The following is a 72,089-nucleotide window of genomic DNA, read 5'->3' as shown; positions in this document are numbered from 1 at the left end:
TGGTGGCTGTGTTTGCATTTCCCAGAGTGGATTTCTCCCACTTCACGGTGTGTTTATTGAGCACAGAGGCCTTGAGCGTGGTCTCCATGTGCCCCACTGCAGTGCATGCAGCTCTTGGGAGAGGTGATGGCCTGACAGGTGCCCTGGGTGCCCTGCCCTTGAAGGTGCCCTACCCTTGAAGGTGCTGCAGAGGAAATTCTCATCTGTTTGGTGAAATTGGGAGAGGCCTCCTGGAGTTCAGCGGTGAGATTGGATCCTGGAGGATAATCGGGATGTCTCAGGCCGAGCAGAAGCTGATCAGATATTTCAGGCAGGGGAAAGAGGCTGAGAGGCCAAAGCACAGTGTTGATGGGGGAGTAGAGTTGGGCCCGGCTGCCAAGCACGGAGAGAGCGGTGGAGGGAGCCTGGCGTAAGTGCCAGTTCGAGGACCGGGGACTTTGACATTGAGACAGGAGATAGTCAGCAAGGAGGAAACTCCAGAGGTGCCCCAGGAGATAAAGAACATGGATAAAGGGCGGAGACCCTGTCCTAAGTCTGGTAGTTTCTGCATCTGCAGAAGCATTGAATCCTAGTGAATCAGGACTGCTCCTGCGCAGAAGATGTTACCTGACCCCTGCTTCATTATAATGATTAGCATTGTGGGACCCTCTTCCCAGTAGCCAGTCAAGGAAATCATGGGAGACTCACCCTAAGGAATAAAAGTCCTCTAGCCCCTGAGTTCAGCCCTTTTGCTCTGCTGCTGCTGCTGCTGTTGCTGCTGCTGCTGTTTGGCTCTTCTTTCTTCTCTGCTCCACTCTGCTCAGAGTTGGCCTGCTCCCATGTTTTGTGTGGCTTAATAAATCTGCTTTTTCTCACTTTCTGCTATAAACTCTGTGTGTTCGGTTCAATTTTTTGTCCACGATCACCAAGAACCTGGTTACCTGTGCCCACCTGTGACAACATCACTGGGTCATAGTCAGGAGCTGGGATCCGGCTAATGGGTAGCTTCGGGAAAGTGCTCGCTGGGTCTTTATTTCATTTGCAAATGAAGACAGCGATAATCACCTTCCAGGCTGGTTATGAAGATTAAGTGTATTCATATATTCAAAAGCACCAGACATTTGCTTGGTTCACACAGAGAAGACTCAACAAATGGTGGCCATCGTTGGCGGTTGAGCAAAGGAGTGGGTCTAAGCCTGCTCACTCATTGGATGGCAGAGACTCAGGGAGACCAGGAAAGGAAGCAAGTACTAGGGGCGGGCAGCTGAGTGACCTCGGGCAGTTTCCTTGGCCGTTCTGATCTCCGGTTTCATCATCTGTGGTGGCCGTGAGGATAAAGTAGGATAATGTAGGTAAAAATCCCCACTCTGGTGCCTGGCGTACAAGTCCACAGTGGCAGCTATTATGATGTCCATCACTTGTATCACTTTGTATGCTTGGGACAAGGTGGTGGCAGGGGGAATGTAAAGGGGGAGGCAAAAACAAACAAATAAAGGAGGAAGGATGTTTTTAAAAAAGTGCATTGCATTGGAAATCAAAATTTTCAAGTTGAAAGGCAACTTGGACATAGTTTACTCTGAGTCTTATCAGATGTATCAATTAATTTTTATAGTGCCTTTTTTACATTTTATAACCTCTAGACACTTTATAAACATAAAAAGTCAATTATTAATATGGATTTATTTTTGTAAAATGCAGACAAAATAAAGACATGTCTGTTTTACTTTAACCGACAAACTTAAACTAGTTTTCATTTACTAAGGATTAACCTTAGATCACGTGAACTTAAAAAGTATTTGAGTTAGTTTCTATATTTCTGAGAAGTTAAGAATACCCAATTCTTACATGCACTTGTCTTTAAATTTTGAGCCCACAGAGTCTCCTTGGTTGCCACAGAGAGGAAATAAACTGTCTCAGACACAATTTGCCTGTCAGGAGAGGGGGTGGCGATTCCCTCCAGTGGAGAACTGCCCTGAGCCCTTCTCTTGAAGTGGCTTTTATTGAGAACGAAATGCATGCAGGGGTACACAGCATGCATGCAGAGCCTATCAATACATATCAAAAAGCCTATAGATAATAAATTGAAGAAATGCAGAGGTTTTTCTTAAATCAAGGTCTGTCAGACAAGTTGGCGCCAGGTGCTCATTAAGGCACAGTTTTTGGGGCTCAGGAATTATCTCCTTGTGGTGAAGTAAAACGCCGGGTTGTTTCCTTATCAGGGCAGTGCAAAGCGGAACAAGTTTCAGTTACTATGTTGCATGTTTCAGGCTAGATTTCCCAGGGGACTCTGGGTGTTAGTATGGACCATGGCCTCCTAGCATTCCTGGCTTCCCAGTCCAGGCTTACAGGGCGGGTCGGGGGCAGGGGTGGGCTAGCTCCCAGCGGGGGGCTACAATTCCCATACCACACAAAGTGGTCCCAACACAATTTCGTGGTATCATGCAGAGGTAGAAAATTATTCAACATTTACAACATACATGTATAAAACACACATTCAGACACTGAGACCTTTTAGCCATGAGAAAAACTTACCAGTTTATAAAAGAATAGTTGTACCCAAATTTTGCCCTGGAGGCATTTACAATTTATATCTGTCCTCGACAAGTTCCAAATGATCTTCTTTTAAATATAAGGACAACTATATTTATCCATATTTATCTAAGCCGTCTTCTTGAAGCTTTGAGAAACAAATTAAATATGTTTTCCATTCATTCTGCCTAATTTTATAGCCGGCTTTTTCTGTGAGTGCAAAGATTAATTTAGAAGTATTAAAGTGTTGCCGGTGAAAGTGGGGCTTTTCACGACCCACACACAGGAGATTGTGGTGTGGCAAGATTTGCTCGGGTGGAAATAGAAGGCTGCTTTCGCCCAGTGCCTTGTTTCCATCGGTCCCGCCCGTGGAAAATCAGGGCCAGGAATAGGGCCAACGTCCTGAGATTTTGCTGCATTGGTCGCACACCAGGCATCTCAGTTCCCGTCCAGGTAGCTTAGCTGCTGCTCCTAGATGGGATCCGAGGTCCTGTGGTTACTTTGGAAAGAGAATGCGCAAATGAATGGGATAAGCGTGTGTCACAGAGAAACGGCAGCGGAAGCGGGAGGGGCGGGGGTGGGGGGGATGGGGGGGCCGGGGTCGGGGTTGGGGGCGCGGAGGCAAGAGAGAAGGGCTTTGTCCCCTGGATATTTATTTCAGGCTTGGGAGGGACCAGCCACTTTTTCAAAATAAGCAATAAACTTCCCAAGCTTTCTTTGGCTTCTGATGGGTCCACCTCCTAACCAACTCATTCCCCTCCCAGGCTAGACTGACAGGCCCCGATGTTCACCAAGTAGGCTCCTAATGCTCAGGCCTCATAGAAGCACCTCTCCCTGCTCCCCGACAATCCTGCGGGGAGGGGGGCTGCTCCCTACGTGGGGGAAGGGAGGGGTGTTATCTCCTTAGAGGGACAATGCTGCCACCCCTGGAGTGTGTCAAGTTGCCGCTTCCCGGCTGAATATGCTCAGCAAAGTCTGATTCCCTTTGCTTCCTTCCTTTATTGATACCTAGCGGCCAGTGCCAACAAAGGACCCTCATCTCAGCCATCTTGGCGCTGAGGGGGGCTGACTGTCACGCCTGGCAGACCTGGGAGACACGATCTCCCGCGTTCATTGTGAGGTCTGCAGCGTCTGAACAAATTCCTAGGGCAGTGATTTTTCAACCCTTTTCACCTCATGGCGCACATAAACTAATTACTAAAATTCTGTGGTGTGCCAAAAATATACTTTTTGCTGATCTGACCAAAAAGAATAGGTATAATTTTGATTCATTCACACCAGACGGGTATTGTGTTGGCTGTTACCATTTTTTTATTTGACAATCTAAGGGAAAAGTCAGTGCCCCTGACTAAATAGTCACATATTGCGTGTTTTTAAAAAATTCTTATGGTACATCAGTTGAAAATTACTGCCCTAGAGGAAACTCTTCCTCAGGCAACTCCACAAAGATTCTGTCACCTTAGAATACCCGAGCAAGGGCCAGCAACTGCCTGCCATGTGCTGTCAGAGCCAGGATGCCTTCCAAGGCACGGGTCCCTCTCTGTCCCTCTCAGGGTGAACCCATTCCAGAGCCCCCTCGCCCTCTCCCTGGGGGTCCCACCGGCTTCTCTGGGATCAGCTGCTTCACCCGCTGGACAACTCCTGGTGCCCATCTTTGCCATTCCAGATCTGGGGATCTGAGCAACTATCATCACCCCACTGGCCTTTCGGGTTGGGGAAGCACAATAAGTGTCCTTTCCCTTTTGGAGGTAAAGAGAGTTCAGTCTCTTGTTTACCCAGCAAAGATTTTGTCAGATTCTCAGTAAGCCATCCGATTAAAAAGCCAAAATTAAAAGTAGCTACCCATTTTCCCCTTCCCCTGGGTTATTCCAACCTTTATTCACCTCTAAGATTTTCTAAGGCCAGCTCACATAATGTCATGGCCTGCTATTTAAAGCAAGGAAGCTGGGAATTCTGAAAGAAACTCACCCAAGTTCACCAAATGCAAAGTAGGGAGCTAGCAGGGTACAATGGGCCCTTGCTAGTACTTAGTACCAGGTCTGAGTCCACAGGGTGGTCCTGGGTGGGCTTCTTCAGAATTTTGCCATATATGCCAAGTAAATTTCAATGTAAGAAATGTTCAAATCTTTACAGGGTTATTTTTTTCTCAGGATTTTATTTATTTACTTTTAGAGAGAGAGGAAGGCAGGGAGAAAGAGAGGGAGAGAAACATCAATGTGTGAGAGATAAACAGATCGGTTGCTACTGGGAACCTGGCCTGCAACCCAGGCTTGTACCCTGACTGGGAATCCAACTGGCGACCTTTTGGTTTGTAGGTAGGCTGACGCTCAATCCACCTAGCCACACCAGCCAGGGCAGTACAGAATTTTTATAAGCATTTATTTGAACCAAACTGATGACATACTCTGGGGAGCAATATCTCAAATTCTCCAAATAAATGTTTTTAAGTCAACTGATCTGATGAACTAACTTTTGCTTAATAGGAGGCCCCTACTCTAACATAAGCCCTTGCTACCCACAGAGATGCAAATGTCTCCTGATAAAGCCTTACCAAGTGGGTACAACATTACAGTTACAGTTGGGCAACAGCAGATATTTTAGGGCACTGAGGTCTCCCTGTACCTCTCAGATCAGACTTGCTGGAGCCCTAGCCTGTGCATAAGACTCCAGCAGAAATGCATCTGGGACTTTTCGCAGAGAGCCCTGCAGCAGGAAGAGGGGAAGCCGGATGCATGGGACAGCTTTCCTGAAGAGAAAGGAAACTGGAAGGTGGGAGAGAAGGGAGCAGACACGGCAGAGCATGTTTTGCAAGTTCTAACAGAGCCCTGACTTTCCTTCGGGATTAAAGGGTATAGGAGAGAACATCCAAATTGGGGGGGGGGGAATGAGGAGTGGGGAAGCAGCAGCAGAATCTTGTTTCTAAGTATTAGAAGTATAGGTGCGCCTTGTGGGTGGACAGGAAACGACTTTACCACAGGTTTTCAAAATCTAACAACAGCCAGATACCATCAAGAAGAGGTTACCATCAGAATTTAGCTAACTATTAATAAAGAAAAGAGGAGCAAAGTGAATTAGAAATTGAACTTAATGAACTGGGGAGCATAAGCCTGTTTGCTTCACCAGGAAGTTACAGCTTCACCCCCCCCCACCCCGGGGGACCGCAGGGCTGCTCCACACAGAGGATTCACACCCCTCCCTTCCCCTCTCCAGTACAAGATTTTTGGGGGGCAAAGGGGGAGGTGCTACACCATAGAGGCCCGTCAGTCTAACTAGGGGATGTTGCCCCCTCCAAAGCCTGTGAAAGTTTGGAAAGTTGATTGGTTATTTTGAAAAGCACTTGGTCCACACCAAACCCAAGTTGACATAATTTCATGGGAACAAAGAAGCTCTCTCTTTCTCTTTCTTGTGACCCACACTTGCCCAGTGCACTCGTGTGTCCACTCCCCGTAGCCCTGCGGCCATAGCCGCTGCGTGGCTGATGGCCACATGGACCCCACACCCAGGCTTCTGGGAGGAGCCTGAACACCTCAGCACAGCAGCGGATTGCAACCAAAGAACACAAGCTAAACTAGCTGCATGCTGGACTGAACTGTGCTTTAGAACAGCTCAGGATTTTGGATCTCTGGACATTGACATTATTTCTGGCCCTGATTTTCCATGGCAGGACGGACAGAGATGGACATTGAGAACCAGGGAGCAGTTTCTATTTCCTGACTAAGCCATTTTCCCACACCCCAGTCCACCCTGCAGGGACCCTTGGAATGCTTTCTTCGGGATCCCATGAAAGAACCTGGTTTCCACTGAAAACAGACAGATATCACCTCCGGTACCCTGAGGGGGCCAGTCTAGGGGTGTAGCCATTGTCACATCTGCCCTAGACCTGAAAAGAGAAACAAGGGCCCACTGTTTCTAAAACCTGGAGCGAGACCCTGAGGAGGTCACTTCCTGTCTCTAGGCCTCAGTCTCCCAAGCTGAGAAATGACAGGTTGGAAGAAACAACTGTCAAGTCTTCTCTAGTTCTACCCACAGAATAAAGAATTAGCAGAGACAAACACAGTATTTTAGAAATTAGATCTAACCACATAAGAGTTCTCTACTTTGTAAGCAAGAGAATAGCAGAAATAGTTGTGGGGTGAATAAACACTTTAAGCATTTGATAGCAGAGAAGGGAAACACAAGACACAGAGAGAAAGAACCTACCTAAAAGCAAGCAACCAATGACACCAGGAAGGATCGGGAGTCAGGTGGGAAGATCCCAGTCCGAGCCCTGTATCCTGGTGAACAGACTCCACTGCCCAGCGAGGGCTGCTTTGATCACTCTGTCACAGGTGGGCACAGGTAACCAGGTTCTTGGTGATCGTGGACAAAAAATTGAACCGAACACACAGAGTTTATAGCAGAAAGCGAGGAAAAGCAGATTTATTAAGCCACACAGAACATGGGAACAGGCCAGCTCGGAGCAGAGTGGAACAGAGAAGAAAGGAGAAGAGCCAAACAGCAGCAGCAGCAGCAAGCAGCAGGGGCAGCTGGAGCAGGGCAAAAAAAAGGGAGGAACTCGGGCGTTGGGGGACTTTGATTCCTTAGGGTGGGCCTTCCTTTCCTTGATTGGCTACTGGGAAGAGGGTCCCACAATGCTAATTCATTATAATGAAGCAGGGGTCAGGTAGGTCTTCTGCGCAGGGGCAGTCCTGATTCACTAGGATTCAATGCTTCTGCAGATGCAGAAACTACCAGACTTAGGACAGGGTCTCTGTCCTTTATCCATGTTCTTTATCTCCTGGGGCACCTCTGGAGTTTCCTCCTTGCTGACTATCTCCCGACTCTCTTGTTGGCTCTGCAATAGGGTCTCTCCCAGCAAACGGAACCTGGGCTACCTCCATCTCCTTGAAGTAGATGGGGCTGAAATGAAAACAGGAAGGGCCTGAGAAAGGTAGAGAATAGAAATTTCCAGGAGAAATAAAGGTTCATGTGGTCAGAACTCCTCTAGAGTCTTCTCCTATCCTGTGAAAATAAGATTTGGCTGAGGTGCTCAGGGCAACCCCCCTTGCATTGGAAGCCTTCCCCCAAGGCTGCAGAAAGACTTTGGAGAAATGCTCTGAGATTGCTTCAAAGGGAAGGAAAATGGATCCTGAAGGAAGGAACACAGGAAAATCTGGAAAAGAGTTCCATGCTAAAATCCTGAAAGAATCTGAAGGGGTTAAGAAAAATCTGCCAGAAACAATAATTACAGTACATACATTCCTTTTCTAGAAGGAAACAAGGTGAGACCAGGCTGGAACCACAGGGAGAGGGCCTGTTTCTTGGAGCAGTGCAGAGCCAATCACCTGTGGAGGGAGAGGAAAGGCTCTTATCTGGAGGTGTCAGCAGGCAGTAGTGGTTGGCTGCTGGGTCACCTTGTTTGTTGGGGACCACTTTGTGTGGTATCGGGAATTGTAGCCCCACAAGAGCCAGGCCTTGAAAAAGGGCCTGTAAGTGTCGGCAGAAAAACAGGAAGTGCTGGCTGGCAGACAGGACCCAATACCGGCACCAAGGGTACCCTGGGAAATCTGGCCTAAAGAATGCATTATATTTACTGAAGCTTGCTCTGTTTTGCACTGCCCTGATAAGGAAAAATCAAGTGTCAAGTCTCAAAGCAGAAGAAAAAACTCCTGAGCCCCTGAACATTAGCTTAATAATCACCTGGCGTCAGTATGTCTAACAGCTCCTAACCCAAGGCTGATCTATGTGTTCCTCTTACTGTTATCTATAGCTCTGACGTGGATTGATAAGCTTTGCAAGTATGCTGTGTACCCCTGCACATATCATTCTCAATAAAAGCCACTTCAGAGAAGGGCTCGGGGCATTCCCCACTAGGGGGAATTGCCAGGCTCTTTTCTTGACAGGCAATCTGGAACAACTCGTTATTTCATCCGCGGCGAACCAGGAGCCTTCATGGGACGTGGTCCCCCATGTTTGGCTAAACAGGAAGAAGGCTTTACAGAGACATTCTGGTTCAAAGAGAACAAAGAAAGAGGCCGTGGAGTGTAGCCAGGCCTCACTCATTTCTCATCTTGTGGACACCAACATTCTCTGGAAGTGATGGGGCATGGATACGCCTTAGGGCACGTCTAGGAATATTGTCAATAGTGAGACCCACACAACTCTGAAGTAAAAGTGAAAGAGCATAAGATTCGGTTATACTAGATTCTCATCTTCTCATCCTTTTTTATTTCAACTTCTCCCAAAGGAAAGAGTGTCTCTTTGTATTTCATGCTAGCGTTAAAAAGGGAATGAGAAAGGGTAAACATAGGAAAGTGACACTGACTATTCTCTGTTGGGATTTTGCATAAGGACAAAATTTGATTAAAAATATTTTTTTCTATCTATGGTCTAAACCAGTTAGTTAGCTGTGAAGTCAATTTAGTGAATAATGTCTCGCAGTTTCATTTTAAAAGTAGAAAACAAAGTACAAATTCTATTTCTTGTAATAAGGGGAAGTACTAGTTTTTGTACATGGAGTTTCTATGTAAATTTCTTTCTTACTGGATCTTCTACTATAAAACTAGTTAGGAACTTTGATCCAAATAAACAGAGTATATGTCTAACCCACCCATCTCAATTTTTTTCTTTTGTTTTCTCCAAGCTGTACAAATAGTTCTGTTGAGAGAGGAATGTTAATTCCAGCAATGACTCATACTCAGATTTTCTATGAAGTAGCTCTACAAGGGGCACTTCTAGACCGGTTACTGAGATCCCACTAGATCCACAGTTCTTCTAATTCCTAGGTGTGTACTTGTAGAGCTTTTAAAGAATACTGACGCCCAAGCCCCATTCCTAACATTTCAATAAGAATTTTAAGGTACCAGGTCAGGAATCATGTTAGTTTAATGTTCCCTTGGTGTTTTTTTTTTTTTTGTGATAACATAAGGCACTCACTAGACCTGTTCTACTTAACACCATTCTTTTTTCTTCTCATCCCTGTCACCAGGGGCTTCTTTCCCACAGGCCCTAAAGCTTTTGGTCTTCCTTCTGACTGTCTTAGATTAAGAAGGTGTTCCTGCTCACTGGGCTAGTCTTGGGCAAAGTTAGTCTTGTGTTGTCCTGATTCTCGCAAGCTGTTCTAAAGCTATCGCACTACAATGCTAGCCTGTATTTCTAGCCTCAGATTCAATTCGTTTCTTTTTCTTTTTTCTCTTTTTGGTCCTAACACGAGGACATACTTAATGATTTTAGAAAGAGTGGAAGGGAGGGAGCGAGGGAGAGATGTGTCAATTTATAGGTTCCCCGAACTGGGATCAAACAAACCCACAACCTAGGCATGTGCCCCGACCAGGAATCGAACCCACAGCCTTTTGGTGTATGGGACGATGCTCCAACCAACTGGGCCACCCAGCCAGGGCTATTTTTCTAGATTCTTTACTAAGCATATAGAAGTGGTCATGGCAGTGAAGAAGAAAAGGTCTGAATGCCTAAGTCATCGTTCCCTTCGCATTCTGGAAACTTGGCCCCTGCATCTCCTTAAACATTTTTTTCCTTTATTTTTATTGTTGACAATATTACAGGTGCCCCCCCGCCTCCACCCACCTCCACCCAGCATCCCCCTCTTCCCTCTGGCTATCACCGTACCATTGTCTGTGTCCGTGGGTCACGCATGCATGTTCTTCGGTTACTCCCTTCACATTGTGTCATCCAGTCCCCCCTTCCACCCTCCCCTCTGAGAGCTGTCAGTCTGCGCCATGTGTCCGTGCCTCTGTTTCTGTTTTGTTCATCAGGTTATTTTATTCATTAGATTTCATATATAAGTGAAAACATATAGCACTTGTCTTTCACTGACTGGATTATTTCACTTAGCATGATAATCTCCAGGTCCATCCATCAAAATGTAAGAGCTCCTTCTTTTTGGGGGCTGTGGAGCATTCCATTGTGTAAATGTACCACAGTTTTTAATCCACACCTCTGTTGTTGGATACTTCGGCTGCTTCTAGATCTTGGCTATTGTAAATAATGCTGCTATGAACATATGGGTGCATATATTCTTTTGAATTGATATTTCAGTAGTCTTAAGCTATATTTCCAGAAATAGGATAGCTGGGTCAAAAGGTGGTTTCATTTTTAATTCTTTGAAGAAACTCCACACTGTTGTGATAATGGAAAATATATTGTGAAATTGCTAAGAGCATTAGACAAGGGAGGACTAAGTGTAACCATGTATTTATTGATCTGAATATCGACTTAATGAGCAAGTTCAAGAACCTGGAAGTCCCATTAGCAGTTTGCTGGATTAGTTGGCTGATACTGGAACTTATTGGTGGCACACACTCAGTGAAGTTTTCAAGCTAAAACTTCCCTGGAATTGTGAGAGATAAAAATCCATTAGGTAAAGTAGGAAATTCCCAGAGCACTTCTGATACGCAAAACACACACCCACCCACTTCACTCACACCCTGAAAGGGCCCCAGCTCTTTCTTAAGGCATTGAGAAATACATCAGAAGGAACGAAGCGGCCTCCTCGTAAAGCTCTTCGGTGGCTGTTCTCTGCAGGCTGAGAAACACTGTGCAAGATGCTGCCGAAAAGAGGGGCTTCCCTCATTAAACGGGTTGTTGGAGTTACGGGGCCTGGCGACAATGACAAACGGCCAGAGGCGAGGCGGATGCAGTGGTCGTGATGTCCCTGGGGGATGTCCTCATGACCTGGGTGCGGGGACGACTGGCACGTGGCGCGCTTAGACCCCGAGCGCTTCCGTTGGTGGCTCCCTGACCACGGTGTCTCTCAGAATGAAAGGGCAAGTCTTGAGCCACATACTGCGTTTGGAAAACATCAAGGCCTGGCTGCCAGATGCCTGACGGATGTTGCTGGATGGTAAGCCATGGCCTCTTACCTGGTCTCCAGACCTAAGCCAGTTCACACGCCTGCAATTTCCTAATGAAATTCAGTCCTCCTACAGAAAGCCCTAAATCATCGCCAGAATATATATATCGTTCTTCTCAACCTTCAGCCAGAAGGATTTGTTTTCATTCACTAGAGTGACCCTGCATGGAGGGAAAAACCTCACACACTCAGCAACTGAAACTGTTGTGTGTTGTTCCCGCAGAAGCGGACGGCCAGAACGGCCTCCTGACTGAACAAGGCCACGTCTACCACCTACGTAGCCAAGGTAAACCCTGTCTTGACAGACAGAATGTAGTGTTTCAGGAGGGGCGGATCAAGGGTCAGTATATAGAACTTTAGGGTATGCGTGTGAGTGACTTGGAGCAGCTCCTGCCATGTAAGGACCTGAATGAAACTGGTCACAATTCACGGCACAGCAGAGGGAGCGTGAGTTGTGGAAGAATCTTGATGAAATACAAGTGTTGGATAAGCAGCTGAGTTTGACCAGTTGAGTCACCTCTTGACCTGAAAAGGCGGCTGACTGAGAAATCTATTGCTCAGGTAAAGCCAACAATGAGGTTAGGTTCCGATATATAGTCTTCTCCTCCTGGGCAAGGATTTCCTGGAACAAAAAGTACAGCCTTATTGATGTAGGAGCTTTAATTTTGAGTCTATAATTAAGCCATGTGAGTGCAGATCGTCTTAGTTCTCTCTAGATAATGTCCCTAAATTGTTATTAATTTCGTGTGACCTAATACCACTGTGGTCCACCAGTCAAAGCAGAGGTTTATGGTGACGAGTTGATAAGCGGTATCTTGGCCCAAGTTCACATCACAGTGGTTGAAGTAGGTCTGTAACCTGACCGTGTGCTTCTTTCCCAGGTCTTCAATGTGTATTTGGAATAAACATCCTCAGAAACTGGTATTTTCTCTCTGGACTGTGGAGAAAGTTCCAGTATGGTAGAGAGAGCTGGTGGAAGTTCAGGAACTTCTGTTCCTTTCCTGAACAGCAAACCAAATTCCATACTGCATTACAAACGGAATTCCAGGTATTAGTCCCACCATAAAGCTGAAATGTGCATACCTTTTCTTTGCCCTTTAAAGAAGACAAAGGAATCCTTAAAAGTTCCTATAGATTATTGTAAAGTTGAACAAATGATAACTCTAACCACAGAGGCTGTTAACCCTTGTTGTCACCTTTACCAGTATAAATCTCATAGCCCTTAACACCTGGTATGCAGCTTACTGACCTAGAACATTCTTTTTCTCTATAACAATTTCCAAGGACAAATCAAAGTAGGTTGACTATCTTTCAGTCCCAACAATCTTCTTCACAGTCTTGTCTCCCATTACATCAATTCCCCTGCTCTTCAATACAGTCTGCAGAGATCTTGATTCTCCTAACATTTCATAGGTCATGCTCTATGGACCACTAGAGTGCGTTTTCAGTGGACCAGCTAACAGGGGACAATGGTAGTAGGAACAGAGCTTATGCATAGGCTTATCAACATGGATTTATCCTCACTATACTGACCTGCTAACTCCTACCACTGAGCAATAGCCTTCCATGAGCAGATACTAATTAAAAATTAAAAAAAAATTCAGTTACCATTGGTACATAATATTATATTACATTCAGGTGTACAACAGAGTGAACAGACATTATGTAACTTACAAAGTGATCACCCTGACAAGTCTAGTACCCACCTGGCACCATCGTAGTTATTAAAATATTGGTGACTCTACTCCCTATGCTGTACTTTAAGCAGAAATTAATTTTGAGCTCCAACATGGTGTCTTTTCTTTGGGCAATCAATATCACCTATAAATAGTAGATTGTATTTGGTCCTTTTTGTCATGGACAAGGTAGCACTTTGATTTCACTGGAACAGACATCTGTTCTACAGATGCACCGCCTTTCGTTGCCCGTCGTGCTTCTGGCAGCACCCCCATCTGGGCACTGACAGAACTCCTACGCCGCCCTCACAGCATTCTGCACGGCCTGGCTTCAAGCCAGGAACCTGTTTTGAAGCTAAGGAAGGGCAACGAAGGACGTGTGTCCACGGAACTGACGGATCTTAAACAGATTTCATCAGCCAGGTGCAGTTGGCCTCAGGTATCACACTAACTCATTTATGGTGTCAGTTCAGCAAGAAACCCCTGAAAAGGTGGGGTCCTAGCTCACAGACTGTAATATGCACTTTTGAGTCAGTGATCAATCAATATGTGGTGCCATTTCTTCCATAACTACAATACAATGTTCCATCCAAATGGACATGAACTAAGGACGGAGAATGCTGGTGGGAATGAGGGTACCCGGTGGAGGGGGATAAAGGGGAGAAAAAATGGGACAACTATTATAGCATAATCAATAAAATACACTTAAAAAAAGAGTGGAAGGCAGAGACTCCAAATCATGTGCCGCAATGTTCATGGCAGCATCATTCAAAATTGCCAAATGGTGGGGACAACCCCAGTGTCTACCCACAGATAGTGGAGAAACACAGTGCGGCCTCTCCCTCCAGGGAGCTATGCTTCAGTCATTAAAAGGAGTGACCCAGGCTACACGGTGCCTGGACCTTGAAAACCTGAAGCTGAATGACAAAGGCCACATGCAAAAGGCCATATGTTAGATGACCCCAGCTCCATGAGGTATGCAGAAGGGACAGAGCCATAGAGACAGAAAGTAGGTGGGAGGTTACCAGTAGCCACAGGGGTGTAGGTGGGGGTGGGGCCATGGGGAGTTGTGGCTTCATGGGTACAGAGTTTCTGTTTGGGGTGATGAAAAAGTCTAGAAATACAGACTAATGATGGTTGTACAACAATGTGAATGTACTTAATGCCACTGAATTTTATACTTAAAATGGTTAAAATGGCAAATTATGATAAATATATTTTACCACAATAAAAAATAGTTTTAAAGGGCTAAGCTTTATCGTAAGTCTTAGGCTCAGCATATCAAAATGGTCTCAATTTTATCTTTACCTTCAATATTAATTTGTATTAGTTTTAGGTATACAGCACAGTGGTTGGACAATCATATACTTTACAAAGTGATTTCCCTGATATTTCCAGGGAAATATGCGTCTGGGACCAGACATGGTTGTTACGACATTATTGACTATATTTCCTATGCTGTACTTTACATCCCTGTGACTATTTTGTAACTACCAGTCAGTACTTCTTAATCCCTTCAAAAATGGTCTCAATTTGAATCAAGTACTGAGATTAGTAGATTTTGTGGCAGAGGGAACTGAGAACTAGAGCTCAGTGCCGTGCTCAGGAAAACACCGGGGGAGGCTTTGGAGGCAAAGCCCAGAAACGCTGCTGTTTTCCAGCCAGGTTCCTCTGGCTTTTCCAGGGGATATCAAGCCCAGGTGCAGATGCCTGCCATTCAAAAGCCAGTAATCAACAGACAGGGGACCCTGGTTGGGTAGCTCAGTTGGTTAGAGTGTCATCCCGATATGCCAGGGTTGCAGGTTCAATCCCCAGTCAGAGCACATTAAAAAACAACCAAGGAGTCCTCACCGGTGTGGTGTGGTTATTTGGGCATCATACCGCAAGGTGAGAGGTTGCTGGTTTGATTCCTGGTTTTGGCACATTTCCGGGTTATGGGTTTGGTACCAAGTCAGCGCGTACAGTAGGTGACCAATCAATGTTTCCCTGTCACATCAATGTTTCTCTCCCTCTCTTTCTCACTCCCTTTCTTTCTCTATAAAATAAATAAGCAAGCAACCAACGGGGGAAAAAAAAGACTTTGAAACATCACCCGGTCATTTTGGAATTGTGCCAGGGAACGGACAGGCAGATAAGAGCAGCTCATCTGGAGTGGGGTGGGGTGACTGACATGATGACCGAGGGGGAATTGTTCCTGAAATGAGGGACTCTCTGAGTGCTTCTGCGTCTAGAGTAAAAGATAATGGAAAGGTATGGCAACCAACCAAAGAAAATTAGGGCCTTTTTGGAATAAAGATTTAGATTATACCGACAGCTAATTTATGCCAAACAAACAGGTTTTAGCAGAGGACAAAGGAAACGGGGAATGGGAAGTGGAAGACGGAAGCTGTAAAGATCAAGTGTGCTGTTGTGATCAATTGGTGTGTGCACGTGTGTGTGTTCATGCACGTAAGCTAGTTTGTTCTTCACTGTCACCTTCCTTGTATTCCTTACACCCTGAGTGCAGGTGGAGCTCGCCCTCAGAGATGAGGTATAGCTAACGTTGCCCACACACGGACACCGTGACCCATGAAGGTGGCCTTGAGTACGAAGAATGGTTGCGCGTGGTTGTGCGGCTGCTGCCTGGATGGAAGTTCAAATGCAGATAAAATGATGTGGATGCTGAGCAGCCAAAGGGGTGGACGGTGCCAGTTTCTAAGCTCTTCCCTCGGCTCCAAGCCCACACGCCTTCACTCCAGTTGAGATGCGGGGCCTGCTTTGACACCCAGGTTTACGTGAGCATCTGTCAGCAAGGCACCAGAAGTAGACAGTAAGCTGAGGAGAGGAGAGAGAAAAGAAACTCCTTGATTTCCTGTTTCTCCGTCCAAGTCACCTCAGAAATGTTCTTCCCTCTGTCTGTTGGCTCCACTTTGCAGATTTTGTTCCTACCTACCTGTCACCAGTCTCTTCCGTCCTTCAGAGGAACAAGCCGTGGCTGGCCAGCACCTGTTCCTCAGCAGCCTGGACATGGACGGTGACCTCTGAACTCCTGGGACACCGAGCCAACCACACAGCTCCCGGTTGTCAGAAGTCCAAGACCCAGCTCCGCAAGCCCCTCTGCTTCCCCTGGGCTCTGGAGGACCCGGCGTGAGCCAGGGCTGGGCAACCTTCGCAGGGGCCTGGGCGACCCTCACAGACGCCCTTCTGAGGCACCAGCTGGTCCGTGTCTCCTTCTCCGATGCTTGGGCACCAAGACTCCAGGTTTTACTAACCGAACCTCTTCCTTCGCATTCCCAGGCCTAGAAATGGTGGCTTCTTTCTGCAGGTCTCTTTCTCTGCAATCCTCGGTGTTCTTGCGCTATTTCAGTTCTCAAACATATAGTTAGTAACTCTTTCATTACAGTTTCTCTGGTAAAATATCTGATGTGGTGTTTTCCGGACTGGATCCTGACTGATATATACATATGTTTTAAAATAACAGCTCAAATTCTGTCCGTATATCTGTTGTAATCTGCATCCTCCAAGCGGAATGCCATGTAGAACTTGAAGTGCTGAAGTGAGTCACAGCAGTTACAGCAAGTTTGGCATGGGAACACACACAGTGCTTGAAAAATGTTTTTCATATTTTACCGCATTCGATGCTTTCTCTTCCATTCACTTAATAAAGCTTTCACTGAACAACCTCTACTTATAAGGCACAGGGCCAGGTACCGATAATATGCCAATAAGAAGGCATTACCTCTGCAGAGGTAACTTGTTTTTATTTTTTTTTAAATTTATTTACTTTTTAAATACATTTGTCTCTGCCTCCCCCCCACCTCTTTCCCTTGCCCCCTCCCTCCTTCCTTCCCTCAGCTCCTCCACTTTGGTTTTGTCCATGAGTCCTTGCTATATGTTCCTTGACTTTCCCCTTCCCTTCCCTTTCCCTGCCCCCCCCTTCCCTCTTGTCTCTGTTGATTTCTTTTCCTTTCAGTGTTGCTGGTCATATTTTCCTTGCATCTTTGCATTGTTGGTTAGGTTCCGCTTATAGGTGAGATCATATGGTATTTGTCTTTCGCCCCTGGCTTATTTCGCTTAGCATGGTGCTCTCCAGTTCCATCCATGCTGTCGTGAAGTTTAGTAGTTCTTTTTTTCTTTCTGCTGCATAGTATTCCATTGTGTATATGTACCATAATTTTTGATCCAATCATCTACTGATGGGCAATTAGGTTGCTTCCAACACTTGGCTATTGTAAATTGTGCTGCTATGAACATTGGGGTGCATAGGTTCTTTTGTATTGGCGTTTTGGTGTTCTCAGGGTATAGTCCCAGCAGGGGAATCACTGGATCAAAAGGCAGTTCCATTTTCAGCTTTCTGAGGAAATTCCACACTGCTTTCCATAGTGGCTGCACCAGTCTGCATTCCCACCAACAGTGGTCTAGGGTTCCCTTTTCTCCACAGCCTCGCCAGCACCTGTTGTTTGTGGATCTGTTTATGATGGCCATTGCAGAGGTAACTTGTAAATGGTCGGGACATATTTTTATTTCTTAGAAGAAGCTTTATAAAGTGTCCATTATAGAAGATTATAGGAGAGAGCTAGGACCTAGCTAGGGAGAATTATAAAGACAATTTCTGCTTTCTAGAAAGTTTTTATTTAAGATATCCATGATTTTGATGCTGAATCATTAATTAAATAGTATAGAGGTATGTAAAGGGACCAGGATAGAGCCCCACACTTAGGAAGCACTCAGTAAAATAGTCATTAAAAAAAGAGTTAAAAGTAGAGTGAATTCATTTCAAGGACTCTATAAATGGTGATCAGTGACAATAACAATGTGTAGCTTCTCCATGCGCCTTTGGAGTTCCATGTAGTGATCCCTAGGAGTGTCCCTGTGAGGCAGGCCTGGTGTCATTATTCCCATTAATTCATAAGGAAACAGACAAACAGTGAGTGAGTTACCAACGTTATGTAACCAAGAGGTAGTAGCACCAGGTGCAGGAAGCCCTGGCCCTTCACTGTTGGCTGCCACTCCTGCAGCGGGCCAGCCCCTTCCTCAGGGCCCCCATCACGTCCCGGTTCCTTAAGCTATAAATGAGGGGGTTGAGCATAGGGGTAAGGACCGTGTAGAAGATCGAGACCACTTTGTCATGACTTGGGACCCGGTAGCGCCTAGGCCTCAGGTAGATGAACATGGCTGCCCCGTAGAAGAGGGAGACAGCTGCCAAGTGGGAGGAACAGGTGGCCAGACCCCTTTTACCAGCCCGAGCAGAGCGCATATGGAGCACAGTTCCCAGGATGCGAACGTAGGAGGCCACGATGATGGAGAAGGGAAGGAGCAGCATGAAGACACAGCAAAAAAATATCACATTCTCAAAAAGGGTTGTGTCTACACATGTGAGCTTCAATAGGGATAGCATTTCACAGAAGAAATGGTCCACAACCCTTGAGCCACAGTAGGGGAAGGTCATCACTACCACCATCTGGATCAAACCATCTAGTATCCCGAAGGCCCAGGAGCTACCAGCGATCTGGAGACACACCCTCTGACTCATGCGGACAGAATAGTGCAGCGGGTGGCAAATGGCTACATAGCGGTCATAAGCCATGAGCCCCAGCAGAAGCCCCTCCGATCCCACGAGAGAGACGAAAAGGCCGATTTGTACGCCGCAGCCCACAAAAGAGATGGCCTTCCTGCCAGACAGGAAGCTGGCCGCCATCTTCGGCACATTGGTACAGACCAGCATGAGGTCCATGAGGGAGAGCTGACTGAGGAAGAAGTACATGGGGGTGTGAAGTCGAGGATCTATGCCGATGAGGGCGAGGAGGAGGACGTTTCCACAGAGGGCCGCTGAGAACACCACCATGACCACAGAGAAGAGAGCACGGTCAGCTGGGCCGTGGGAAAAGATGCCCAAGAGGATAAAGTCGTCTGAGGAGGACTCATTCAACCACATCCCCGTGGCTCTGTAGTTGTTCCTGGGCTCCTGAGAACATGAACAAAAATGTTGGATTGACTGGCAGTTCTATTTTAAAAAAGATTTTATGTATTTATTTTTAGAGAAGGGGAAGGGAGGCAGAAAGAGAGGGAGAGAAACATTGATGTGAGAGAGGAACATGGATTGGTTGCCTCTTGAACACGCTGTGATCACGGGCTGAATCCAAACCCTCGCATGTGCCCTGATGGAAATCGAGATGGCAACCTTTCACTTTGTGAGACAATGCTCCAGCCAACTGAGCCACACCGCCCATGGCCTGACTGGCATTTCTCATTGACCTCCACACGCACACCTTCAGCCAGCTGTTTGGTTTGTCACTCATGAGTCCTCAACAACATAAACTTTGGGTCATGACCAGGGTCCCACTTCATATACCTCTGATTCAGCAGTGGAACCCTGGTAGTTCGTAGACCGATCTATGTATCTTTATTGGTGAATAATCTTACCAAGAAGAGTAGAAACTGAGCTATTTTATGTGATAAGACCTTTCTGCAAGCACAGTCTTCGCTTTATTATATGATAGTGAGTCTTTTATGATATCCCATAGATTTGGTAAACTACCTACAACAGGACTGGAGAGTTCAGTCAAGAGACCACCTATGTGTATTATAGAAAGAGAAGGGAAGGAAATGAAGCGTGAGCTGCTCTTTAGTGCACATATTTCCCTATGTTCTGAGAGTTCTATCCAGCTAGCCACTCTGTTATATTTATAATGTAGATGAAGAAATGCTTTCTAGTGCCTCACATGAGAAGGAACAGTCACAACTGGGTGCCAATGCTGTCACTTATGTTAAGGTTGACAAAAAAGATGCAGGCTTAAGAGGGAGAAGCAATGATTTGGTATTCAATCCTCAAGAGTAGTGTGGTCTTCAATTATATGGCTGCTTTTAAAATACCCCCAGGACACAGCAGGCCCTCTGCTGCTTCCCCTCCTCTGAGGCAGGCTGCTCTAGCAAGCAAGGCTCACTGGCTGGGTCCTGATGCACTGACAGAGCCAGCCCATTAGGGATGACTCCTGCCTGTAACTTGACCCTTAGGGTTACATGTGCTTCATTTAGCAGGAAAAGGCATTGACTGAATTTGATATATTTACATGACTACAGGTATTTGTTGCTGTAGAGTCTTTGACCATAATGTTATATGTAATAGGAACTGTCTTGTAAGCTTGAAAAAGAAGTTTTTATTTTCAGAACAAAACAAAAAAACCAGGACAGAAACTCAGTAGATGTTGGCTGATAAACATATACAAGTAATACCTGCTTACTAAGTTATCTTTAATAGAAACAAGAGTTGTTTTTTTTTAAATCCTCACCCCAGGACATGCCTATTAATTTTAGAGAGAGAGGAAGGGAGGAAGCAGGGAAGGGAGGGAGGGAGAGAGGGAGAGGGAAACATTGATGCAAGAGAGAAAAATCAATTCGTTGTCTCTTGCACACGCTCCCACAGCCTAAGTATGTGCCCTAACCGGGAATCAAACCTGTGACCTTTAGGTCCATGAGAAAATGCTCTACACTGACCAGGGCCAAAGAGCTTTCTTTATAAAAATTTTTCTAATATCTTCCTTCTGACTTTCTAATGAAACATTTATTATTTGTCTTATAAATTTTTCAATTAACTTATTTGGAGCATGTCAATGAAAAGTGTTTCTTGATTTTGGTCAAGGATTTTTTCTAAATATGTTATATAAAAGGGGACCAGAGACTGATTTTGAGGCAGGAGATAGTCAGCAAGGAGGAAACTCCAGAGGTGCCCCAGGAGATAAAGAACATGGATAAAGGGCGGAGACCCTGTCCTAAGTCTGGTAGTTTCTGCATCTGCAGAAGCATTGAATCCTAGTGAATCAGGACTGCCCCTGCGCAGAAGATGCTACCTGACCCTTGCTTCATTATAATGAATTAGCATTGTGGGACCCTCTTCCCAGTAGCCAATCAAGGAAAGGAAGGCCCACTCTAAGGAATCAAAGTCCCCCAACGCCTTTTTTTTTTGCCCTGCTCCAGCTGCCCCTGCTGCTTGCTGCTGCTGCTGCTGTTTGGCTCTTCTCCTTTCTTCTCTGTTCCACTCTGCTCCGAGCTGGCCTGTTCCCATGTTCTGTGTGGCTTAATAAATCTGCTTTTCCTCGCTTTCTGCTATAAACTCTGTGTGTTCGGTTCAATTTTTTGTCCACGATCACCAAGAACCTGGTTATCTGTGCCCACCTGTGACAATTTTACATATAAGAAAAACAGCATTTTGCAAGCTGCCTAGAAAACAATGAATCAAAGATGTGGAGTTTGTCAGCTGAGAAGAGGCAGGGCTCTCTGCCAGGCCTAGTGCCAGGCAAAATTCAATCAGTTAAAATAATATGACGTTTGCATCTGTTTTTAATTTGGCCTTACAGTCAACCATAAAGAAGGCACAGTGAGATTATTAAAGTAGACCATCTTTTACAGATGAGGAGATCGAGGCTCTGAGAAGTTGGCTGCATCATCCAAAGTTACATGGTTAGCAAATGTGGGAACACGACTCGAGAAGCCGCTTTTGGAATCTAAGTTCTGACTGCTTAAGCTATGGGTGAAGAAGCAGGGAGCCCCGTCACAGGCTGCTGGGACCTGTAATTACACCCATGGCGAGTGCTCTCAGGTCATGGAATGTGAGGAAGGAGGCCACAGGGAAAGGGACCACTTGGAGTAGGGTCAGTTGGGGGCCCCTTCATGACAGAAGCAGGTTTGAACTGAGCCTGAGAGACAATGGCATTATGACAAAAGGAGTCTGGAGGAAGATATACTGGGAGAATAGAACAGCATGAGCAAAACCAAAAGGGGCAAACGGAAGTCCTATCTGCCGAGCTGCAGAGGTCAGTTCAGGTGGTGCCGAGGCTGTTGTGGGGCAAAAATATCCTTAGAAGGGCAAGCAACCTTATTTTGAAGAAATCTGCGGTGTTTCCATTTCCCTTTTCTCTGATTCTTGGCTCACCCAGCAGCCTTCTGACCTGTAATACGGACTCTTAAAAACCAGAGGTCCTTTTGCTCAACACAGAGCAGGTTTCCTGTCAGATACAGAGCGCTCATTACTGTTAATTAAACAAGGAGGCCATTAGGCTGACTGGCTGCAACACCTTAGTAGCCTACAAAGCAAACCCAAACCTAAGCCTGTAAATGTCTCAAAACCAAGATGTCAAAGCACAAACAGCAACTAGGATTTCCAAGTAAGTCAAAGGTTTATATAGAGCCAGTTAAATAATTTTCTTGCTTATCTTCTGCCTTTTCTCTGTAAAAGTCTTTTTCCTGGTCTGTGGAGCTCTCCTAATCACTTTCAGTTTGATGTAGCCTGATTAGAATTTATTTTTGCTCATATAAACTCTTAAAAATTTTAATATGTCTCAGTGCATCTTTTAAAATCACAGATGAATACTTTATCACTTACGGTTATTAAATTCCTATCTTGTGAGTTGTTTAGTATAAACAGAGCCCCCCAAAACTAGATGGAAGTTACAATTTCCGACCCTGTGACACTCGGGGAAAGGCCTCGCAGTGATGGTCAGGAGGCTGAGGCGGACACACCAGAGACTCCATCCGCCCTCCTGTCTCCAAATAACTCCAGAATCTCTATCACATCCTAACACCCCTTGCCAGGCCGAGCACCGGCCCCAAATTTCCAACTCCCTGAGGAATATATATAATCATATGTCCTCCTGACACCCCAAACAGGAAAGAGCAATTCTTATACGCATATACCAGGAAAGCAATATTTCCTATTTCCATGTTATTTTTTTTTAAAATAATACTTTACTGTTCCAACCATTCACGTTCAAAATGACCTGCTGGGATACTCCCTGTGATCTGTATCAAACAGTCTCCTGGTTCTGCCTCTTCGCCTGTTACGGAGATTCCTGCTTCTTACAACAGCCTCGGAGTTGCCACTATGTACAGAGCATCACCACTGCGCCAGCAGCCATGCGATGGCCCTGCCCGGGCGCCTCCCTGGGCACCGCATGTGTACGCACCTCACGGAGTGTCCCTCTGTGGGTCACTGAACTGCTCGAAACTGAGCAGAGCTCCACCTCTAACCGATCGATGCCCCAGAATGGTCCGCTCTCCCTTCATCTAAATAAGCCCTACGCTCCACCTGAACTGACCTCTGCAGCTCGGCAGATAGGACTTCCGTTTGCCCCTTTTGGTTTTGCTCATGCTGTTCTATTCTCCCAGTATATCTTCCTCCAGACTCCTTTTGTCATAATGCCATTGTCTCTCAGGCTCAGTTCAAACCTGCTTCTGTCATGAAGGGGCCCCCAACTGACCCTACTCCAAGTGGTCCCTTTCCCTGTGGCCTCCTTCCTCACATTCCATGACCTGAGAGCACTCGCCATGGGTGTAATTACAGGTCCCAGCAGCCTGTGACGGGGCTCCCTGCTTCTTCACCCAGCAGCAGGAGGGTTAGCCCCATCTGAAGTTCAAGGTAGATGTAACTCTTGTGCTCAAACTATGCCATTGGTTCCTCCCGCACTCAGGGCAAGGCCAAGTCCTTACAAGGCCCCCAAGCCATGCAAGGCCACAAGTGGCCCAGCACTGTGGCTGCCCTCCCCACACCCAGGGCTGCGACAGGGCGTCTACCTCTCTTCTCCCTCCGGTGCTCAGTTACAGGAGCAGGCCAGACACAATCCTACCTCAGGACCTTTACCCTTCCCTCGCAATGGCTCAGTCCTCCCCCAGGTACCTGCAGGGCTCCCTCCGACTTCAGATCTCCTGGTGTCATGGAAGGCTTCTCTCAAATGCCCCAGGTTCCTACACAGACATGTGTAGACTAAATAAAATAATGAATCATTAATTAACATGCAGTTGCAACCTCAATTTCTGAGCTCCAATGGCCTGGACTTGTTCATTGCAGAACTTGTTCATGATTCAAATAGGAGTTCACTGTTGGACTCCTTCTTATGTTGGACAATGAGTGATAGTGTTAAGAAAATATCTTCAGGTATTTACAACAGACAAGAATGTTCTCAACAAATGAATGATAGTCACATCTAGAAAACCTTTGTTTGGGGTGTATTCATGTCTCCCTTATCTCCCTGCAAAGTGGAAATGAGGAGACCTCACAGGACATGCTTTCTGTGGAAAGACACAGGGAATTTCCTAAACTAGGATGGGCCTGCCCAGGTCCGCAACAGGGAGCAGGCCCCAGCCCTGGAAGTTGTGTCCCTGCAGCTAATCACAGGCAGCTGTGGTGTGAGGGCAGCGGTGGGAGGGGCCGTCTGCGGGAGCAAATCGCTGGTTTTCCAGCCTTCAAACCGTCTTGGCCAAATCGAGACTCAACCAACCAACTGAGCAAATAAAGTCTCCCAGACCTCACAGCGGAAATTCCTCCTCCTGCGCGGGAGACAGTCAGTCTTACCTGCTGTGGGCAGAGGCATCTGGCTGCACACACCTGCAAGGAGGTGTACCTTACACCTTCTTCTCTGCCCCCACCTTGTACTATAATGCTATATGGCTGCTTAGTGACATTTCTCTCCCTATCCTGGAGGGCTCCCTTGAACTATGCTCTTATACCCACTGTGCACTCAAGATTTTCACTTGGGTGGCTATGGGGCTTGTTCCACCTAAAGTGGCCAATTTCAGCCTTGGTTTCCCCTGGAGAAATACCTCTTTTAGCTTTTTTTCCTGGCTTAATTAAGGGCAGATCTGTTCAGTTGCCCAGCACACAACACATGGTTCATCTCAAATCTTCTTTTCTCTCACGTCCCAGAGACACCCGTGCTAGCTCTTCCTCCAAAATATGTCCACCTCAGACGACTTCTCACTCCCGCCCGCTCCCACGTGGCCACAGTGTCATTACGGCACTCCTATATGGTGGCAATGGCCTCTAACTGAGCTTGCCTTCCGATTCCTCCCCTCGACCCCAGTTTATTTGCTACATAGTGCTAGCGTGAACCCATGTCCTCAAAAACAGAAGCTGAGCCTGGCTGGGTGGCTCAGTTGGTTGAGCATTATTTCATACACCAAAATGTTGCGAGTTTGATTCCAGGTCAGGAACATACTTAGGTTGTGGGTTCGATCCCTGGTTGGAGCACATACAGGAGGCAACCAACTGATATTTCTCTGTCTCTCCCTTCTTTCCTCTCTCTCTAAAATCAATAAACATATCCTCAAATGAGGATTAAAAAAATTAAACTAAAAATGCTTCAATAATAAAGCCAGACTGTCTTGACCAGCCTTCCATCACCTCCCAGACCTCCTTTCACTCTGTGTTCCCTGCATTCCCTTGGCTCAGGTACTACCTGCTTCCTACTCCTTTTCCCACCCAGCAGGCGGACGCTAGGGCGGTGGGGGTTGGGGGAGCTTCACACCTACTCTAACCTGCCCACAGAAGGCTCTTCCCTGATAAGCTTCACAGTATCCCATCCCCTCAGCCAGGCTTCCTCAATACCTATTTAAACTTGAAACCCTTCTTTCCTCCCATTCCTTTCCTACTTTATGTTTCTCATAACACTTAATGAATTAGGCATGCTACATTTTATTTACATACATATGTTTTACTTGTCCTTTTTCAACTAGGACCTGTGTTCCCCGATGCCATATTTGCTCACAGTGGGACCTCAGCTCCTAGGACAGTGCCAGCATATATGCTGTTCTCAGCAGATATTGGGGAATGATTAAGTGTAACACTCAAAACAACCTAGGAAGTCTTTCTAGCATCTCACATGGTCAGTTTTCCTGCTCTCTAACTTTATTCCTTTTTCTGGGTTAGTTAATGGCTTTATTTTTCTTCCTAGAAATGACACCATAAAAGAAGAAGCCATCTCATCTCGAGAATACTCTTTCAGGGACGAGGTGACTCTATGTTCTGCGTCAGCCCTCCTTTCTCTCCCTTTCATCTCTCCACATTCATCCCTGGTCTTCCCGTTGTCAGCCACACCTCACCCCGGAACCCCGCCACCGAGCCCCCATTCCAGACAAAGGGAAGGCGGAAGGGAAAAGGTCAGGGAGACATTAAGGAAAGAAGGAGAGATGGAAGTAGATCAAAGGAAGAGGACTAGGAAAGGAGTGAGGACAGACATAACACTAGAAAGTACATACGCAACCCCACCAAAGAAGCACTGAAGGGGGCAGGCATTAGGAGGAAGAAGAAATGCTGATGAATAAAAATAGAAATGAAGACATAAACCAGAAATCAGTAACAGGAACTGCAGGGAAGAGACAAGGGGGTGGCGGGAAAATGACGCTCACTCACCTTAGGCCGTGTGCTCTGGAGGGAGAACGACCCCGCAGCTCCCCTGTGGAGGAGTTTCTGGGATGAAAACCACTCTGTCGTCCCTCACTCACTGGGTCAGAGGGGACAGAGGGGACGGGGAGACGCCTCTCCAGCTCTGACCTCTTCCCTCAGCCCCGACTTACCTCCCCACCTTTCTGTGGACTCTCTAGTTTAGACCCTTGGGGCTCAGCAAAAGGAGGAGGGAGAACGGGGACTCAGTCGAGGGGATGGTGGTGGGCAGGTGGGCCCCGAGCTAGGGCCTGCGCATCCCTTGCACCCTCTGGTGCCTGTCCACCGCCACGGGCTGCCGCTCAGCTCGGCTTGCAGACCTGTCTCCCCCTGCCCAGTGAGGCACTTAACGCAGAGCTGCAGTGAGGAGGGTAAAGCTGTCCCCTCCCAGGGGGAGCCCACAGACTTCAGCCCTGAAGCAGGAGCTCCCAAGATGACAATTAGAGAGACTCCAAAAGGGACCTCAGGGACAGGACCAGAAGCAGGCCCCATGGAGACTGTGTGAGGAAACCTGGTCAGGGGAGGGCCACAGGGCAGCCAGGGCTCAGGGAGGGGGACAGGTTTCTGGGGCTGTGTCCCCACACAGACACATTCCACATTTCCCCAGTCACCCCCTGGGCCATCGTGGGGTCTCCACTTGTGACTGCTCCATTGGCTCCCTCCACACTCCACCGCCCACACCTGTTCTTTACCTGCCCCCGGCGGTCAGCCCGCACCTACTGAGGGCCTAGGATAAGCAGAGCGCAAGGTGACATGTGCTGGATTCAAAGTGGGGCCCAGACCCCGCCCTGGACCCCAGGAGTTTATGACCCAGAGGGAGGGAAACAGAGCTCCCACCTTCACGAGGGTCAGATGGTGGCAGGGGTGCTGGGTGTCCCCCACACCCTGCCCCCGCTCCTCTGTGATCAGCATCCTCCCTGGCATGCTGCGGGCCGTCTGGTGCACAGGCCTTGCGTCCGCTCTCCCCCCGTAACCACGGAGAGCACTTCCTTTCACTCTCAAGAGTGTCCCAAGTTGGACAATAATTTTATAATCACTCTATTTTTGGTTTATTACTATAGAAGCAGGTCAGTTTTCAAAATGACATATTCACTGGGAACCAGATGGCCAAATAACCAATTTATCTTTTCCTTCTAGTTTTTTAGTTTTATTTGACTGGTTTTCATTTGGGGACTTTCACTGGAGGCTGGTGCCCACACAGGAGGGAGTAGATCACAGTGCTGAGAGGGGGGGACCCAAGGAGAGGTGGGAAGACCCGGGGAGGCAAAGAGGAGGGAACGGGGAGAGGGAGGCCTCCTGCCGCACCGGTTCAGGTGTACCAAGGCAGCTTTTGAAGAAATTTTCTACAACCATCTCACATTCTTTGCTACAGCCTCCTTCTCCGCTCACCCTCAACAACTCACTGATCTCCTGTTTCCTGTCAGTACTTGAAGTTAGTTGCCACCTTCACATTCTGGTCATGTTATTCTCCTGTTGGAACTTACCTTGCCTGCTTTTTTTTGTGTGTGTGTGTGAAACATACTTCATTCTATAAACACCCATCTAAAGTTCATTGTTATTATTCTCACCTTCCTATCCACAGCCTATATGAGCTCCTTCAGGCTGCCATATGAAATCTGGCATATTGCTATTTATACAACCTACACAGTGACTATGTGGAACTACTCATAGATTGCGTACAGCCAGGAAACAGCTCTACTTCGAGCCATACCGCTTCAGCATCTGGAGTCTCCCTCTTTACCTCCTGCTGAAGGGCAGGTTGATCCCAGAGTTCTCTGCTCAGCTCCAGGTAGACCACATTCCCACTTAGCTAATCAAGACCAACATTCAGGTTGGTTGCTATCCAACCTCATCCAGCACAACTTAAATCTCTTACCTAATTCAAAATCTCACCTACTGCCTCTGCATAGCTCAGGCCTGATTGTTTTGGGGACTCACTAAAGGGAAGAGGGGAGTAATCTGTTCTTTCACTCTTTCTTTTGCTCCTCTCATGATACATATGGATCTTTCTTATTCTTTTGTTTTGTAGACTTGGAGGAAAGAAATCAGGAATGCTAGGTAATGGGGCAATCTGTTGAAGTCTGTACATCAATGTCCTCTGTATTGATTAGTCTAAAGTCCAGGATGTGATTTATCTGTCTATCGATCACCTACCCACCTAGGTACTTGTCTATTTATGCATCCATGTATCTATGTATCTATATATGTATGTATCTATCATGTATCTATCATCTACCGTGTATCATCTCTGCATGTTGTTGTGTGTCCTTCCCACTCTCTGAGAACTCTGCAATTCCCTGGCCTGGGTAAACACTCCCCAGGTGATTGTGACACTCTCGTTTCTTGTCCCTGGAATTTTACTTTCAGCCCTTCACACAGATCACTATGAAAAAAGGATTTTTTCCAAGAAGTCTTGAGATGGTAACTTACCAAGCATTGACTTGACAAACATTCAGTCTTGTTACCTTGACCCTGGACTGCTGCTGCACTGCGATCCACTCTTGTCAACATGATCTGCTCCAGCTTGTCTCCAAGCGCCAGTCCCACATTGGTGTCCATCCACACGTTCCTTAGAAAACACACACACACACCAGGCTCTGCCTGGAGACTTCTCACTTGGCTGGACCCTATGGACTCAGACCCATGAATGTCTAGTCTGGGATCCTCCATCCAGCTAGTCCCCCTTTCAGAGGTGCACTCAAGAAGGGAGCTTTTGAATCCCCTCATTCAAGGAGCAGAGAATGGAAGTGCCGCTGTAGCTGAACAGAGTTGGGTTTATTAATTCTTGCTGCAGCTTGGGGAACAAAGGGGTGTTTAATAGGAAGGTGTAAGAAGAGTATGTGATAGGGTTGTTGAACTTGTTGTACAAGGTAACTTCTATCTTGTTACCATAAGGTTTTCTGTTAACCTACACATTGAACACATCAATCCTTGCAGAAATGCAACCCCCAACTCTGTTTGACATCAGTTGTGTTTTTAGTGATCTTTGAGTGATGGACTTGTATTAGTTTTCACAGGCAGCCATGACAAAATACCATAGACTATGTGGCTTAAACAACAAAAATTAATTTTCTTAGTTCTGAAGGCTGGAAAGTCCAACATCAAGTGTGCGGCAGGGTTTGGTTTCTGAGTGGTCTCTCTTCCTGCCTTACTAACAACCACTTTCTCTCCCTATTACCTTTCCTCTGAGCGTGTGTAGAGAGAGAGAAGAAAGAGTGAGCTTTCCTTTGGAGGACACTAATGCTATCAGATAAGGGCTCTACCCTTAAAAACTTTTTACCTTAATTACTTTCTTACTACAAATATAGTCACACTGGGTATCAGAGTTTCAACACATGAATTTGGGTGGTGAGGGGACAAACATCTATTCCATAATGGACATGAATGATACTTTCAACTTTGGAATCAAATAAATGCTTTACATAATTAAGCAAAATTCAGTCAAACAGAAAATTGTTCTATCATGAAGCATCCTATTTTCAGAAAACTAGAAAACATGGACAAAAATTTTTAAAACCCAGAACACATCAGAAAAACATGAAGACAGCTACGACTGAAGAGCCAGAATTGTGGAGAAAGGAAAGTATGCTAAGGTGAACTCACTGTATGTGCACTTTTTCCCTTGAGGCATCAGTTGATTAATAAGTGGTAGGAGGTTCAGAGCATGAGAAACTCAGCATAAAACAGATTAAAAAGTTGATAATTTTAGTAGTCTGCTGTGCTGGAGATGCAAAAATAAATATGAGGGCTCAGCAATGAAGAAACTCCTCTTGCCCTGACTGATAGCACAGTCAGTCGATGTTCTGTAAAGTAAAAAGTCTTTTGTTTAATTCCCAGTCAGAGCACGTGCCTGGGCTGCGGGTTCAGCCCTGGTTGGGGTGTGTGTGTGAGGCAACCAATCAATGTCTCTCTCCTTCTCTTTCTCCTTCCCTTCTCCTCTCTCTAAAAATAAATAAATATTTTTTAAAAAGAAAAGAAACACTTCTCCTCTCAAAAATCTACCTAGACTTTTAGTTAAAATTCTGGAATGGACACAGCCTAGAAGCAATGAAGAGCTGAACGTAGACCTGCTCTCACACAGGCTGAGAGAAGCTTCAAAAAACCTCAACCCTAAGCGATATCACAATGGCCTGCTAACCTCTCTATCCACTAAATGCAGATTACCTTTTCAGAACTACAATGAACTTCTATTTATTTCTACAGTTTTTCAAATTAACAAGAATGCCAGAAGCTAGGTCCAAATAATCAAAAATTATAATAAGCAATGAAAGCAGATATATAGAGAGATTCAAGCATTAATGTTATCACAAATAGACTTTGAAATAACTGTTATTTATATGTTTAAATTAAAAACAGCACAATGGAATACTTTACTAGAGAATTGGAATGAATAAAAAAATGTCAATTTGAAAACTTAGAATGAAGAAATGTACAAACTAAAATTATAAACCCAATACATGGATTTACCTGCAAATTAGATATAGCTGAAAATAAAAGCAGTACCAGTAAGAAAAATTCAAGCTGAAGCACATATAGAAAAAGGGTGAGAAATATAGAAAAGACTATAAAATATATCAGAAGAGAATGCAGTCAAAACAGCTGTGTCATAGGCCAGCCCCACACATGAATACACCCCCATCAGTCACGCTGGGCCTCACAGACGGTGGAGTTGGAGACCAACCCCATCCCAGTGTGCATGGAGCAATGGAGGCCCAACTGCAACAGGTGGGTACATGCAACCTACATATGGGACACCCTTTGCACACCTGACTCCGGTGACCGAAAGAATTGTACTACTTGGCCCCACAAGACACCTTCATACAAGCCCACTATTTCAGGACAAAGATGGGTAGCTAATTCATAAAATAACACAGAGAGATAGGCAAAATAAGGAGGCAAAAGAATATTTTCAAAACAGAATGACAAGATAAAAACTCCAGAAAAGGAACTAAAAAAAAATGGAGATGAGGCATCCACCAGATAATTAATTCAAAGTAATAGTCACAAACATGTTCCCCAAAGTTAGGAGAAAAATGAATGAACCCTGGGAAAACTTCAACAAAGAAGAGAATAAATCAGAACTGAAAAATACCAAAACTGGAATGAAATAAATATATTAGAGGGGATTAACAGCAGAGTAGATGGTGCAGAAGAATGAATTAGCAAACTACAACACTAGAAACCACCCAATAGCAATGACCAAAAAAATTTTTTTCTTAAATGAGGATAATTTAAGGTACTTCTGTAACAACATCAAACATACTAATATTTGAATTATAGAGGCCCCAGAAAGAGAAAAGAGAGAGAAAAGGACAGAAAACCTATTTGAAGAAATAATGACTGAAAACTTTTCTAGCCTGGTGAAGGAAACAGACATATAAGTTCAGAAAGCATAGAAAGTCCCAAACAAGACGTACCTCAAGGGACCCACAAGAAAAGACACATCACAATTAAAACAAATAAGAATGGAAATAATAAAAACTACAGCAGAATTAAATGAAATAGACAACAGAAAGCAATAGAAAAAATTAATGCAACAAAGAGCTGGTTCTTTGAAAAGATAAATAAAACTGACAGACCTCTGGCTAGACTCACTAAGAAAAGAGAAAAAAAAGATTCAAATAAAATCAGAAATGAAAGAGGAGAAGTCATAATGGACACCACAGAAATACAAATTACTATCAAATTTAATGGTCTAGAAGAAATGGGAAAGTTCTTAAAAATATATAAACTTCCTAGTCAGAGACATGAAGAACTGGAAAATCTAAACAGACTGATCAAGAGTAAGGAAATTGAAACAGTCATCAAACATCTTCCAAAAAATAAAAGTCCACGGCCTGATGGCTTCTTTAATGAATTCTACCAAACATTCAAAGAAGATCTAATATCAATTTTTTTCAAACTCTTCCAAAAAATTGAAGAAGAAGCCGTACTTTCTAACTCACTTTATGAAGCCAACATTATCCTGATACCCAAACCTGGCAAGGACAACACAGAAAAGAAGTTGTAAACCAATATCACTTATGATATAGATGCAAAATTCTAAATAAAATATTAGCAAACTAAATACAACAATGCATTAAAAAGGTAATACATCACAATCAAGTATGGTTTATTCCATGGGTGCGAGGATGGTTCAGGCATGAAAAATTAACAAAATAAAAAAATAAAAATTAGGCCTTGCAGACACCAAAGCCACCTCAGATCTTCCAGCACCCCACCATGGTCAACCCCTGCCGCCATGTTCTTCAACATCACTGCTGAGGATGAGCCATTGGGCTGCATCTCCTTTGAGCTGTTTGCAAACAAAGTTCCAAAGACAGAAAACTTTCATGCTCTGAGCACTGGGGAGAAAGGATTTGGTTATAAAGGTTCCTGCTTTCACAGAATTATTCCGGGATTGATGTGCCAGGGGAGTGACTTCACACACCACAATGGCACAGGGGGCAAGTCCATCTACGTGGAGAAATTTGATGATGAGAATTTCATCCTGAAGCACACAGGTCCTGGCATCTTGTCCATGGCAAATGCTGGACCCAATACAAACGGTTCCCAGTTTTTCATCTGCACTGGACAAGACTGAGTGCCTGGATGGCAAGCACGTGGTCTTCAGCCAGGGGAAAGACGGCATGGGTGTTGTGACAGCCATGGAGCGCTATGGGTCCAGGAATGGCAAGACTAGCAAGAAGGTCACCATTACAGACTGTGGACAACTCTAATAAATTTGACTTGTGTTTTATCTTAACCACCAGACCACTCCTTCTATAGCTCAGGGGAGCACCCCTTCACCCACACCTGCTTTGAATGTTCTATAATCTTCATGTTCTTGCCACAGTTCATTGGGTTCCATGTTTTCCTTACTCCCTCCAAGTTTAGCTGGATTGCAGAATTAAGTTTATGATTATTAAATAAAAACTAAACAAAAACTAAAAATTATATGATCATATCAATAAATGCAGAAAAAGCATTTGACAAGATACAATATCCACTTATGACTAAACACACACAATAAAATGGATATAGAGGGAAACTACATCAACTTATTCAAGGCCATACATGACAAAGCCTCAACTTATATCATATTCAATAGTGAAAAACTGAAAGCTTTTCATCTAAGATCAGGAACAAGACAAGCATGCCCGGTCTCACCACTGTTAATCAACATAGTACTGGAAGTCCAAAGCAATCAGGTAAAAGAAAGAAAGGCATCCAAATTAGGAATGAGGAAGCATAATTGTCACTTTTTTGCAGATGACATGATTCTATATATAGAAAACCCTAAATACTCCACCAAAACAAAGTATTAGAAACAACAAAATGTAATAAAGTTTCAGGATACAAAATCAATGTACAAAAATCCATTGTATTCCATTATACTAACTGTGAAATATAAGAAAAAAATGAAAAAGAAAGCAATTCCATTGCAGTTGCAACAGAAAGAATAAAATACTCAGGCATAAACTTACAAAGTAGGTGAAGGACCAAAAACTACAAGCCATTATTGAAAGAAATTGAAAAAAACCATGAAGAAATGAAAAGATATTCCACATTCATTGATTGGAAGAATCAACATATTCAAATGACTCTATTACCTAAAACAATATGCAGATAAAATGCATTTCCTATATCAATCTCAATGGTATTTTTCAAAAAATATAAACACACCATATACAAAAATAAACTCAAGATGGATAAAAGACTTAAATATAAGTCACAACACCATAAAAGTCCTAGAGGAGAACATAGGCAGGAAACTCTTAGATATCCCATGCAGTAATACTTTCACTGATATATACCCTAGAGCAAGGGACATAAAGGAAAACATAAACAAATGGACTTCATCGAAATAAGAAACTTCTGTACCGCTAAAGAAAATATCAGCAAAATGAAAAGGGAGCCAGCCATATAGGAAAATATATTTGCCAATGATAACTCAGACAAGGGTTTGATCTCAAAAATATATAAAAAACTCACACGACTACATTCAAGGAAAACAAACAATCCAATTTAAACAATGGGCAAAGAACCTGAACAGACACTTCTCCAAGGAGGACATACACAGGGCCCATAGTTATGAAAGGTTGCTCTTCATCACTAGCCATCAAAGAAATGCAAATTAAAACCACATTGAGATACCACTTCACACCCATCGGAATGGCCATCATAAATAAATCAACAAACAATGGGTGCTGGCGAGGTTGTGGAGAAAAGGGAACCCTAGTACACTGTGGTGGGAATGCAGACTGCTGCAGCCACTGTGGAAAACAGTTTGGAATTTCCTAAAAAGCTAAAAATGAAACTGCCTTTTGACACAGCAATTCCACTGCTGGGATTATACCCTAAGAATCCCATAACACCAATTCAAAAACCTGTGCACCCCAGTGTTCATAGCAGCACAATTTATAATAGCAAAGTGCTGAAAACAAGCTAAGTGGTCATCAGTAAATGAGTGGATCAAAAAACTATGGTACATTTACACAATGGACTACAACACAGAGGAAAGAAAAAAAGAGCTACTACCCTTTGCAACAGCATGAATGGAACTGGAGAGCATTATGCTAAATGAAATACACCAGGTGATAAAAGACAAATACCATATTATCTCACCTATAGGTGGAACCTAATCAGCAAAGCAAGCCCGCAAGGAAAATATGACCAGCGACATTGAAAGAAAGAAGAAACTGACAGAAATGGGAGGTAGGGAGGGAAAACAAAAAATAAGCAGAACTGCCAGAAAATCAACTGTATGAAAGTCTGACAACCAAGGAGTTAAAGAAGAAATATTCATCCACATTGGTAGGAGGAGTGGAGAGGACATGCAGCAAGGGAGCAGCTGGAGGACTGGGTGGGTGAGACCAAGGCTGGCAGTCCCATGTTCATGTGCAGATAAACCAGGAGGAACAACAGGCAAGTGAGACAGACCATGCAACACGAAGTTCCAATGCAGGAAAAGAAAGCCTCAAAACCTCTGGCTGTAAAAACCTGTGGGGGTGTGGCAGTGAGAGAAACTCCCAGCCTCACAGGAGAGTTTGTTTTGATCTCACAGGGTCCTAAAATGTACATAAACTCACTTGGGAATCAGCACCAGAAGGGCCCAATTGGCTTGTGGGTACAGGGAGAAGTGGAGAAGTGACTGAAAGCCAACAAGAGCTGGTGGGCAAGCAGCATTTTTCCCTCTCTGGCCCCCCGCTACAGACAGTGCCAAAACTCAGTGACCTGGGTTGCCCTGCCCTGGCAAATATCTAAGCCTCCGCCCCTTATAATGTAACAGGTGCACGAAGACAAAGAAATATGGCCCAAATGAAAGAACAGATCAAAACTCCAAAAAAAAAAGAACTAAGCGACGAAGAGATAGACAGCCTATCAGATGCACAGTTCAAAACATTGGTAATCAGGATGCTCACAGAAATAGTTGAGTATGGTTGCAAAATAGAGGAAAAATAAAGGCTATGCAAAGTGAAATAAAGAAAAATATACAGGGAACCAACAGTAAAGGGAAGGAAACCGGGTCTCAAATGAACAATTTGGAGCAGAAGGAAGAGATAAACATTCAACCAAAACAGAATAGAGAAACAAGACTTCAAAAAAATGAGGAGAGGCTAAGGAACCTCTGGGACAACTTTAAATGTTCCAATATTCAAATCATAGAGGTGCCAGAAGGAGAAGAGGAAGAGCAAGAAATTGAAAGCTTATTTGAAAAAATAATGAAGGAGAACTTCCCCAATCTGGCTAAGGGAATAGACATCCAGGAGGTCCAGGAAGCTCAGAGTCCCAGAGAAGTTGGACCCAAGGAAGTACACACCAAGGCACATCATAATTACATTACCCAAGATTAAAGATAAGGGGAGAATCTTAAAAGCAGCAAGAGAAAAGGAGACAGTTACCTACAAAGGAGTTCCCATAAAACTATCAGCTGATTTCTCAAACGAAACCTTACAGGCAAAAGGGGCTGGCAAGAAGTATTCGAAGTCATGAAAGGCAAGGACTTATATCCAAGATTACTCTGTCCAGAAAAGCTATCATTTAGAATGGAAGAGCAGAAAAAGAGCTTCCCAGATAAAGTAAAGTTAAAGGAGTTCATCATAACCAAGCCCATATTATATGAAATGTTAAAGGGAGTTATCTAAGAAAAAGAAAGTGATATAAACTGTGAACAGTAAAATGACAACAAACTCACAACTATTAACAACCAGACCTAAACAAAAACAAAAACAAACTAAACAAACAACTAGAACAGGAACAGAATCATAGAAATGGAGATCACATTAGGGGTTATCAGCAGGGAGGGGTGCGGGGAGACAAGAGGTAAAGGTACAGGGTACAAAGAGCAAAATTGGTAGGTAAAAAATAGACAGGGAGCTTAAGAATACTATAGGAAATGGAGAAGCCAAAGAATTTATATGTACAATCCATGGACATGAGCTAAGGGGAGAAGTATGCTGGTGGGAAGGGTGGTGCAGGGCAGAAGGGAATAAAGGAGAGAAGAAATGGGACAATTGTAATAGCATAATCAGTAAAATATACTTTAAAAAAAGAAAACTGGAAAGCCACATGCAAAAGAGTGAAACTAGAGTGTTATCTGACACCCCCACACAAAATTAATACAAAGTCAATAAAGGGTGTGCATATAAGACCTGAAAGAATAAATTATGTAGAAGAAAATATAGGCAGTAAATTTACGGACCTTTATCAGAGGAGCTTTTGTGAACTTGACCTCAAAGGCAAAAGAAATAAAGAAAAAATAATAAATGAATGAGACTACATCAAACTAAAAAGCTTCTGAACAATAAAAGATACTATCAACAAAACAAAAGGCAACCACTGAATAAGAGAAGATACTTGTAAAGAATTCCTCCAATAAGGGGCTAATTTCCAAAATATATGATGAACTCATACACCTTGACAATAAACAAAACAATCTTATTAAAAATAGGCAGAGGTCTTGAACAAGTACTTTTTCAGTGAAAAGATCCAAATGGCCAACAGACAGATGAAAAGATGCTCAACTTCCCTAGCTATAAGGAAATACAAATCAAAACCACACTGTGATACCACCTCACACCTGTTGGAATAGCTATTATCAATAATACAAAAAAGATAACAAGCGTTGGAGAGGATATGGAGAAAAGGGAAAACTTGCACACCACTGCTGGAAATGTAAATTGGTGCAGTCTTTATAGTGGATCCTCAAAAAATTAAGAATAGAGCTGCCATATGACCCAACAATCCATCTCCTAGGTGTCTACCCAAAGCATTTGAAAACACTTATTTGTAAAGATATATATATATCCCTATATTTATTACAGCATTATGCACAATAGCCAAGACATAGAAACTACCTAAGTGACCTTTGAGAGATGACTGAATAAAAAGATCTGGTGCACTTCCCATGAAGACGGCAGAATAGGTAAACACGGTACTTGTCTCTTCCCACAACCACATCAAAAATACAACTAAACTACCTCTGGAGAACTGCAAAATAAGAATATCCCCAAGTGAAGCATTAGAATCAGCACCCAGTGCATCTGTAGAAAGCCTCATGTTCAGTCAGGTGAGAGAGAGACCTGTTGCATTTATGGACATGTGTCCAGGAGGAGAGGACTGGTCAGCAGTGAGACTCGCTCTTGCGCTGCTCACTGCTGCTGTTTTGGGCCCTTTAGGTTTGGGTACAACAGGGAAGGGAATGAGTGGAGGTAAATGGCAAAGGCTTTTGGGACTAGCACTCTTGGAGCCTTTTGAGTTGCCCAGTTAAATGCTGGCCCTCTCCCCCAAGGGCCACGTAGTGAGACCAGAGCCGTCCATTGAGATTTGCTTTATGGAGCAGCATGTGATCAATTTTGGCAACTTTTGTACGTGCACTTGAAGAGAACTTGTATTTTGTAGTAGATGGGTAAACTTTTCTACATATGTCACTAGGTCAAGTTGCTATTCTAGTTGTTCAAATCATCTGCATCCTTATAGCTGTTTTTGTTACCTTGTTCTAAAGTTACTAAGAGATGTGTGCTGAAATCTCACATTATGATTGTGAATTCTTCTATTTCTACTTGCAGTTCTGTCTAGTTTCCCGTTATATAATCGAAGTCACATTATTAGGTACAAATAAATTTAAAATTGTTATAAATTCGTGGTGGATTGAATACTTTATGAAATTTTTGCTTACTATCTTAAGGAAGTTGTTTTTTTTTTTTTACCTTACTGTCTGTTTTGCTTGCTATTAGCATAGCTTCATCAACATTTTTTAATATTGTTGGTATGGCATGTATTTGTCTATCATTTTGCTTTACACCTGTTTATTTCTTTAGTGTTAAGAGCATTTTTATATGCAACTTATACTTTTTAAAAAAATTGTGTCTGACTGTCTTCATCTCTTATTTGGTATATTCAGTCCACATTATTTAATATAATGTCTGTATTAGTTTGCTAAGGCTACCATAATAAAGTACCACAAATCAGTGGATTAAAGAACAGAAATTTATTTTCTTACAGTTCTGGAGACTAGAAGTCACAGATCAAGATGTCAGCAGGCGTGGCTTCTCCGGAGGCCTCTGTCCTTGGCCTAAGGTGGCTTCCTTCTCGCTATGTCCTCACATGGTCTTTCCCCTGTGCACTAATATCTCTTGTGTCTCGTTTGTGTCTAAATATCCTTGTCTTTTAAGAACACCAGTCAGATTTGGATAAAAGCAAACCTTAACAGCTTTGTTTTTAAGATAATCACCTCTATTATACAGTCATGTTCTGAGGCACTGAGGATTAGAGCTTAAATATATGAATATTGAGGGGACACAGTTCAGCCCCTAACAATGTCTTCTATATTTAGATTTAAACCCATAATCTTCCTATTTTCACTTCTTCCACTTATGCATCTCCACCTGCATTTCTTTGTATTTTTAACTTTTATTTTTCAATTACAGTTTACACTCAATATTATTTTGTATTGGTTTCAGGTGTACAGCATAGTGGTCAGACAATATATACTTTGTAAAGTGTTCCCCAATTCCCTCCTGATATTTCTATTACCCACTTGGCACCATTCATATTTACCACAATCTTATTGACTATATTCCCTATGCCGTGCTTTACATCCCTGTGACTATTCTGTAACTGCCAATTTATGCTTCTTACTCCCTTCCTTTCTTTCACCCAACCCCCCCACTCCCTCCCTTTTCTGTCAACCACTAGTCCACTCTCTGCGTCTGAGTGTTTCTATTTTGTTTGTTCATTTATTTTTGTTCTTCAGATTCTACATGTAAGTGCAGTCATTGCAATCATATGATATTTGTCTTTCTCCCACTGATTTATTTCACTGAGCATAATACCCTCCAGGTCCATCCAGGCTGTTGCAAGTTGTAAGGTTTCATCATTTTATATGGCTGAGTAATGTTCCATTGTATAGTTGATTCACCTGCATTTTTATCATTAATGAGGTAAATTTATCATTCTTTACTTTTTAATAACTTGTTGGTTATGCTTGATTTCTTCTTCTTCGAGGGGCAACATAGTAATTACAACCTGCCTACCTGTCTTACTGGTGTGTAATACATAAATCAGTATTTTTGCTACTTCCTGCCTCACATATGACCTTAGAACACTTTATTTTTATTAAGCTCACTCTTCTTTTTTGCCGTTGTTTTCACATAGTTAAATTCTACATATATTTTAAACCCTACACAGCTTAATTAATGTTATTTTATGCAGTCAATGTTCAATTAGATTTATTCACATGCCTGTCCTTTTCATTGCCCTTCAGTCCTCTGCATTTCCATGCTTCTGCGTGCAATCATTTTTTTTTCCACTTCTGCTTGTAGAATTCCTCTTAAGCTTAATTTTGGTTTTGATTTGGTGCAGGTCTTCAAAGAGAAAATTCACTCCATTTTTGTTTGCCCAAACTCATCTTTGTTTTGTCTTCATTGTTGAAGGATATTTCTTTTAAAAACACATAATTCTAATTGGACAGAAATTTAATTCCAAGATGTTAAAGACATCATTTTAGCCCTGGCTGGTGTAATTCAGTGGATTCAGTGCCAGCTTGTGAACCAAACTGTCGCTGGTTTGATTTCCAGTCAGGGCACATGCCTGGGTTGCAGGCCAGGTTCCCTTGTAGGGGGCGAACAAGAGGCAACACACATTGATGCTTCTCTCTTTCTCTTTCTCCCTCTTTCCCCTCTTTCTAAAAATAAATAAATAAAAATTTTTAAAAAGATGTCATTTTATTGTCCTTTAGTATTCATCATTTTTAAAAAGCCAACTATTAGTCTTTTATTAGCTATTGCATTTTTAAAATATAATGTTTTACAGAATGTTGTTAAATTTTTCTTTTTGTTTTGATTATTAGCAGCAGTTTTATAATGATGGGCCTAGCTATAGATATTTTGTTATTCTTGTTTTTGGTTGATAGAGCTTCTTGATCTGTGGTTTGATGTCTTTCATCACTTTTGGAAATTTCTTTACCAGTATTTTCTTTAAATATTGTTTCTTCCTTATTCTATTTTTCTCTTCTGCTTTTGGGACTTATGTTACATTTAAGTTAGACCTTACTGTGGCCATACATTTCTTATTCTTTTTTCCATATTTTACATTCTACATTTTTTCCCTATGTTTCAACCTTGATTTTTCTATTAACCAATAGGTCTCTTGACCCAATTCACCACTCCTCTCTTCATCTGTGTCTAAACTGTTGCTAAATCCTTGTATTAAGTTCTTAATTTATTTTTTCAGTTTAAAATTTTATTTGATTTTTTTCATAGATTATAGATTTCTAATGAAATTATCTACCTTGCTTTCTTTGATCTTAGTAATAGTAGTTATTTTAAAGTGCATGAATGATAATGTCAATATCTGGGTCTCCTTTGAGTTTGTTTTTTTTTCTTCTCCTTTAATTTTTGGTCATTTTATCCTGTTCCTAGAATGCATGGTCATTTTTCCTTGAATAGAAGGCACTGTGATTACAAATTATAAAAAAAACCTAAGGCTCTGGGTGATAATCTTTTCTTCCAGAGATGATTTACTTTTCTTTTTGTCATGCAACTCAATTGGCAGTAAATTATGTTAACCCAGCCCGTGACTGATCTGTGTGAGGCTGAAGTTGGGTTCATTATTTACGAGAATTTGATTATGATCTGATTAATCAGTTATCCTTAGAGTATAGTCATTCAGTGGTCTTTGCTGAAACTCTGGAATGTTTTCAGGGCTCTCAACTTCAATTTTTTTGTCTCCCAGATCTATGAGACTACCAAAAGTTCTGCTCAGGTCTCTGGCCATTAGACCCAGTGCCACTTATGAATCAGCAAAAGCCCTGAAAAGAAAGACACCACAGAATGTCCAACTCATCTCAAAACATGTCCCTTCTCCCTTGGATCATGGACCCCTGAGTCATGGTTATGTTAGTATTGTTATAATGCTTTCAAAAATTTTTATTTTCTTGTATTCTATTCAGCTTCCATAATTGTTCTCATTGTCAAAGTTGTTCTGATAAAAACTAGTCTTTGATGGCTCTAATTTTTCTTTTTATTTAATTTTGATTTTTTTAAAATTTTATTTATTTATTTTTAGAGACAGGGGAAGGGAAGGAGACAGAGAAGGAGAGAAACATCATCATGTGAGATACCAGTTGCCTCTCACAGCAACCCAGGCATGTGCCCTGACTGGGAATCAAACCAGTGACCCTTTAGTTCACAGGCCAGCATTCAATCCACTAAGCCAAACCTGCCAGGGCTAATTTTGATTTTTAATTGGTGAAACATTTGCCAAAGTTTAATCTATAAAAGAAGGCACATAAAAAATTCCTAGTTTCTTTTAAGATTTTATTTATTTCTTTTTAGAGAGAAGGGAAGGGAGGGAGAGAGTGAAACATGTGTGGTTGCCTCTCGCTCACCCCGCACTGGGAACCTGGTCTGCATCCCAAGCATGTGCCCTGAATGGAAATCAAACCAATGACCCTTTGGTTTGCAGGCAAAAAATTCCTAGTTTCTATCTCTGTCTCATCTCCACATTTCTTCTCTCCTCCTATATGTAATCTGTATATATTATCCCCCTTTCTTACACAAAAGATAGCATACTATGTACACTGTTTTGCATTCAATGTTATATTCTGAAGATCACTCCAGCATAGCAGATAGAAATACTTTAAGTTCCTTCTTATAGTTGTATAGTACTTTACCATATAGATATATTGTAGTCTACTCAAATCACCTAGAATGAGCTTTTAGATTTTTGAGGCATATATGTAAAATCAGAAAGAATAGTATAATAAGCTTCCATGTACCCATTGCCTAGTTTTGACAATTATTAACTCATGGCCAAAATTGTTTAATCTACTCTCCTACCCATTTTTCCTTGTGTTCCTCATCTCTGAATTATTTAGAAACAAATTTCAGGAATCATATCTTAATCAGTACACATTTTGGTGTGTCTCCCTAAAATATAAGGAAATTAAAATTAACATTATGATAAACATTTAAAAAGAATCTTTAAAAGTATTAATAGTGACATCTCATGGATGTTTATGTGATAGTTACTGCTTTTTGAACAGTGTTTCAAATTTTGGGAAGTAATTTGAATGCCCTTAACCACTTTAAAATTGTTTTTATTTTTTAATTAGACTTATAAATTAAAGTAAAAGAGAATGCCTCTATATGTACAAGTCAGCTTTCAAAGTGAAAAAGAAGGGATCAGTTCAGACTTCCTAGTTATTTATTTGAGAAAAATAGACATTTCAAAGACTATTTTTATAGACTTTAGAGCTTTAAAAGATAAGTAATAATTATTATTGACAGACTCTTCTCTATTTCCTGCAGTGGACCTCCAAGACCCTAGTTAGTCTTGACATAGGCTGGATCAAGGAGAGAAATACTAAGCTGGACATGGGATGGACACCTTGATTTTCAATGTACTGGGTTTTTGAATAGCTAAATGAACATTAGTTGTTCAACTCTTTCACCTGCATGAGATGTTGTGAAAAGTGAAGAATGGATTGAGTTATCATACTAAAAAGCAGTGATTCTTTACAAAAATAAAGATGTTTCCTTGTTTATACGTAACCAACTTCAGGCTCTTTAGTACAATCAATGGTAATATAGGAGCTGTCACAGGGCAGTAAGTACAGTATGTGTTGCCCAAAGTGTAGACAGTGAGGCTTCAGGGATTGCCAGGATGTGGAAGTCAGTGTGGATTGAGTGCTTTGGGAAGTGTGAAAGAAGATCGATTTCATCTGAATTCTGGAGCATTAGTAATGACTGAAGAGGAACATAGGAAGAAGACAAAGTAATTTCCAGTAGGGAAAAATGGCTTGAGCAAAAGTATGGATGTGGGAAAACATCAGAGGCATAAGGAAGATAAGGGGAGAAGGATGAAAAGAGAAAAGAGTGGTACGTGGGCTAGGTCAAGTCCTCAAAAGCCAATATGCCTAACACTCATTTGCTAGGTGACCATTTCACTACTATTATCTCTGCTGCCTGGTCTTCCTGCCTCTTCCTCTTAGCTGCCTCTGTGTGTTCCTTGCCTCCAGATAGTAGCTGAAGTGGTACACATGGAAAAAACTGCTATAACAAATGTACCTAGTAACTAAAGACTTAGAGTGATGGATTAGCCACTTGGCAATTGAATTACAATGACATTGGCTAGTGAAAAAATCAACTAGCTTCTATAGGACATAAAGCCGAAAATAAAGTGACCATAAAATTCATCATCCAAGCTAGGGCACTCCAGAAAGTGAAGATTTTGCTATTCATGGTTACACTGGGACAACAGAAATAAAACTGCAGGCCACAGCACACTGGGGAGGACACTGATCACAGAGAAGTGTGGGACAGTGTTTGGAGGACCCAATGCTCATGCAACCACTTGACACTTGTGAAGGTGGGAGCTCTGTTTCTCTCCCTCCAGGTCATAAATTCTTGGGGGCCAGAGTGGGGTCCTGTCCCCACTTGAATCCAGCACATCTCACCCTGGTCTCTGCATATCCTGGGCCCTCAGTAGGTGAAGGCTGACCTACGGGGCAGGTAAAGAACAGGTCTTGCGCTGTGGAGTGTGGAGAGAGCCAATGGAGGTAATCACAGGCAGAGAACCCATGAGGGCCCAGGGGGTGACTGGAAAATGTGGAATGTGTCTGTGTGGGGGCAGAGCCCCAGAAACTTGTTCCCCTCCCTGGGGAATCAAGATGGTGGAGGAGTGAGTGGAAGTCACACTGACCTCTTCCCAGGATTAATCTGGAATTACAACTAAATTGTGGAGATATTCCCAGAACAAACAACTGAACAATAGTGAGGGAGGAGCCTTAAAACCTTGGACAGACAGAGGAATTTGCTTTAGCACAACCTAACTGGTAAGGAGTATGGAAGAGACTCAAGAAGGCAGCCAGGGTGCCCACAGGTAGCGGCAGCACCAGAAGGATATTGAAACGACCAGTTGGATCCCCCTGAGAAGAGAAGGTCTGAACCATAAGCGGGGATCTCCAGCCTACAGCACCAGAATCCAAAAACTACACAGATAACAACCAGCTGTGTAAAGCAGCAGGGTTGCTCTCTGCCACAGAGACAGGTGACTATAGATGCAGGGAGCCATTTAAAGAGCCAACACATACATTTTTATTTGCAGCATCTTACCCTGGTGTCCAGCAAGGGCACGGGCAGAGTGGGCTAAAGATGTCTGAGGAGAGACTGGGGAATGAGGCTTTGGGGAGAGAACTGAGAGGTAGCTGGAAGGATGCAGGTGCTGATTCATCCCCTAAATGGCAGGGGCCATCTTGTTCAGGCAGACCACGCCCCTGAGCAGCAACACTGTGAGAGGACACAATAGCCCTACCCCCCACCCAGGAGGGACTCTGCCCCACCCTGTGGTGCCTAAGCCTGACTGCTGAGTGCAGAGTGACTAGATTAACAGCTGAAAGAGACAGCCACAAACAGTAGATTCCTGGAAATCTCAGATGGACTTCCCAAGGTCAGACAGGGACAACATCTGACATCATCAGAGGCAGATCCAGAAAGAAAAAAAAACAGCGGTCTCCTACCATAGAAATTCCCACCACAAAGTCAAGAAGTGAATTGAAGAAGTAGAAGCAAAAAAAAAGAGCCTCACAAATAATGGGAAGACAAAGAAACACTCCCCCCCAAGTCAAAGGGAAAGGAGGAATCCCCAGAAAGAGAACTAAATGAAACAGAGTCAAGTAAACTATCAGATATTGAGTTCAAACCAACGGTTCTAAGGAAGCTCAATGAGCTCAGGGAGCTCAGAGAGAATTACAAAAGAATACAGGGAAACTATGAGGAACTTACTGCAAACTATATCAGCATGAAAATGACATAGAAACTATCAGTAAGAGACAAGAGGAAATGAATACAATTTCTGAATTGAAAGACACAGTAGAAGGAATCAAAAGCAGGCTAGATGAAGCATAGGACCATATCAGCGAGCTGGAAGCTAAGGTAGAAAAAAGCTCGCAGAAAGAGCAAGAAAATGAAAAAAGACTCTGAAAGAATGAAGAGACATTGAGGGGAATGCAGGACAACCTGAAACGTAATAATATCCGTATAATAGGAATACCAGAAGGAGAAGAGGAGCAAAGTATAGAGAACCTGTTTGAAAAAGTAATGATGGAAAACTTCCCTAATAGGAGAAGAGAAAAAGTCACACAACTCCAGGAAGTACAGAGGGTCCCATTCAAGAGGAACCCAATGAGGCCCACTCCAAGACACATCATCATTACAATGGCAAACATCAAAGACAAACAGAGAATCCTAAAGCAAGCAAGGCAGAAAGAGGTAGTAACATACAAGGGAGCCCCAGTATGACTAGCAAATGACTTCTCAACAGAAACGCTGAAAGCCAGAAGGGAATGGCAAGAAATATTCCAAATAATGAAAAGCAAAGGCCTGCAACCAAGACTGCTCTACCCAGCAAGCTTCTCAATGAAAACAGAAGGTGAAAAAAAAGTTTCCTAGACAAAAGAAGGCTAAAAGAATACACCTCCACCAAACTAGCACATGCTAAGGGGACTGCTTTAAGAAAGTAAAGAAAAAGAGTTTATGAATACCCAGTTCCTTTCACAGTCACCAATACTTGACATTACCAATATTTTTAATACTTATTAATCTGATTGTGACAATGATGTGTTATTTTAGTTGTTACTTTATTATTTGTTGAAACTAAACCTGTTTTAGTATATTTCCTGCCTATTTATATTATTTTTAAAAGCTTTCAATGACTTTTTGGTATTCTTTATCCATTTTTTGATTAAATGTTTGTAGAATTTTTTCCCTGCGGGGAAAAAAAACAATTAACCTTTTTATAGATGTGTTGACAATACTTTCCTGTTCTATTACTTGGCCTTTAACTTATTTTATATGCATATTACTATATAGTCTTAAATGTTTAATATAATCATATTGTCAATATTTTACTTTATAGCTTCTGGGGTTGAATATTTTACTTCAGGGTAAGAAAAATATTAGTTTGTATTTTCTCCTAAAACTCCTTAGACTTTACATATTGATTTTTAACTCACCTGAATATTTTTTTGTATAATGTGTGAAATAGGGTTCTATATTTGTTTTGTTTCAAGTAATAGTGGTCGATGCACCTTATTTGTTGAATAAGCCTTATTTTCCCCATTGATTTGAAATATCAATTTAACCATATATTACATTGCTAGATATATACGTTTGTTTCTAGAATGCTCATTATATTTCATTGATCTACTTGATTATTTCTGTGCTGGTGTCATGTTGTTTTAATTGCTGAGATGTTATAATGGATTTAATTTTTTTAATATTTTAGAATGCATTTTGACATTTTAAAATAAATAAATAAATAAAATCTGTATTTAAAGAAAAAAAGAAGAAACTCCTACCTTTTTTGACAACATGGTTGGAACTGGAGAATATTATGCTAAGTGAAAGAAGCCAGTCAGTGAAAGACAAATACCGTATGATCCCATCTATAAGTGAAATCTATTCAACAAAATAAACTAATGAACAAAATAAACCACAGTCAAGGAAACATGGAACAGATTGAAAGTGACAAGAGGGGATGGGGAAGGAGGACAATGGTGGGAAGAAGAAGGTACTAAACAAAGAACATGTATGAATGACCCATGGGCATGGACAACAGAGTGGGAACTGACTGTGGGAATGGGGAGAGGGGTGGGATGGGTGGAGGAGGGAAAAGGGTAAAAATTGAGACAACTATAATAGAATAAACATGATTTTAAAATAAAAAAAAGAAACCTGTCCCCCTCCCTGAGCCCTGGCTGCCCTGTGGCCCTCCCCTGACCAGGTTTCCTCACACAGTCTCCATGGGGCCTGCTTCTGGTCCTGTCCCTGAGGTCCCTTTTGGAGTCTCTCTAATTGTCATCTTGGGAGCTCCTGCTTCAGGGCTGAAGTCTGTGGGCTCCCCTGGGAGGGGACAGCTTTACCCTCCTCACTGCAGCTCTGCGTTAAGTGCCTCACTGGGCAGGGGGAGACAGGTCTGCAAGCCGAGCTGAGCGGCAGCCCGTGGCGGTGGACAGGCACCAGAGGGTGCAAGGGATGCGCAGGCCCTAGCTCGGGGCCCACCTGCCCACCACCATCCCCTCGACTGAGTCCCCGTTCTCCCTCCTCCTTTTGCTGAGCCCCAAGGGTCTAAACTAGAGAGTCCACAGAAAGGTGGGGAGGTAAGTCGGGGCTGAGGGAAGAGGTCAGAGCTGGAGAGGCGTCTCCCCGTCCCCTCTGTCCCCTCTGACCCAGTGAGTGAGGGACGACAGAGTGGTTTTCATCCCAGAAACTCCTCCACAGGGGAGCTGCGGGGTCGTTCCCCCTCCAGAGCACACGGCCTAAGGTGAGTGAGCGTCATTTTCCCGCCACCCCCTTGTCTCTTCCCTGCAGTTCCTGTTACTGATTTCTGGTTTATGTCTTCATTTCTATTTTTATTCATCAGCATTTCTTCTTCCTCCTAATGCCTGCCCCCTTCAGTGCTTCTTTGGTGGGGTTGCGTATGTACTTTCTAGTGTTATGTCTGTCCTCACTCCTTTCCTAGTCCTCTTCCTTTGATCTACTTCCATCTCTCCTTCTTTCCTTAATGTCTCCCTGACCTTTTCCCTTCCGCCTTCCCTTTGTCTGGAATGGGGGCTCCGTGGCGGGGTTCCGGGGTGAGGTGTGGCTGACAATGGGAAGACCAGGGATGAATGTGGAGAGATGAAAGGGAGAGAAAGGAGGGCTGACGCAGAACATAGAGTCACCTCGTCCCTGAAAGAGTATTCTCGAGATGAGATGGCTTCTTCTTTTATGGTGTCATTTCTAGGAAGAAAAATAAAGCCATTAATTAAACACCCCCCACAAAGGAATGAAGTCAGAGAAGAGAAAAAATGAGTATGCGAGATGGTAGAACAGTTTCTTGAGTTGGTTTGTGTGTTGCAATTAATCATTCCACAATATCTACTGAGAACGGCAGATAGGCTGGCACTGTGCTGCGAGCAAGGGATCCCTCATTAGCAAAAGTGACATCAGGGAACATGGGTTCTCGTTGGAGAAGCAGAATCAAATCCATGTAAATAAAATGCAGCATGTCCTGTTTGTTGAGCATTATGAGAAATGCCAGGCAGGGAAAAAGTAGGGAAAGAAGAAGGTTTTCAAGTTTAAATAGGTGTTGAGAAACGACCTGGCTGAGAAGGAGAAGAGCAGGCGCGGCGACGGGGCAGAACAATCAGGCAAGAGCCTTCCGTGCGGAGGAGGGAGCCTGAGCCCCGGGCTGGCGCCTGTCTGCTGGGTGGGAGGAAAGGCTGGATGCAGGTGAGTGAGCCCGGTCGGTGTGCCGGAGGCCCAGCCAGAGGGAAGCCTTGCCTCGTTTTGCTGTATTTTGTCTTTTATTCTCATGACAATGGTTCAGTCCGGTGCCACGTGCAAATAGACTGGGGTGGAGGTACGTGGGCAATGAGGAGGCACGTCTAGTTAGGGACCATTTTCATCATTCAGGAGTCAGTGGTGATGGTGTAGCCAGATGGGATGAGCAAGAGTGACAAGGGGCCAGGGTGGAATACATTTTGGAGGAATGTCCTCAGGGGATTCAGAGGCAGCAGGGGATTCTGCCATTGGGATGAGTGTGTGAGAGGAGAGGTGCCAAAGATACACCCTGTAGTGCGTCCTGGGCCACTGGACAGACTTGCCATTAAAGTCCCCTCAATGCTATTTTCATCCATGTGTAGGAAAGTCCTTGGTTTTAGTAAATATGTAAAAATATTTGATACTCTACGAGTTACTGTCCCTCAGAGGAAGGAAGCCGGCAGCGAACTAGTGCCCTGGAGTTGAGGGCAAAGGCTCCTGCAAGCAAGGGGAGCCCTCTGCTCTCCGCAAACAGGAGGACCGCTGCTCGTCTCTCCGTGGCGCGTGGTCCCATTCAGTCGGCCCGTCTGTGCTGAGGGCGCCCCATGGGCCAGGCGACACTCCAGGGGCTGCCAGTGTCATGGTGACAGTAAATGGTGCTTCTGCTCCAGTGGGATGACACAGACAATAAAAGTCAGAAATATTAGTGTGTGTGTTAAATGGTGTAAATGCTGAGGGGAAAAGAGCAGGAAAGGGCTCAGGCTTGAGAGTGCAAAGACATTTGTGATTTTCATATGTCTTTCACGGAAGACATCTCTAAAGAGGCTGGCATTTAAGTAAAGCTCCAAACCAGGTGAGAGATAGAAATTGGGGGGAAAGATGAAGAAAAGGCAAGGGCGAAAGGTGAGAGTGAGTTCAGGTTGTCTGAGGAAATTAATGGAAGCACAGTGAGTGAGGGGTCAGGGTAGGAGGTGAGGCTAGAGGTACTGGCACGAGCGTGTGTGTGTTGGAGGCAGGCGGAGGGGCAGGGGACAGAGGTGAGATTTAAGGCCTTGTAGGATTTGGGCTTTATTTGGAATAATTTGGGTAGTCACTGACATACCCTTCAGTAAGAGAGTTATATCATGTGACTTATATTTCAGCAGAATCATTTGAACAGCCATGAAAATAGACTCAGGAGATTCAAGGATAGAAGCCAGAAGACTGAATAGAGGTCTAAAATGATCCAACTGAGGTAAGATTGTAGCTTTGGCCAGGGCAGTTGCATTAGGATTGTAAGAGTTAAATGTATTTTGAGATATTCTGAATGACAAGTTAGGAGGCTTTGCTCATGGATTGGATCTCGGGAATAAATGACATAGAGGAATTACAAATGATTTTGGTTTATTTGGCTTCAGCAAAATGAAGAACATCTCCTTTCTCCATTACATTCCCTTATTTTAACCCATATAAATTATCTCTTGGGCACGAAATGGTTCTAGTCCTGTTAGAGACAGTTGACTGCATCCCTGTTCCCTGTTAAAAAAAACTCAATGTCATATGAGAAAGCCAGTATTTTGCCTGCTGAAAGAGGATTGTTCAATCCCCTGTGAGCTAACAGAGATCCTATCATCTGTGCCATGGGAATATGAAAGAACATCCACCTGTATGTCCGAAAGCATATGTTATTGAGCTCTAATAGATTACAAATACATGGCTGAATGAAGAAGAGTTCATTATAAATAAAGAAATATCAAGTAATTAGGAAATTTCTCTGTCCATGTTCTCAGGATGATTGTGGACAGCAGAGCCACGGGGATGTGGTTGAATGAGTCCTCCTCAGACGACTTTATCCTCTTGGGCATCTTTTCCCACGGCCCAGCTGACCGTGCTCTCTTCTCCGTGGTCATGGTGGTGTTCTCAGCGGCCCTCTGTGGAAACGTCCTCCTCCTCGCCCTCATCGGCATAGATCCTCGACTTCACACCCCCATGTACTTCTTCCTCAGTCAGCTCTCCCTCATGGACCTCATGCTGGTCTGTACCAATGTGCCGAAGATGGCGGCCAGCTTCCTGTCTGGCAGGAAGGCCATCTCTTTTGTGGGCTGCGGCGTACAAATCGGCCTTTTCGTCTCTCTCGTGGGATCGGAGGGGCTTCTGCTGGGGCTCATGGCTTATGACCGCTATGTAGCCATTTGCCACCCGCTGCACTATTCTGTCCGCATGAGTCAGAGGGTGTGTCTCCAGATCGCTGGTAGCTCCTGGGCCTTCGGGATACTAGATGGTTTGATCCAGATGGTGGTAGTGATGACCTTCCCCTACTGTGGCTCAAGGGTTGTGGACCACTTCTTCTGTGAGGTGCCAAGTTTATTGAAACTGGCCTGTGTTGACACCTCACTTTTTGAAAGCCTGCTCTTTGCTTGCTGTGTCTTCATGCTGCTCCTTCCCTTCTCCATCATCGTGGCCTCCTACGTTCGCATCCTGGGAACTGTGCTCCATATGCGCTCTGCTCGGGCTGGTAAAAGGGGTCTGGCCACCTGTTCCTCTCACATGACAGCTGTCTCCCTCTTCTACGGGGCAGCCATGTTCATCTACCTGAGGCCTAGGCGCTACCGGGTCCCAAGTCATGACAAAGTGGTCTCGATCTTCTACACGGTCCTTACCCCTATGCTCAACCCCCTCATTTATAGCTTAAGGAACCGGGACGTGATGGGGGCCCTGAGGAAGGGGCTGGCCCGCTGCAGGAGTGGCAGCCAACAGTGAAGGGCCAGGGCTTCCTGCACCTGGTGCTACTACCTCTTGGTTACATAACGTTGGTAACTCACTCACTGTTTGTCTGTTTCCTTATGAATTAATGGGAATAATGACACCAGGCCTGCCTCACAGGGACACTCCTAGGGATCACTACATGGAACTCCAAAGGCGCATGGAGAAGCTACACATTGTTATTGTCACTGATCACCATTTATAGAGTCCTTGAAATGAATTCACTCTACTTTTAACTCTTTTTTTAATGACTATTTTACTGAGTGCTTCCTAAGTGTGGGCACTATCCTGGTCCCTTTACATACCTCTATACTATTTAATTAATGATTCAGCATCAAAATCATGGATATCTTAAATAAAAACTTTCTAGATAGCAGAAATTGTCTTTATAATTCTCCCTAGCTAGGTCCTAGCTCTCCCCTATAATCTTCTATAATGGACACATTATAAAGCTTCTTCTAAGAAATAAAAATATGTCCCGACCATTTACAAGTTACCTCTGCAGAGGTAATGCCTTCTTATTGGCATATTATCGGTACCTGGCCCTGTGCCTTATAAGTAGAGGTTGTTCAGTGAAAGCTTTATTAAGTGAATGGAAGAGAAAGCATCGAATGCGGTAAAATATGAAAAACATTTTTCAAGCACTGTGTGTGTTCCCATGCCAAACTTGCTGTAACTGCTGTGACTCACTTCAGCACTTCAAGTTCTACATGGCATTCCGCTTGGAGGATGCAGATTACAACAGATATACGGACAGAATTTGAGCTGTTATTTTAAAACATATGTATATATCAGTCAGGATCCAGTCCGGAAAACACCACGTCAGATATTTTACCAGAGAAACTGTAATGTAAAGAGTTACTAACTATATGTTTGAGAACTGAAATAGCGCAAGAACACCGAGGATTGCAGAGAAAGAGACCTGCAGAAAGAAGCCACCATTTCTAGGCCTGGGAATGCGAAGGAAGAGGTTCGGTTAGTAAAACCTGGAGTCTTGGTGCCCAAGCATCGGAGAAGGAGACACGGACCAGCTGGTGCCTCAGAAGGGCGTCTGTGAGGGTCGCCCAGGCCCCTGCGAAGGTTGCCCAGCCCTGGCTCACGCCGGGTCCTCCAGAGCCCAGGGGAAGCAGAGGGGCTTGCGGAGCCGGGTCTTGGACTTCTGACAACCGGGAGCTGTGTGGTTGGCTCGGTGTCCCAGGAGTTCAGAGGTCACCGTCCATGTCCAGGCTGCTGAGGAACAGGTGCTGGCCAGCCACGGCTTGTTCCTCTGAAGGACGGAAGAGACTGGTGACAGGTAGGTAGGAACAAAATCTGCAAAGTGGAGCCAACAGACAGAGGGAAGAACATTTCTGAGGTGACTTGGACGGAGAAACAGGAAATCAAGGAGTTTCTTTTCTCTCTCCTCTCCTCAGCTTACTGTCTACTTCTGGTGCCTTGCTGACAGATGCTCACGTAAACCTGGGTGTCAAAGCAGGCCCCGCATCTCAACTGGAGTGAAGGCGTGTGGGCTTGGAGCCGAGGGAAGAGCTTAGAAACTGGCACCGTCCACCCCTTTGGCTGCTCAGCATCCACATCATTTTATCTGCATTTGAACTTCCATCCAGGCAGCAGCCGCACAACCACGCGCAACCATTCTTCGTACTCAAGGCCACCTTCATGGGTCACGGTGTCCGTGTGTGGGCAACGTTAGCTATACCTCATCTCTGAGGGCGAGCTCCACCTGCACTCAGGGTGTAAGGAATACAAGGAAGGTGACAGTGAAGAACAAACTAGCTTACGTGCATGAACACACACACGTGCACACACCAATTGATCACAACAGCACACTTGATCTTTACAGCTTCCGTCTTCCACTTCCCATTCCCCGTTTCCTTTGTCCTCTGCTAAAACCTGTTTGTTTGGCATAAATTAGCTGTCGGTATAATCTAAATCTTTATTCCAAAAAGGCCCTAATTTTCTTTGGTTGGTTGCCATACCTTTCCATTATCTTTTACTCTAGACGCAGAAGCACTCAGAGAGTCCCTCATTTCAGGAACAATTCCCCCTCGGTCATCATGTCAGTCACCCCACCCCACTCCAGATGAGCTGCTCTTATCTGCCTGTCCGTTCCCTGGCACAATTCCAAAATGACCGGGTGATGTTTCAAAGTCTTTTTTTTTCCCCCGTTGGTTGCTTGCTTATTTATTTTATAGAGAAAGAAAGGGAGTGAGAAAGAGAGGGAGAGAAACATTGATGTGACAGGGAAACATTGATTGGTCACCTACTGTACGCGCTGACTTGGTACCAAACCCATAACCCGGAAATGTGCCAAAACCAGGAATCAAACCAGCAACCTCTCACCTTGCGGTATGATGCCCAAATAACCACACCACACCGGTGAGGACTCCTTGGTTGTTTTTTAATGTGCTCTGACTGGGGATTGAACCTGCAACCCTGGCATATCGGGATGACACTCTAACCAACTGAGCTACCCAACCAGGGTCCCCTGTCTGTTGATTACTGGCTTTTGAATGGCAGGCATCTGCACCTGGGCTTGATATCCCCTGGAAAAGCCAGAGGAACCTGGCTGGAAAACAGCAGCGTTTCTGGGCTTTGCCTCCAAAGCCTCCCCCGGTGTTTTCCTGAGCACGGCACTGAGCTCTAGTTCTCAGTTCCCTCTGCCACAAAATCTACTAATCTCAGTACTTGATTCAAATTGAGACCATTTTTGAAGGGATTAAGAAGTACTGACTGGTAGTTACAAAATAGTCACAGGGATGTAAAGTACAGCATAGGAAATATAGTCAATAATGTCGTAACAACCATGTCTGGTCCCAGACGCATATTTCCCTGGAAATATCAGGGAAATCACTTTGTAAAGTATATGATTGTCCAACCACTGTGCTGTATACCTAAAACTAATACAAATTAATATTGAAGGTAAAGATAAAATTGAGACCATTTTGATATGCTGAGCCTAAGACTTACGATAAAGCTTAGCCCTTTAAAACTATTTTTTATTGTGGTAAAATATATTTATCATAATTTGCCATTTTAACCATTTTAAGTATAAAATTCAGTGGCATTAAGTACATTCACATTGTTGTACAACCATCATTAGTCTGTATTTCTAGACTTTTTCATCACCCCAAACAGAAACTCTGTACCCATGAAGCCACAACTCCCCATGGCCCCACCCCCACCTACACCCCTGTGGCTACTGGTAACCTCCCACCTACTTTCTGTCTCTATGGCTCTGTCCCTTCTGCATACCTCATGGAGCTGGGGTCATCTAACATATGGCCTTTTGCATGTGGCCTTTGTCATTCAGCTTCAGGTTTTCAAGGTCCAGGCACCGTGTAGCCTGGGTCACTCCTTTTAATGACTGAAGCATAGCTCCCTGGAGGGAGAGGCCGCACTGTGTTTCTCCACTATCTGTGGGTAGACACTGGGGTTGTCCCCACCATTTGGCAATTTTGAATGATGCTGCCATGAACATTGCGGCACATGATTTGGAGTCTCTGCCTTCCACTCTTTTTTTAAGTGTATTTTATTGATTATGCTATAATAGTTGTCCCATTTTTTCCCCCTTTATCCCCCTCCACCGGGTACCCTCATTCCCACCAGCATTCTCCGTCCTTAGTTCATGTCCATTTGGATGGAACATTGTATTGTAGTTATGGAAGAAATGGCACCACATATTGATTGATCACTGACTCAAAAGTGCATATTACAGTCTGTGAGCTAGGACCCCACCTTTTCAGGGGTTTCTTGCTGAACTGACACCATAAATGAGTTAGTGTGATACCTGAGGCCAACTGCACCTGGCTGATGAAATCTGTTTAAGATCCGTCAGTTCCGTGGACACACGTCCTTCGTTGCCCTTCCGTAGCTTCAAAACAGGTTCCTGGCTTGAAGCCAGGCCGTGCAGAATGCTGTGAGGGCGGCGTAGGAGTTCTGTCAGTGCCCAGATGGGGGTGCTGCCAGAAGCACGACGGGCAACGAAAGGCGGTGCATCTGTAGAACAGATGTCTGTTCCAGTGAAATCAAAGTGCTACCTTGTCCATGACAAAAAGGACCAAATACAATCTACTATTTATAGGTGATATTGATTGCCCAAAGAAAAGACACCATGTTGGAGCTCAAAATTAATTTCTGCTTAAAGTACAGCATAGGGAGTAGAGTCACCAATATTTTAATAACTACGATGGTGCCAGGTGGGTACTAGACTTGTCAGGGTGATCACTTTGTAAGTTACATAATGTCTGTTCACTCTGTTGTACACCTGAATGTAATATAATATTATGTACCAATGGTAACTGAATTTTTTTTTAATTTTTAATTAGTATCTGCTCATGGAAGGCTATTGCTCAGTGGTAGGAGTTAGCAGGTCAGTATAGTGAGGATAAATCCATGTTGATAAGCCTATGCATAAGCTCTGTTCCTACTACCATTGTCCCCTGTTACCTGGTCCACTGAAAACGCACTCTAGTGGTCCATAGAGCATGACCTATGAAATGTTAGGAGAATCACGATCTCTGCAGACTGTATTGAAGAGCAGGGGAATTGATGTAATGGGAGACAAGACTGTGAAGAAGATTGTTGGGACTGAAAGATAGTCAACCTACTTTGATTTGTCCTTGGAAATTGTTATAGAGAAAAAGAATGTTCTAGGTCAGTAAGCTGCATACCAGGTGTTAAGGGCTATGAGATTTATACTGGTAAAGGTGACAACAAGGGTTAACAGCCTCTGTGGTTAGAGTTATCATTTGTTCAACTTTACAATAATCTATAGGAACTTTTAAGGATTCCTTTGTCTTCTTTAAAGGGCAAAGAAAAGGTATGCACATTTCAGCTTTATGGTGGGACTAATACCTGGAATTCCGTTTGTAATGCAGTATGGAATTTGGTTTGCTGTTCAGGAAAGGAACAGAAGTTCCTGAACTTCCACCAGCTCTCTCTACCATACTGGAACTTTCTCCACAGTCCAGAGAGAAAATACCAGTTTCTGAGGATGTTTATTCCAAATACACATTGAAGACCTGGGAAAGAAGCACACGGTCAGGTTACAGACCTACTTCAACCACTGTGATGTGAACTTGGGCCAAGATACCGCTTATCAACTCGTCACCATAAACCTCTGCTTTGACTGGTGGACCACAGTGGTATTAGGTCACACGAAATTAATAACAATTTAGGGACATTATCTAGAGAGAACTAAGACGATCTGCACTCAAATGGCTTAATTATAGACTCAAAATTAAAGCTCCTACATCAATAAGGCTGTACTTTTTGTTCCAGGAAATCCTTGCCCAGGAGGAGAAGACTATATATCGGAACCTAACCTCATTGTTGGCTTTACCTGAGCAATAGATTTCTCAGTCAGCCGCCTTTTCAGGTCAAGAGGTGACTCAACTGGTCAAACTCAGCTGCTTATCCAACACTTGTATTTCATCAAGATTCTTCTACAACTCACGCTCCCTCTGCTGTGCCGTGAATTGTGACCAGTTTCATTCAGGTCCTTGCATGGCAGGAGCTGCTCCAAGTCACTCACACGCATACCCTAAAGTTCTATATACTGACCCTTGATCCGCCCCTCCTGAAACACTACGTTCTGTCTGTCAAGACAGGGTTTACCTTGGCTACGTAGGTGGTAGACGTGGCCTTGTTCAGTCAGGAGGCCGTTCTGGCCGTCCGCTTCTGCGGGAACAACACACAACAGTTTCAGTTGCTGAGCGTGTGAGGTTTTTCCCTCCATGCAGCGTCACTCTAGTGAATGAAAACAAATCCTTCTGGCTGAAGGTTGAGAAGAACACGTACGATATATATATTCTGGCGATGATTTAGGGCTTTCTGTAGGAGGACTGAATTTCATTAGGAAATTGCAGGCGTGTGAACTGGCTTAGGTCTGGAGACCAGGTAAGAGGCCATGGCTTACCATCCAGCAACATCCGTCAGGCGTCTGGCAGCCAGGCCTTGATGTTTTCCAAACGCAGTATGTGGCTCAAGACTTGCCCTTTCATTCTGAGAGACACCGTGGTCAGGGAGCCACCAACGGAAGCGCTCGGGGTCTAAGCGCGCCACGTGCCAGTCGTCCCCGCACCCAGGTCGTGAGGACATCCCCCAGGGACATCACGACCACTGCATCCGCCTCGCCTCTGGCCGTTTGTCATTGTCGCCAGGCCCCGTAACTCCAACAACCCGTTTAATGAGGGAAGCCCCTCTTTTCGGCAGCATCTTGCACAGTGTTTCTCAGCCTGCAGAGAACAGCCACCGAAGAGCTTTACGAGGAGGCCGCTTCGTTCCTTCTGATGTATTTCTCAATGCCTTAAGAAAGAGCTGGGGCCCTTTCAGGGTGTGAGTGAAGTGGGTGGGTGTGTGTTTTGCGTATCAGAAGTGCTCTGGGAATTTCCTGCTTTACCTAATGGATTTTTATCTCTCACAATTCCAGGGAAGTTTTAGCTTGAAAACTTCACTGAGTGTGTGCCACCAATAAGTTCCAGTATCAGCCAACTAATCCAGCAAACTGCTAATGGGACTTCCAGGTTCTTGAACTTGCTCATTAAGTCGATATTCAGATCAATAAATACATGGTTACACTTAGTCCTCCCTTGTCTAATGCTCTTAGCAATTTCACAATATATTTTCCATTTTGTTTCGATTGTTATGCAACATGTTATGATTGTTTTGAAGTGCAGCTGTTTCTCCTGGGTCAGGCTTTGCACTGCCCCCTTGAAGCGTGCGGAGAGCTGACAGGGGCTGCGTCCAGCGGCAACAAGGACATGGTTTGCATGGGTCTAGGGCAGACTGGGCACCCCTTTCAAGGCAGCTGACCAGCTGAACTGTGCAGGGTCTTCTCAAAATCCTCCCTTCTTTCCTGTATCCAGCCACATAAAGTCTACCTTGGTCTCTTGTCACTTATGTCCTCCCTGATGTGACATCTCATGTAACATAAAATTAACTATACTGATAGTAACCAGAGGGGAAGGAAGAAGGGGAAAGAAGGGGTAGGGCCGTCATGGAACATGTATAAGGGACCCGTGGACAAACGCAATGTCGGGGTAGAGCTGAGTGTGGGAGGTGGAGGTAGGTGAGGTGGCAGGGAGTGATAGGAGGAAAATGGGGACAACTGTAGTTGAACAATAAAAAAAAGGATGACTAATCCCGTGGAAGTCAGGACATTCACAATGCTGTGCATGCACTACCTCTGTCTGCTTCCAAAGTCTGTCTGTCGCGCAAATGGCAACCCCACAGCCATTAAGCAGTGGCTCCACGTAGCTAACCCCCTCAGCATCTGGCAACCACCGCCTGCTTTCTGTCTCTACAGGTTTACCCACGCTATACCTTTCAGAGAAATGGAATCATACAATATGTAGCCTCGGTGTCTGGCTTCTTTTCCCAACCATAATGTTCTCAAAGTTCATCCATATTTTAGCATTATCAGTATTTTATTCCTTTCATGGCTGAATAATATTCCATTGTCTGAATATATCACAATCTGTTTATTCATTCATCTGTTGATGGGTGTTTGGGTTATTTTCACCCTTGGCTGCTATGAACATTTGTGTACAAGTATTTGTTTGAGTGCCTGTTTTCAATTCCTGGAGAGTGGAATTCCTGGATCACATGGTCCTATGGTAGTTGTATGTGTAACTTTTTTGAGCAACCACCAAACTTTTCTCACAGTGGCTGTACCGTTTTACATTCTCACCAGCAATGTGTGACGGTTTAAATTCCCCCAGTCTTTCTCAACATGAGTTATTTTTCATTTTTGATTATAGCCATCCTAGTGTGTGTGCAGTGGTATTTCACTGTGGTTTTAATTTCAGTTTCCCCTATGACTAATAATGTTCAGCATCTTCTCATGTGCTTGCAGGCCATTTCTACATCTTCTATTAAGAAACATTTCTTCAAGTCCTTTGCCCATTATTAAATATTGAATGTTTGTCTTTATTTTGAGTTTTAAGAGTTCTTTATATATTCTGGGGACTATGCTGTGTTGCAGCCTCTTTAGGATGGACAGGTCCTCTCAGGGCACAGGTAGGCAGAAGAAGATGCATGGAGCCTTGGGGATGCTTGATATGCCTTTGTTCAGGAGAGTCACAAAAGCCACAAGCCCGTGTCTGGGGAATCACACAGGCCACAAGCCAGTGTCCAAGTCGGTGCCCTGACTCCTCACCTTGTCCAAAGCTCCTACCCCTTAAATACTAGCCCTAAACAAAGCAGGCTACAGACCAGAAAGTGAAATAACTACCACAAGCTGCACACCGAGCCTATTCAAGGCTATGGGGCAGTTTATCGCATCCGGGCTCAAGGCTGTGGAAACACTGCTTTATCAGACTCCTTCAAGGTTGTGAGGAACTGCTCCCTCTGGTTACCCACGCATCTGGGTGAGGGAGCCAGACCACCTCCACCTACCCTACATATGCCCATATTAGATATATGGTGTAAAAATATTTTCTTCCATTCCATGGAATGTCTTGTACTTTTAAGGTGATACCCTCTGATGCACACAAATTCTTAAATTTTTTTGAAGTCCAATGTATCTATTTTTTTTCTTTTGTTGCTTTTTCTTTTGTTGTCCTAACTATGAATCCATTTCCAAATCTAAAGTCATGAATATTAACCTCTAATGCTATCTTGGAAGAGTTTTGTGGTTTTAACTCTTATATTTAGGTCATTAATCCATGTTGTTAATGGTTGTATACAGTTTGATGTGGGCTTCAACTTCATTTGTTGCATGTGGACATTCTTTGTTCCATCATCATTTGTTGAAAATATTGCCCTTTCCCAATGAATGGTCTTAGCATTCACGTCAAATATCAAAGGGCTGACTTCTGGTCAAAATGGCAGCATAGGTAAACACAGCTCACCTCCTCACAACATCACATCAAAACTACAACTAAATTATAGAACAACCATCATTCTGAACCATCAGGAACCCAATAGAATGGAGGTTGGACAACTATGGTATTACCAAATTCACATCCATCCAGGCTTGTAGAAGGGGTGGTGATGTGGAACAGGTATGAACCCATAACCATGTATGGTGGATAAAAATTCAGGGAGGATATTTGGGAGCAAGGAGTCACAGCCCCACACTTGGCCTCCAACCCAGGGTATCAGTGACAAAAAGATAAGTCCCCATAACTTCTGGCTGCAAAACCACTGGGGACTCAGTCGATGGAAGAAAATCCTGGAGTACCAAGCAATTCTTCTTACGGAACCCACAGAAAGACTCACCTAGTCAGACTCACTCCCTCTGAGCTCTACCATCAAGGTAGAAGCTTGAAAGGTACCCATGACATACAAGGAGGAAGTGAAAGGTCTGGCATCAAGGTGAGAGCTGGGTGATAGCATTTTCTCCCAGAGAAAAGCTGTTATCCCTTTTCTGAACCTTCCTCCCACAGAGCCACAGAACAGGCAGGCAAGTGCCATATCTGAGACTTCATCAACATGGCTATCATTGTTTGTCCTGCTCTGGAGATCCCCTAAGACTCCCTTCCACCCAACTTACAGGCCCAACCAAGCTGTTAGCAGAGACTGTTCCATCTGAATGTCTGATCTTGGCTCATGCTTCATGACTTCCTAAATCTTCTCAAACAAGCAACAGCCACCTCAGTGAGCCCCCAGTTCCCATAACTCTTGCTAAGTGGTCCCAGATGGGCACTAACAGCAGCCAGCTATTAGCAGTTGGCTTCCCCTGCGAATTTCCAAACCCAGCAGAAGTAGCAACCATAGCAGACTGCTTTATAGTCCACGCAGGGGGGCCCCAAGTAAAACACAAGTGGTGTTGATCTTGGACTGCACCACATGGGAAAATGCAGAGCCTGCACACACAGTAGACTGCTACAGACCACACTGGAGCATCACCACCCTGCCCCTGCACAGCTGATTCCCCATGGAGGGCAGTGGTTGGTGGTCAGTGGTCACAGCCAATTCTTGTAGCTGACTGGCTTGGGTAAATCCCTCCCATCAATCATCCAACAGCAATAAAAACTCAACTATGAGAGGAGGGTGTACTCAGCCCACATTAAGGGTGTGCCTTGAGCACCCAGCTGAGGTGATAAGGTGGCTGTGCCACTGGAACCTACAGGACACCTACTACATTAGGCCATGTTACCAAGAAAGAGAGTCATAGCAGCTCTACCAAATACATAGAAAGAAACACAAGGAGGCTGCCATAACAAGCAGACAAAGAAGCATGGTCCAAATGAAAAATAACAACAACAAAAAAGAACAACAGATAAAAATTCCAGAAAAAGAACGAAATAAAATGGAAATAACCAGTCCATTAGATTCAGAGTTCAAAACACTGGTTATAAGGATGCTCAAGGGACTTAGTGAGGATCTCAACAGCATAAAAAAATCCAATTCGAAGCCAAGAATACACTAATTGAAAAGAACAGTTTACAGGGAAACAGCAGAAGAATGGATGAAACCAAGAATCAAATAAATGGTTTGGAATATAAGGAAGTAAAAAACAAGCAATCAGTACAACAAGAAGAAAAAAGAATCCAAAAGAACGAGGATAGCATAAACAGCCTCTGGGACAACCTCAAGAGATCCAGCATTCGCATTATAGGGGTGCCAGAAGGAGAAGAGAAAGAGCAACATTTTAAAATCTATTTGAAAAAATAATGAAAGAAAACTTCCCTAATATGGTGAAGGAAGTAGACATGCAAGTCCAGGAAGAACCAAGAGTCCCAAATAAGATGGATGCAAAGAGGCCCACTTTAAGACACATCATAAGTGAAAATGACAGAGGTTGAAGATAAAGAGAGAATCTTAAAAACAGCAAGAGAAAAACAGTTAGTCACCTACAGGGAAGTTTCCATAAGACTGTCGGCTGATTTCTCAAAGGAAACTGCAAGCTAGACGGGACTGGCAGGAAATATTCAAAGCCATGAAAAGCAGGGACCTACAGCCAAGACTGCACTACCCAGCAAAACTATCATTTAGAATCAGAGGGCAGATAAAGAGCTTCCCAGACAAGAGAAAACAAACGGAGTTCATCATCAACAAACCATTATTAAATGAAATGTTAAGGGACTTATTTCAGAAAAAGAAGAAGATCAAAACTCTGAACAATAAAATGGCATATCAGTCAATAATTGATGTTTTTATTTTTCTATTTTTATTTTATTTATTTATTTTTAGAGAGGAGAAGTGAGGGAGAAAGAGAGGGAGAGAAACATCAATGTGTGGTTGCATCTTGTGTATCCTCTGCTGGGGACCTGGCCTGCAACCCAGGCATGTGCCCCACCCTGGGAATCAAACTGGCGACCCTTCACTTCGCAAGCCAGTGCTCAGTCCACTAAGCCACACCAGCTAGGGCTCAACAATTAATTCTAAAAAACAAACTAGGCAAACAAGAAGAACAGATAGCATCATGGATTCAGAGAAGGTTTTGATGGTTGCCAAGATGACGGGGGCGTTGGAGAAATTGTTGAAGAGGTGAGGGGATTAAGAAGTACAAATTGGTAGTTACAGACTAGCCATGGGGATGTAAAGTACGGTACAGGAAATGAAGTAACCAAAGAATTTGCATGCATAACCCATGGACATGAACTAAGGGGTTGAGGGAATCATTGGAGGGAAGCAATGGGTGGAGGGAGGCAAAGGGGGAAAAAATGGGACAACTGTAACACCATAATCAGTAAAATAGGCATTAAAAAAAGTTAAAGATTTTAGTCCTAGTTGATAGGATAGAGTGACTAATGCATGTGGAAAGCGGTTGTTCCAGGAACAGGAACGCATGTCCATGTGCCTCCAGGAGGTCAACAAGCAATTCAACATTTGTGCCCCAGGGGGTCTGCAATGAAGATGGTATATAAAGAAATACTAGGAAAAGCACTGCTGGACTGCAACTCTTTTCCAATTAGCCTTTTTTCCAAATCCCTTACCTACCCTTTTTTCTTTTAACAAGGTCAGCTTGAGATGAGATGTTAAGACAGATTTTTAGGGTGCATAACCTGCCATCTTCTCAGATCACTCACATCTGAATAAGGTGTCCATAAAGATTCAATCTTTGTCTCTACTTATTGGTTCTGGTAGTGACAGGCAGCACAAATACCGACTTTTCCAGTTTCACTACCAGAAGAAATTCTTCCTTTGGGTCAAGCCCTGCCAGAACCATGGTGGTTATCAATAGGCATCTATAAAACAATGGCCCAGGAACTACCCTGACTTCTTTCAAGTTTGTTTTTCAGACTTTAAGCCAAATCATGCAGACAAACTCAATACCTGGTTAGCAAAGTCCCTTCCTGCCTCCCATAATAAGTGCTGCACAATCCCAGGGCACTTTGCTTTGCTGATGTACACCCAGACATCGGTGCTCAATTGGAGAAGCCTGCTACCCCACTCCCTGACTGGTTAACCCAGCAACTCCCATGTCTTCAAGCCATAAAAAGCCCTGAGCCCCATGTCTGGTGCGCAGAGCCTGGGGCCCTCTCTCAGTGTCCTTGTCCTCCAGAGCCTCACTAAATCAGCCTTTGCTTTTATCAGTGTCCTTGGTCTAAATTTTCTTATCAGGAGACGAGGACCCAAACTGATCAGTCACAACCTCACTGTTAGGCCCTCCTGAAGCTCAGCCCTTGGTGCTGATGCCGTGCCCTGACTAGAGAATGGGGTTGGACCTCTGGTTTCCAGTCCAGCACGTAAGTAGCTTGGAAGTCCTCACTCCATTCTGACAACAAGTAAAAGGCAGTACAAACTGAAAAAACAACTCTTCCTAGATCCTTAGTTTATTGGAGTCACTGCTTCAATATTGGAGTTAGGCAGATTTATGGATTACAACTGTTTATAAAAGAGAAAACCGTAGGCCCAAAATGGCATCATTTGTGCTAAAAGCCCATGATACCAAACCTAGATTTAGTACTTGAACTCATTGCAGTTTCAGCCTCTCCCAGAAACATAATCTTAATCAACCAATGTGGAATTTTCTGGTCAAGCATCAATAAGGTAATCTGTTGTGTGACCTTCCCACCCCCAAAGAAGGAAGAGATGATATGAATAATAAAATCCTCAAAGACAAAAGTGTCCTGGCCCAAAAATAATCCTTGATTTTCTTTTGTTAATAGCTCCTGTGGATGAAAAAGGGGCCACGTACTAAACCTGACAAGTTCAGGGAGGCCTGCATGGTGGCCTTACAAACTCAGAGACCAAAGGAACCACATAGGACGGTCTGAACATAAAAATTTCTGACTCAAGTAAGTCACGGTGGGTAGTGAAATACACCAGAGCATCCTGTTCTTCACAAGGTCCAGCCTCAGGGGAAACTTTTATCTGAGCCTAACCAATCTGGCAGAAGAGGACTCCCCAACTCCATCCCCTCTAGCCATCCTGTCCTAGGGAGGGAGACCACTGAGCAGCCCTTGTCAAGTTCATAGTCCTGGGCACTGAAACACTGAGACGTGCCCTGACCAGGTAGCTCAGGTGATTAGAACATCATCTCAATACAAGGTTGTGGGTTCAATTCTCAGTCAGGGCTCAAAATATCTCCACCATGAAGTAGAAAATCCTGTGAGCTTGACCTTCAAAATGTGTCCAGAACCTGCCCGCAGCTTCCAGCTCCTCTATTTCTACCCTGGTTCAATGTCATGATTTCTCACCTGAGTTACTACAGAAGCCTCTGCTGAGCCTCACAACAGCTGGGGTGGAGGTGGAGGGTCTTATTTAATTTTAATTTTAATTTTTTTAATTGAATTTATTGGGGTGACATTGGTTAATACAGTTATGTATGTTTCAGCTGTACAATTCTATAACACGTCATCTGTACACTGTAATGTGTGTTCACCACCACAAGTCAAGTCTCCTTCCATCGTCATTTATATCCCCTTTACCTTCTTTTGCCTTCCCACAACCCCCATTTCCCTCTGGTAATCACCATACTGCTTGTTGTCTGTGTCTATGAGGCTGTTTTCTTTTTCTTAATCCCCTCAACTTTTCATCCAGCCCTCCAACCCTCCTTGCCTCTGACAGCTGTCAGTCTGTTCTCTATATGTGAGTCTATTTCTGTGTTAAAGAGCTCAAGAGGGTTCTTTAAAAACTTAGGGCAAATTTCATCTCCCCTCAGCTCAAAGCTCAAACTCCTTCACACTGGCCTACCAGGCACAACAGGATGTGGGCCTGTCCTCTCGGGCCAGCTCTCCCTCTCTCCCTGGTTCTCTCTGCTCTAGAACAATTTGCTCAGCCTTTGCTCAGCTGTCCCCTCTGCTTGCAACACTTCGTATCCAAGGACAGACTCCAACCCCCCAGGGGGTGGACCAGGCCCCCTGACTCACCATGCGTGTGCATCTCAACTTGGGGATCCACGTCCCACAAAATGCAGGTCTTTGAGGATCAGTATTATTGGATGACTGAGAGGGAGTTTTGGGGGGGTCAGCATGATCAAGATCTTTGCGGAAGACATAGAATAAGAGATTATTTCCTAAATCCCCCCAGAGTCCCTGTGATGCAAACCTCTGTAGGAGCCACTTCCTGCTGTGGTCTCCTTGCTTCACCCCCATAGTCTCAGTGATCAGGAATCAATCCGATCCCCAAATTCCTTGATTGCGTGGAGTGACACATTTGTATCCTCAGTATCTCCTGCAGTGTTATGCTGATGGGAAGACCACAAAAATGTTCTGGCTGTTTTACTTTGAGATTTTACAACTGCAAGAAGGCACAAAACTCTTTACATTGCTCATGTCAGCAAAAATTCCCAGAGAGTCACAGAAAGAAGAAACTTTATTCAGGTGAACAATTTGAAAACCAGGAAGCCAGCTTCCAGTGGAAACTGAAAGTGTATTCCACCAAGACAAGGGGAGACTCTTTTTTAAAAAAAAATAATTAATTTATTTATTTCGAGAGAGGGAAAGGAGGGAGAAAGAGTGGGAGAGAAACATCGATGTGTGGTTGCCCCATACTAGGGACCTGGTCTGCAACCCAGGCATGTGCCCTGACTGGGAATCAAACCAGTAACCCTTTGGTTTGCAAGCTGGTGCTCAATCCACTGAGCCACACCAACCAGGGTGAGACTCCTTCATTATAGAAAAAGTTTCTGCCCAGGTTCCCAATTTGGTCTTTTTTATTCAAATGAGGTTCCTGAATCATGCAGTTCTGATTGGTCCATATAGATGTAAATAAGTATATAATGTGTGCAGTTCTGATTGGATGGGGTAAGTCTCAGTCCATTGGCCAAAGGATAGAATTGGGAACTTCCTTATAAAGGCTAGCTCTGTTGGCATCAAACAGATGCAGGTAGAGTATAGAAGGCTGAAAGCTCAGCCTGTGGCTTTCCCATAATGTAGAGAGTGGGCGAGTCCTCTGTCAGAAACGGACACTGAATTTGGGCCCAGATAACCATGAGATGTCCATTTGATAGATACATTTCTTCTTGGGGTTCCTACTTAATAACATAAGATACATGGAAATAGGATTTATGTTACAGTCACTAGTAATTGGTTCCAGGAAATGTTGGATTTACTTCATGGTAGCTATGATGGTACTGATAAAGCGAAGCCCAGAAGCAGAAGTTACCTTGCTCAAGGTCACCCAGCTTCCCCATGCTAGACAGGCTCCAGCTCCTTGTACCATATTTCAGAGCACATACAAATCAGTTCTGAATCAGTTCTCACTCTTCGCTTACTTATAACATACAATTCAGAAGAAACCTGCCCCTGAAATCCACCACGGTCCTAGGGAGAGTGTAATGAATGTACCGTGGACATTCATTCCATGGAAATAGTGGTGCTCAGTAGGGGAAAGATTCACTGTGAAGCTGGTCATGGCCTTCTGTTACCCTGGCATCTTCCAGCCAAATGTTTTTAAATTGCTCAGCTCACAGTCTTGCCCAACCAGCCAGAGGGGCCAAGTGAGTACAGAGGAAGACGAGCCTCAGGAGAGCCTCGCTGGCTGGGGCAAGGAAGGCCAAGAAAGGCAGCCCCCCCACCGCGCCCCTTCTGCGGGGCCCTCGTTATCTCCCTGCCCCTCTGCTGTGAACGAGGGGGTGAGTGCGGGTGTCAGCGTGGTGTGGAAGACAGGAGCGGCTCCGTCTCCTGCTGGTGTCCTGGTGGAGGCCTGCGGCATATAACTAAACATGGCTCCCCCCAGTACAGGCCCACTGCAGCCAGGTGGGAGGCAAAAGCAGCCAGAGGCTCCTGTTTTTCCTCAGTGGGAGGCATCCTCATCGCAGCTTCCAGGACTCCAGTGTAGAAAGACACAGTGATGCCAAGCACAGCAGCAGCATGGCCACACAGCAAGAGGATGAGGTTCTGGAAGAGCAAGGTGTCAGTGTAAGAGAGACACAGCAGGGTGGGGACCCCACAGAAGTGGCTACGTCCACCTCAACAGAGTGCAGTGGGGGAAGCTGAAGACCACCCATGTGGATCACACTGTTGGCCCCGCCCCCCTCAGGACTCCAAGGCCAGGAGAGAGCAGGCCTTCCAGTGTGTGAGCAGTGGGTACTGAAGTGGCTGGCAGACCACTTCCTACTACAAAGACTGGATATACCTGAGATGGTATATACCTGAGATGGTGTACAAGAGATGGTTGGCTGCCACCCTGGGTACCACTGCGCCCATCAGGGTCAGGCCCGTGACTGACAGCTGGCTGAGGAAAAAGCACGTCAGGGTGTGCAGGTGCCTGCCAGCCGGGACGTGCAGAAGTAGGAAGATGTTGCCCCCCCAGGGCAGCAGCAGAGGCCTGAAGGACAAGGGGAAAATGGAAGGAGTCATACAGTGAGCGGCTGAACAGGTCCAAAAGGATGGAGTCCTTTTGATAGGGAGGTGGCTCCAGAGGTCCATGGCCATGATCCTGATGAACTCTTTTAGCTTTACCTTGTCTGGGAAGCACTTCCATTCTAAGTGAGAGCTTTGCTGGATACAGTAATCTTGGATGTAGGTCCTTGTTTTTCATCACTTTGAATACTTGTTGCCACTCTCTTCTAGCCTGCAAAGTTTCTTTTGAGAAATCAGCTGATAGTCTTATCGGAACTCCTTTGTAGGTAACTCTCTGTTTTTCTCTTGCAGATTTTAAGATTCTCTCATTATCTTCAATCTTTTGCATTTTAATTATAATATGTCTTGGTGTGGACCTCTGTGTATCCAACTTGTTTGGGACTCTACATGCTTCCTGGACTTGTGTGTCTATTTCCTTTGCCAAATTGGGGGCGTTTCCTTTCATTATTTTTTCAAATAAGTTTTCAGTTTCTTGCTCTTGCTCTTCTCCTTCTGGCATCCCTATGATTTGGATGTTGGCCCTTTTGGAGATGTCCCAGAGTCTTGTTAAACTCTCCTCATTTTGAATTTTTGTTTCTTCGTTTTGTTCTGGTTGAATGTTTATTTCTTCCTTTTGTTCCAAATCATTGATTTGAATCGGCTTCCTCCTCTTCACTGTTTGTTGGTTCCCTGCGGGTTTTTCTTTGTTCCCTTAGTGCGGCCTTCATTTTGTCCCATACACTTTTGCTGTATTCCATGAGATCTTTGAGCATCCCGGTGAACAGTGTTTTGAACTCTGTGTCTGATAGGTGGGCTATCTCCGTTTCACTTAGTTCTTTTTTCTAGGATCCTGTTCTGTTCCTTCATTTGAGCCATGTTTGTCTCCTGACCTTGGCAGCCTCCCTGTGTCTTTGTACTAGGTAGCACTGCTTTCATGCTGTTTTAGTGCACCTGTTAAGTCGTGTGGGGCGAGCCTTGGGTATTTGACAGGGTGGGGCAATCTTGGCTCCGTGTGTGGCGGGGAGGTGTTGAAGAGGGGACAATGCCACTGCTGGCTGACTTCCAGGAGCCTGCCTGGCCCTTGCCCTGTTTCCAGTCACTTCACCCACTTCCCATGTACGACTGGTGCCCATTCAGCTGCTGTCCTGGCTGTGGTTCCCAGGGTGGGTGGGTTTATGTGCATTCTGGGCTCTCCTGAGAAACTGGCAATTTTTTCGCCACCTCAAACTCTTCTAGGTTTACAGCCAGAAGTTATGAGGCTTTCTTTTTTCCCAGCCCTGCGTGATCTGGCCTGGGGCTGGGCTTGCTCACGTGCTCGCTCACATGGTATCTCTCTGATTTTTATCCACCACACGTGAATGTGGAACCATCTGTTCTGCGGGCCACTGCCGCCTCTCTGCCTCTCCACCCCAGCTCCCTGTCTCAGCCCCTCCTGCCTCTCTGGATGATTATAGCTTCTTTAAATCCTTGGTTGTCATACTTCTGTACAGTTCTGGGTGTTTTTCATTTCTATGTTAGTACTATTCTTTCTTAGGGTTGTGCAATGAGGTGAGGCATGTCTACCTATCTTTCCATTTTGACTGAAAGCCCCCAAAATCTTTAACTCTTGAGATCCTCTATCAGTACGGATTGGCGTTGATGGAGTGATTTTGGAGAACATTTTATTCTATGTGTCTGAAGGTGAGCAGGGCCCTGAGAGAGTGAGAGCATCAGGTGGTCCTTGCCGTTTCCCAGGCCCAGGCTTTAACAGGTTTTCTTGGTGTGGGGGTGGGGGTGGGGGAGGGGACTGGGGCATCTGGGGGGTGGGTACAAAAGTGATCTTCACTTTTGGGGGAGAAAGTTTTTAAAAGTAGGGCTGTCATGCCCTTCTCCACGTCCTTTTTACATGTCACAATTCTGAAGGGGCTTTCCGTCAGCGGGAAGGAAAGGCAGGTTGGTTGGAAACTTTCCGTCTCAGGTTCCTCTTACCCTGCCCAGCACCTGATGAAGAAGAAGAATTCTGAGTGGTTGTTGTTGGATAGATGTTGAATCAAGTATGACATCTGTGTTAGAATAGATTATAACTGAAAACATCTTGAAAAACTAGAAGTGGAACCAGGATTATGGAGGATCTGTATATGCTAGGAAAGCACCATCTGAATCCACCAGTAATTGAACAAGTTGGGTATATTGCTCATTGAATGAGGAAGAACTCATGTTGGGGGGGCTGTGGAGCAACTCAGCAAGAGGGTGTCACTTGGGGCTCACTGAGACTCTGATTAGTGATTTTGAGGACTGTTGAAGGAAGCCAGGCCTGGCTCTGCATTGCCTGCTGTTGGGAAGCTGGATGACTGTGTGATCAGGAATCATAGTAAGTCCCACCCAGAAAGCAGGCTGGAGTTGTAACTGGTGAAGGGCAGCTGTCACTCACATTGGTCAGGAGAGCAATGGCCTGGAGTTTTGTGATGGGCACAGTGACCTTGTTTTTGTCTGGGCTCAGACAAAATATGCAGTGTCTTGTTTTTCCCTTGCTCCATCCCAGTACCAGACTGCCCTTGTCTGTTGCCGGTGTTCTGTGAAATTGCTTCTGCTCCCCAGAACACGAGCTGGCTGATGGTGACGGGCTCATTGTGAGTTGTCAGAGGCTACTTTTCTGTTTCCTAGTATTTCTCAGCATAATGAATGTTAAGACAATCATTTACTATCTAGAAAATAAACAGACCTCTTTATTTACCTTACTCCAGAATAAAGAATAAAGAGTTAAAAGTAAGCAAGTAAACCGAGGTATATGCTTATAATCAGCTGACAGGGGAAAGATCTTTCTTTCTTTTTTAAATATACACATATATATTTTATTGATTATTGATTATGCTATTATAGTTGTCCCATTTCTCTCCCCTTTATTAACTTTCTGTCCTTCACCCCCCCAGCATCCCCCGCCCTTAGTTCATGTCCATGGGTCATACATTAAATTCTTTGGCTTCTCCATTTCCTATACTATTCTTAACCTCCTCCTGTCTATTTTGTACCTCCAGTTGTGCTCCTTATTCCCTGTACCTTTTCCCCAATTCTCCCCTCTCCCCTCCCCACTGTTAACCCTCTATGTGATCTCCATTTCTGTGATTCTGTTCCTGTTCTAGTTGTGTGCTTAGTTTGTTTTTGTTTTTGTTTTTCTTAGGTTCAGTTATTGATAGTTGTGAGTTTGTTGTCATTTTACTGTTCATAGTTTTGATCACTTTCTTTTTCCTAAATAAGTCCCTTTAACACATCATATAATAAGGGTTTGGTGATGATGAACTCCTTTAACCTGACCTTATCTGGGAAGCATGTTGTCTGCCCTTCCATTCTAAATGATAACTTTGCTGGATACAGTAATCTTGGAAGTAGGTCCTTGTCTTTCCTGACTTTGAATACTTCTTTCCAGCCCCTTCTTGCCTGCAAGGTTTCTTTTGAGAAATCAGCTGATAGTCTTATGGGGACTCCTTTGTAGGTAACTGTCTCCTTTTCTCTTGCTGCTTTTAAGATTCTCTCCTTATCTTTAATCTTGGGTAATTTAATTATAATGTGCTTTGGTGTGTGCTTCCTTGGGTCCAACTTCTTTGGGACTCTCTGAGCTTCCTGGATCTGCTGGAAGTCTATTTCCTTGGCCAGATTGAGGAAGTTCTCTTTCATTATCTTTTC

At 44.1% G+C, this 72,089-nt stretch overlaps 2 protein-coding genes and 1 pseudogene across 3 annotated transcripts; 2 read left to right on the top strand and 1 right to left on the bottom strand.

Moving 5' to 3' along the window:
- Positions 1–18,004: 18,004 nt before the first annotated feature.
- LOC129076609 (olfactory receptor 2V2-like) lies at positions 18,005–19,003 on the bottom strand. Its single transcript, XM_054580732.1, has one exon. It carries the CDS (start codon positions 18,944–18,946, stop codon positions 18,005–18,007), a length of 942 nt encoding a protein of 313 aa, XP_054436707.1. The 5' UTR covers positions 18,947–19,003.
- A 13,459-nt stretch (positions 19,004–32,462) lies between these two features.
- On the top strand, positions 32,463–32,940 carry LOC129076608 (peptidyl-prolyl cis-trans isomerase A-like; annotated as a pseudogene).
- A 17,695-nt stretch (positions 32,941–50,635) lies between these two features.
- LOC129076607 (olfactory receptor 56-like) lies at positions 50,636–51,747 on the top strand. 2 transcript variants are annotated; one of them, XM_054580729.1, is made up of 2 exons: positions 50,636–50,684; positions 50,777–51,747. In XM_054580729.1, exons 1-2 carry the CDS (start codon positions 50,636–50,638, stop codon positions 51,745–51,747), a joined length of 1,020 nt encoding a protein of 339 aa, XP_054436704.1. The 2 variants fall into 2 exon arrangements, with proteins under 2 accessions (XP_054436704.1, XP_054436705.1); XM_054580730.1 differs by lacking the exon at positions 50,636–50,684 and having other exon boundaries at positions 50,770–51,747.
- The last annotated feature ends 20,342 nt before the right edge of the window (positions 51,748–72,089 follow it).

The sequence above is a fragment of the Pteronotus mesoamericanus genome, unplaced genomic scaffold (assembly GCF_021234165.1).
Source record: "Pteronotus mesoamericanus isolate MK-2021 breed Mesoamerican mustached bat unplaced genomic scaffold, CSHL_Meso_final contig_613, whole genome shotgun sequence".
Taxonomy (NCBI): domain Eukaryota; kingdom Metazoa; phylum Chordata; class Mammalia; order Chiroptera; family Mormoopidae; genus Pteronotus; species Pteronotus mesoamericanus.
Note: the sequence above shows the minus strand (reverse complement) of the source record. Positions and strands in the feature narration are given on the sequence as shown.

Excerpts from the sequence above, each read along its gene's own strand:
- LOC129076609 (XM_054580732.1), bottom strand. The coding sequence starts at position 18,946 with ATGTGGTTGAATGAGTCCTCCTCAGACGACTTTATCCTCTTGGGCATC.
- LOC129076607 (XM_054580729.1), top strand. The coding sequence starts at position 50,636 with ATGAAAGAACATCCACCTGTATGTCCGAAAGCATATGTTATTGAGCTC. Across the intron at positions 50,685-50,776 it reads AGCATATGTTATTGAGCTCT|GGATGATTGTGGACAGCAGA; the intron begins AATAGATTACAA and ends TCCATGTTCTCA.